Source organism: Numida meleagris, chromosome 4 (genome assembly GCF_002078875.1).
Source record: "Numida meleagris isolate 19003 breed g44 Domestic line chromosome 4, NumMel1.0, whole genome shotgun sequence".
NCBI classification, from domain to species: domain Eukaryota; kingdom Metazoa; phylum Chordata; class Aves; order Galliformes; family Numididae; genus Numida; species Numida meleagris.
This window is the reverse complement of record NC_034412.1, coordinates 61,809,845-61,881,933: the sequence shown is the minus strand read 5'-3', so window position 1 is coordinate 61,881,933 and position 72,089 is coordinate 61,809,845. Positions and strand designations below refer to the sequence as shown.

Below are 72,089 nucleotides of genomic sequence, written 5' to 3'. Positions count from 1 at the left end.
CCATATTTAAGCCACACTGAAGCCCTCTTGGTATCTCACAAAGAGTAAGTCATTATCAGTTTCACTTTTCCATGGTTAAAATCTCAAGAGACTGAAAGAAAAAAAAAAAGAAAGCAAGCATCTTTACAACTATGACGGGGAAATTAGGTAACTCATCAGCAACCACACTGTGGCACAAGCAGCAGGCAATTATTGCAAACTCTACCGCAGTAAGAGACGAAAATCAACAAAATAAGTTGCACAAAATGAATTGACTGACTTAGCAAACACTCAGAACTGAAGATATTAACAGTTATTACTCCACCCTTGCCTTCTTGGCACAGAAGAAGTAATTAACTTATTAAAGCAGTGCCCTATTAGATGATGATAAATCACAAATCTCTTAAACTTTAAATGAATGATTTGCTTTTTATTTGGTCTTTAACCTTAAAAACATCTGCAACTGTATGAAATGCTAGCTAATACAAAGAATTCTACAGTGCAAAGCTAGGCTTTAAAAATATATTTTTAGATTTTTACATGGCTTCTGTGCTGCATGAGGAGGAGAATACTAGTACAGCTTCTTGATTTTCAATGCTAGCCTGCACTGCTGCAAGCCTAGAATTAGCCAAAATTTGACCAGGTAAACATAACTGCTAAAATCTGTGGGGAGGGGGAAGGAGGGGAAGTCAGAGTCTTAACCGTAGCTTCCTGTTCCATGTAGCTGGCATATAAATTACTTATTTCTAACACATTATTTGAAATTACAGCATGACATAAATTTGGCTTTTGAATGCAACAGTTAAAAATTGTACCCCAACTTCAATCTTAAGCAGTCATTTTTCTAACAGTTTAACTAAATGCCTCATCTACTAGGTGTTGCAATTATGGAATAGAGTATAATATTATTTTTTTGCAAGTTTCATATACGTTATATCTAGAACATTACTTGCACTGTTACTGTTTCAGTGATGTTCTAGGTATAGCACCTTTCCACAATGGGCTTTTGTTTACTGCGTGCCTTCCCTATTTCCTTAGTTTCATTCTGTTTCCTTTCATGACATAGACCGTCATGGTATCAGTCAGGGGGATGTAATTTATGTTGCTACTTCCATCAGTCAAATGGTGGTGGTGCTACGCACCGCATATACAAAATAGATAAAGACAGGCTGTTTCATCCTTATTGTCAACCCTACTCTCCCCCTCCGCAGTCCTGCTTCTTTAAGTACACCTTTGAAAATAAGTTGCCTGTTTAAAATCATCTTGGCTTTGTTGAGCAGAATATTTTTCTGATTAGTAAATCACATCACCTACAGCACCATGAAACAGAATCCGTTGTTCTCTGACGCAAACAAAATTTCCAGGATAGCTATTTTTCCAGTTAAAGTACATGGATGATCAAGAACGATACTCTGAAGGTTCTCCAAGGACACGTGCTTGGCCAATCACTACTGAAAAGACATGAGAACTAACATAAATGTAGTTTGGCAGAATTTTGTTGCCTAAGTCTGGACGGAGAAAAAATATACCATATTGTACAGTTCCTCTCTACAATCAGCACAATAAATATATCACATAAACTCACCCCTACATCAGCAGACCTTCATGATCACTTTTTACATCAGAGTCAAAACAGAATTGAAAAGCTTTAATGCCCTCCTTGGGAAACAATTGCAAAGCTACTGTCAGCCCGTAGCTGGAAGGGATAAATCTTCTGTACTGGACAAAGCTCACATGACCAGTTAACTGGCTGGATTAGATAGATCCCATACTGCAGCATCTCTCTTTGTATCTGCTTGTCTGTTAATGTAGTTGTAAAATTTGCTCAGAACTATAGCAAAACTACATGGTTTCTGTTCACTTCAAGACTGCCAACAGCAGAATGTAACATTAAGGCCCATATAAGAGAAGCATTTCTGGGGATGTTCAGAGGTGTTCAGAAGTTCTAGCTTTAGAAAAAAATTAATTCACTTTAAGCAAATCAAAGTACTTTGTGACAGCATATTAATTTTTTTCTTTAAATTTAGAATGAATGATCATACCTACTTGCACTAGGCACCATACCCACTCACTCAGCATATAAGATACAGGGTACTAGTATCCGTAAATGTTTCCAGCTAAGTAGACGTGGGATACTCACTTTGTGAGAGCTCATCAATAACACAAACAGATGACAGTGCTTCCTTACTACTTGCTTAACTCCTCATAAGTACAGTTTGACCCACATAAGCTATAACCACGCACTGTGCATCAGAAGTCACTGGTAGGATATGCTTAATTTCATGTGTTTATTATGCACAACTCTCAATTCCAATTCACTACACAATCACCACATTAACACCACTTACACACCATTTCATAGATGTCTGAAGGTTTGTATGATTATTTCACATCTAATTACAGTTTGGAGAAAAGTTATTTCTAATCAACATTTGCAATACAGCATGGGTTGCAAAATAATTTCTTAGTCACTATCAGTACCATGTCCTTACTTGTCACATAACGAAACCACATCTTTACAATTATCTGACTGCTCTGCTGACTTGACCTGGCTTATTCCAGCACCTTTTGCCTCTGTGCCATCTGTTCTAGTAGAAAAGAAGTGAATGAACATCATCAGATCCTTTCTGGTGGGTAAGGCAAGAATCAAGATCTTGTGATAGCTCAGTTTCATTCAGTGAGAATACAATGTCTTTTATTACTTACAAAAACATTTACAAGATTTTTATCACACAGTAAATAGATACTGGCCTCATAGTAATGTTTCCCTTTCTCTGTACTTTGAAAACAACAAACTGTGCTGCACCTTACTCAAACAGAAGGAGATACCTACAGCTGTCTTAAACCCTTTTTTCACATCTGTGCCTGGAAGCTCATATAGCAATATAATTATACAGTATTATTGCAGAACTTGGTGAATTCTTCACGCTACTTTATGCTACTAAGTCCTATGTTTAAATTAACACAGGATGACACCAAGCTGAATGGTGCAGCTGACACACTAGAGTGAAGGCATGCTATCCAGAGGGACCTGGACAGACTTCAGAGGTGGGCCATTGCCAACTCATGAAGTTCAGCAAGGCCAAGTGCAAGGTCCTGCACCTGGGTTGGGGCAATCTCAAGCACAGATACAGGTTGGGTGGAGAATGGCTTGAGAGCAGCCCTGAGGAGAAGGATTTGGGGGTGCTGATTGATGAGCGATTCAACATGAGCCGGCAATGTGTGCTTGCAGCCCAGAACACCAACTATATCCTGGGTTGCATCAAAAGAAGTGTGACCAGCAGGACGTGGGGGGTGATTCTGTCCCTCTCCTCTGCTCTTGTGAGACCCCACCTGAAGTACTGCGTCCAGTTCTGGAGCCCCCAACACAAGAAGGACATGGAGCTGTTGGAGCAGGTCCAGAGGAGGCCACGAAGATGATCAGAGGGCTGAAGCATCTCCCCTATGAGGACAGGCTGAGAGCTGGAGCTATTCAGCTTGGAGAAGAGAAGGCTCCAAGGAGACCTTATAGCAGCCTTTCAGTACCTGAAGGGGGCCTACAGGAAAGCTGGGGAGGGACCTTTTATAAGGGCATGTAGTGACAGGACAAGGGGAAATGGCTTTAAACTGGAAGAGAGTAGATTTAGACTAGATATCAGGAAGAAATTCTTTACTGTGAGGGTGGTGAGACACTGGAACAGGTTGCCCAGAGAGGTTGTGGATGCCCCCTCCCTGGAAGTATTCAAGGCCAGGCTGGATGGGGCTATGAGCAACCTGGTCTAGAGGGAAGTGTCCTTGCCTGTAGCAGGGGGTTGGAACTAGGTGATCTTAAAGGCCCCTTCCAACCCAAACCATTCTACAATTCTATGAACATCTTAACATTGTACTTCGTTGCAATAAATAGCTGGGATATGTAAGCATAAGACTGAGGAACACTTTGGCTTCCTGCATTCTAGATATATTCCAGATACAGCACAATAATTGAAACACTATTTTTAATTGCGGATTTATTCACCCAGAAATAAGGCATCATTTGGTCCAAAACTGAACTCAAGTTAGGCTGAAAACATTTCTAGCATCAACAACTTTAAACGTATCTTATTCATCATCTTCATAATTATATGCCATTTGCCCTGTCCCTGGAGAATCTCAAGGCAAGGATAGATCAGGCTCTGGACAACCTTATCTAGCTATGGATGTCCCTGCTATTGTAGGGGAGTTGGACTAGATGTCCTTTACAGGTCCCTTCTAACTCTAAGGATTCTATGATTACATGACTTCAAACTCCTCTCTATTTAAAGACGCTTAAGGTTATATTTTCTTCTCTAAATATTGCAATAAGCAGGTGATACCACACTGTAGCACAAGTCTTTAATGCTTTGTCTGCTAAGATGTGGCAGTTGTATACGTTCATTCTCAGTGATCATCAGAAAACAGTTTTTCCTCAATAGTTTTTGAATGAAACTGACAGACAACACTAGTGTTCTAAAACATGGTAATGACAAGAAGGGAAGATAGAAGTAACCTGGGAGGAAGAGAGAGATTTTCAAGGACCCATTAGTGAGAGACAGGGTTTGATCCAAGCCAGAGCACAAGGTGAGACACCGTCTGATCACCCCTATGATTGCCAATGGTTATGAAATTTAGCTGTTTTATATGCTTTTTTTTTTCCATTTTGCTGAAAATAACTTTTTTTTTTTTAATTTCAATAGCCAAAATACTGTTTGTTTCATTGGGCTGAAATTTATCTGTTTTGGTCTGTGGCCAGAAAATGTCAATTATTTGTGCAGATTTAATGATGCTCGTGCTACTGAGCCCTAGCTGTCATATGAATACAACTACTGCCAGTCTTGTCATGATCAAGCACAATTCACCTCACAGATTCTTTGATGACTTGTCCTGACTTCTGTCACGGAGATGCCTAAGTGCTGTAGTATTCAGCTTCTCCTAATTCTTTGCCTTCACATTTATATTCTCCATGATTTATTATTCATATTGCTCATTACTTCCCGGTTGTGGGTCATATCCAGCTCTTGATCCTATGGCAATTATTGCTTTTACAACAGGTGGCATAAAAGCTTTCTCTCTCCCACTCACCATCCTTGTTTCTCAATAGCACACACATTGTCCCATGAAAGCCAGCCTTCTGATATGCACCTTTTTGCTGTGGAGATCACAATACTCTTGCACTCAGTTACTACTTTGTTAGAACTCTGTTGTATCAAAACCATATGCAAATCACTTTACTGGAGAGAAAAAAAAATATAAATTTATATATATATATAAACACACAATCAAGTAGCTGACAGAACAAAAGCTCTGCCCCATGTTGCCTTGCTGAAGACTAATCTGCCCCTAGAACAGCAATGCATGGTTCCACAGGTAGAGGTGATATTCTACCAATCTAAAATAGAGCAGTCTTTTTTTTTTTTTTAATATATTTCTTGGTAATCATTCATTTCAATTTAAGCATTTAGCAAAAATAAGCAACACAGAGGTGGAATACAGCCAGCTAGTTTCCAAATGTGAACTAGGCTGGAAAGGAATCTGGGGAAATGTTCCTGAGCTTTATAGTTAGGTTAGCAAAGAGAAAATTAAAGAATAATTTCGAGCAGAAAGGAAGTGCCAAAGCAGAAACAGAACCCCACTTTCAAATCTCCACTCCCTCCCCCCCCTTTTTTTATTCCAACCACTAGGTGGTGCTTTCAAAAAGAATCCAACAACTGAAGTTAAAATACCAGTCAAAGTCAACACACCAGTACAGAAAGTGCAGCAAATAAACCTAGAAGCATATCCCGTATGCCTTAGACTACCAATCACTATTTTCTGCTTTGACTAGGTCACACTGTGTTTCTGTGACAGAGAGAGGAAGGCTTAACACTCACTGATATAAAAACACTCATTGATATCAAAAGAGACTTGATGAACAAAAATGCATTAATATAGATTTCTAGTTCTTATTTGCTCCCAATAAACAATACCAGGGCACGGAGAGAAGAAAATAAACTATTGCAGCCTCTGGGTAAGCAGATGTCCTCCTGAGAACACAGATGTATTACACTGAAAGTGACCTAAAGCTATCTCAGTTACCACCTGTCATATTCCCTCCAAGCATAACAGTGGATAACTGGGCTCAGTGGTCTGGGAAAAGACAAAAAGCTGGTGTTTGTCCTTGTGAATTTATAAAAATAAAAAGAGCTTTGCAGTTCATTTCCATCATTTAGAACCTAATCAAACAAAAGTGGCCTTTTGAAAAATGTTGCATTTTGCTTAAAATAACTACAAAAAAAACCCCAAAACCCAAACAACCTTTAAAATTGTGGTATAGAACTCATCTGGTTGGAAGATTCAAGCCATATTGCTTTGGCTCATGCTTTAATCGGGTAATGAATAGAGCATAGCACAGAAAAATAATAATAATAATTTCAGTCTTTGCACTGTCTTATTGTTTGTTTAAGCCTGTCCAACTGAGACTCCTTGCACTATACGCCTCTGGTTGCATTCCATTTGAAACAAAGGCATATTTCAGGGAAGTACCTCTCACAAAGACGTACTGATGAACCAGAAATCAGAGTCCAGACAAATGACCATTTTACTTTAAACACAGCTCTATTGTTTCACTTTTTCTTCTCCTTGGGAATAAATGTTTCATTATTCAAAACAGGGCTGAAAAGCAAATGGACTCCTCCCCTTTCTAGAAGTAATCTCCCCCTGTTGCACTATAGAAATGCAATGGTTTCCATGACTCCTCTCTTGCAATATTTTTTTTTTTTACTCATCCTGAAATAAATTACTGTAGAACTAAAAGAATAAGAAGCAACTTCATACACCTGAATGAATTAGATCCACAAAACCCTTTGTCTCTTGATACGTATACAGTGATTTCTGTGACCATTTGCCCATCACACAATAGTGTCAGTTTGACTTTTAGATCACTTATACTTAACTCTTGGTCACGTTTGATGTTACCAATGCCTTCGTTTCCACCAACCTCATCTTTGATTTTTTGTTTTGTTTTTATTCCACCTCTGAAATTGCCTCTATTAGAATGAGTTTCTTCAAAAGCACTTTCTCAGCTCCTTCACAGACATGAAACAAATCAAAGGGAGGAACCACTACTGTCTTCTCTCCAGCCTTTGCAGATTTCAAGATCTGATCTGAGTCACGAACGTATTAATTAAATTTAGTCTTAAGCACTGTCTTTCTGGGAACCAATCTGTTTCTGTTCAATGTAAAACCCTCTGCATCCAAATTTACAGAATAGGCCCAAGACTTGGGTAGATGTGGAGGAATGTTTGTGTTCTATAGCCCAAAATGCACACTCAAACAAACAAGGAAAGTATACAGATTAATAGCTACTCTAATGTTCTGTATTTTGAACCTACGAATGAAAATATACATCCAAAAAGATTTCTTCTATGGGTACAAGCAGCAAGGAACATCATAGATAGATCATTATATCATTATAAATAATTGACTTTTTGGTTCATCCCCCCAGAGGCAGAGTCCAGTTTACAGGTCTCTGTTCACATGACACATGAGAACTGAGCTTGTTCCGCTTTGAAGAGAGAAAGCTGGGGAAAATCTTAAGCTATATAATGGAATGCCTTAAAGAGGATTCTTTTTGGAGGTCCACACTGACAGCATGAGAGGCAATGGAGACAAAGATCACCACAGCAAAAACTGATTTGATATCTGGGGAAAATAAAAATAAAGTTGTTGTCATTAAACTAGTCTAACACTAGAAAAAGTTTTCCAGACAGGCTGTGGAATCACCGTCCTCAGAAACGTACAAAATTCAAGTGGACAGGCTCTGAGCATCCAATACTAGTATGATCCGCTTGAGCTGGACTAGACCAACTCCCGACATTTCTTCTAACCTAAATTATTTTTATTCTTGTGATCAAGGATCATTCTGTTACTGGTCATAGCTACTCTAGATAAGACAATCTCTAGAACTTCATTCTAAAACTTCTGCGGCAACATTAAGCAGCAGACCTCTCTTCTGCAGGAGGAAGATTCATTAGGGTTTCTGAATATTCAGACCTAGATGTAAAATATTTCTGTAATTGATTACAGTACACTTCTCCATTCATATAAATATAAAGCACACAAAGCAAAAAAAAAATCTCAGAAGAGAATCACACAAGTTTCTCTCTTTCCTAATACATTAATGGGATAACAGGATAAACTAAAGTGGAACAAGCCACTGTTCCAAATATCATGATCTACTTGCACACGCTTTACACAGCCTTGGAATGAAACTAAGAATCAATTTCCCTAAGCAAAATATTCAATATATAATTCAAAGTTCCCAAGAGGTCTTTAATATAAATGTGCATAGTCAGAGACAATAGCTTCAATTAAATCACTAAAGTTTCAGTGAAAGCCAGCGTCATGCAGAAAAGCATTCACATGAGTAGGGCAACACATGGAATGCACGATTATAAGACACCATCAACACATGACTGCAAAGGAGTTAGAGGATTCCTGCTGAGAAATGCTTGAACTGCTCTCCCTCCATCACAAGTTAGGGCCAGCATCACCCTGTCAGGAGTCATCTACCCATTTTACTGTTCCTGCCCAATTTTAGTTTTCTTGGTAGTTCATAAACAAAGGTTACATAATAATTGACTATTTCTAAGCAGAGATAACAGTGATGGGTAGAAAATAATAAATTACCTTGTTTTGCTTGAAATGAAATGAGGAACAAAATAGAGGTCAGATTTCCAGATTCTAGATCTTGAATACTTCAGATAAATAAGCTAAGCTTTCACTGCATTCAAATCAATGAGTACAGTTCATCTTTTCCATAAGTAAGGAACAGAAAATGTATGCTTATGACTTTAGAGAAGAGGGGGGAAAAAAAAAAAATACGAACCATTGATCTAGTAGGTTTATCAAAAAGAAAATTGAGGTAACACAGCCATTGTTTAAGATTGTTGATAATGCAATTGCAGCAATGCACAACTATGAAGATACAGGAAAGCAACTGTAGTTTCACAAAAATCTTAAGTAATAATCAGTATAGAAAATATAGAGTCATGCTTGTTAGAAGTGATTAATGAGTATCTCCGTAGGTCATAGATGCAAAGAAGATATATAAGCTAAGTAGTTTCATACACCAACAACTATGTTTGACAATTTATTTGTGGAAGACAAGGAAGAAAAAAAAAAGCTGCAAGGTCTAATACAAGACAAACTTTCCCCTCCAGGAGGAGCAGAAAGGGAAGAAATATCCAGAAAACAAAAGCACACAAAATGCTTATTCAAAAAGGAGTAATAATACATACTTCAATAAAGTAAAATATTAGTTAACTCTTGAAGTTGTTTACAGCAGTTTCTAGAGTTAGTTTCAATAGAATTCCAGAATTTGTGGTACATAAACTCTATTTAAAAATAATTTCTTATTCTGTTTATCTATGTTTTGTGTGGTGTTTTTTTTTATTAGTCTTTTGTCAATACACTGTTGATAATTTCATCTAAGCTATAAATACATGAAATAATTTCAAAGGTTAATGAATGTGTTCTTAATCCAAAAATATGGACAAATATGCATATAAATGATTACTCATGTGAGATTTGGGGTCTGAAAGAAAAATAGTAAGTACACTATCAGTGGAAACAGATTTCCATTTTCTATAGATATGTTGGGTATATAATTAAAAATTTCTATTTTATTCATATATTGTTGGAATTCTTTGTTAAGATTACTCTTTTGCCCAATTTGGGGAGAAAGAAAAATCGTTTCTCGATCTTCCTAGACTTCTCTCTCCCATCCTGTTCCAGGTATTGAGCTCTCTTCTAAATGTGAGGGAAGAAGGCCACACAAAACCTAAATTAATGAGAGCAGTCAGGGGAGAAAAGAAGTCTATTTGTTCTAAAGCACATCCATGACCTAAGGGAATTATTCCATAAGTTCAGGCCTACAAACTTTCTGGTTGCTTTCAGCCCCATGATAGCATAAAGTAGGTAGAAGAAAAATAGGGAAAAACCTAACATTTTAGGAAGTGTCAGCAGTAACGCACTTAAAACCCAATAAAACAGTACCGAATTAACTTTTGAATAATTACATATTTTTGTAAGAAATTGAAGAATTGTAAAACTGCCCTTAACAGAAGAATCTCAGAATCACAGAAAGTCAGGAATTGGAAAGGGCCTCGAAAGACATCTAGTCCAATCCCCCTGCCGGAGTAGGAACACCCAGGTTAGATCACACAGGAACGTGCCCAGGCAGGTTTTGAATGACCACAGAGAAGGAGACCCCACAGCCTCTCTGGGCAGCCTGTTCCAGTGTTCTGTTATCCTTACTGTGAAGAAGTGTTTTCCCATATTTATGTGGAATCTGCTATGTTCCTGCTTGCACCCATTGCCCCTTGTCCTATCATTGGATATCACTGAGAAGAGGTAATTTGAATTGCTTAGCTTGTATTCCAAAATAGCTAGTTATAAAAACAAGATACAATCTTACTTGCACATAGCTGGCACTTCTAAAACAGATTTTGATTGTGGAATTTTGGAGTACAGTTGCATTTCTTAGATAAAAACAGAAGAAAACATACTACAATGCTTGGAGCAGGTAGATGTGCTGAAGGAAGGGAGACTGATTATTGGTGTAAGATGAAAAAAGCTTCCACAGCATGTAGAAGAGAGTTTGACAGAATGATTTTGTTATCAGGGCTGCTTAAAGTTAAGGAAGATGGAAAGTAGCTCATAGCAAGTACTACAACATGCAAAGATGAAATAGTGACAAGGAAATTCTCAGAAGATACATATTACTTGAGAAACTGAAGAACAAAAAGGAATGACTTCCTGGGAAGTCTGCTTTTCTAGATGTAGTACAAAACTGACTTCTACAGAGCTTAAAATGGTGGACAGTGGCGATGTATAGCGTTCACAGGATGAAGCAAGTACACTAGTCAAGTATTTGTTTGGAATACGTGGCATGAGGATATGGCAGCGGCTACTCAAACACTGGGAAATTTCTTTTTGGTTTGTCACTGGTACAGAGTGATTTTCGGCATGTCTCCCACTAGACTCAGTGAAGGAGTTATAACAAGATTAACAGGCATTGCTAGTGAAGGCACACAGCTGTCGCAAGGAATTTAATACTAGCAGTTACTGACTTAACAAAGCACTGCAGAGCCGCTAAGATATACTTATGGCACTTGAAACACCATATATATTCTTCATGCTTTGTGGACTTGCATCAGTGACTATGTTTTATTACCTTAGTAGTTTTGATTCATCATATTGATGAACTGTTTTATTTTGTATCTCAGTTGCTGGAAATCACTGCCTTCTACCTCTCCTGGCTTCAGGTGCCAACAACGCACTGTATTTATATTAAACATTCAGCTAGTGCTGGAGCTTGAACTCAGGATCTTTGTCCTGTACCCCCTACAAATGTCCTGACAAGAAGGCTAAAGAGCTCTATCCTGTTTATTTTATTTTCTCTCTCAAGTTCAGTAAGTCTCTAGTCAACAATCCAGGATCAAAATGGACCTCCTGTGTTAAGACTATTATCCCACTATTGCAGGAACTCAGTACTACAAATTATTCCAGAGACTTATGACATTCATTTTAAAAAGCAGTATTTTTATGACAAATGGAGAGGTTAAAAAAAAAAAAAAGGTCATTACTAGTTTACCTAGTAAAGTCTAAAAGCATGCAGCTAGAGCACTGTCCTAGGAGATGGAAGTTGTGTTCAGCCATTCACAGAAGTAGGACCTAAATCTTCTCTAGAGGCTGTAATACTGTTTAGCAAATTTTTCAGACTACAGCCAAGTGTCAGCTTTGAAGACAAAGATGTAAGATCACAGAGCCCAATGCGGATTTATTCATCTTATTACTCAAAACTGAACAACAAAAAGGAAACTACTCACCTTCATGACACAAAGAGGAAATATGGAACCCCATTTGAAGGAGATGAATAAGTATTTGTTTTGTCAGGCTTTTGCCACTCTACAATTAAGGCTATGAACATCCATTTATAAAACAAAACTGAACACGTACATAAACACAGTGTATCACACACCCCTGTCAATTATCCCCATATCAAACGACCAACTATACCCCAATTCAATTTACTACTTCACTGAGTCCTTACTGAGAGACATGTTAGCTCTATTTGTTACTCTTGTCTTTCAGGTGAGGTAAAGAGACCAACCAAGATGCAAACAAGTTTTTGGGACTAGTGTTTTCTTTAGAAGGTGTGGTAAGACAATGCTCTTATTAGTGAGAAATGTTGCAAGAACCAAATAAAACACTGCTGGAGTAATACACTGGTTTGCTTTGTTGCCCTTATAATTTTCCCTCTCTCAAACAGAGAGACATTTCAGTAGAGCATATGAGTACTATTAGTTATTTTATTTATGGTCATAAGCTACTAGTCTTTTCTGTTTATAAAAGAAAATGACAGAAGCCACAGCTTATCATCATGAAAGTTTAAGTTATAACTCTATCGGCAAGCTTAATTGGTACTAAAGTCACATATCAAGGAAGTATAAACATAAAGCATATTCAGGCATCTTGTTGCGTTGATTTACTCTGTTGGCATTCTGATTTTGAACTCAGTATTTACTACAATACGCAGCTAGCGTTAACCAAATGAATCTCAGGTGGTTCTGGGCTAATCAGATTAAGCAAGTCTCATCACATAATAACACTTTGAATGCAGGATTTTGCAATATCTTTTGATACTTCAAAATGGCAAAAGGCTATACCACCAGTATTTGTTATTAGTTCTCCTGCTAAAGCTTAAATAAATAAAAATATAGCTCTTACCTTCTTTTCAGGAGGGTAAGAATGGCTCTAGATGCTATTACTCGCGCACGCAGTTTGGAAATCTGAAAAATAACAAGTTACATTTGTAAATAATAACATATTTTAACAGCAACTAAAAACACACAATTTTAATCCATACAGATTGTTTGTGAGTTTACATGAATTAGCTTAGTAAGTAATACAATACTTGGCATTTCAAACTTCATCTGAATGATACTGATAGCTTTTTAGTTTTTAGCTCTAATTTGAATTCCCAAAGAATTAAAGAATCACAGCTTGACATAAAATCTTACAGAAAGAAACAACAAAACTGTGTATGATTTTTGATGTGAAGATTTTTTAATACATACTTAATTTCAATTTTAAAATTCAGTAGAGCAAAAAAAAAAAAACTGAGACAAGATTTGAACACCAATCTTGCTGTTCTCTATTTTTTAAAGCACAATGAGCTGTTATTATGCTATTCAAGAGGGACCTAAGTAAAATGACCGAGAAATAGTATTAAAACACAAGAACGATATATAGAATTACACACGTTTTGAACTGACTTCAGTAAGTGATGGCTAAATGTAAAACAAACAAATGAACAAAAATCTACTCACAATCAACAAATATCTGCACCACACACAGCCTCCCTACCTGCAATTACATTTCAGTGTAAAATCTACACTAATTTAATACATCAAAGTGCTCAGAGATAAGCATACAGCTTAATTTTCTAGAGCTTGAATTTTGTAAAAACACGCTTATCTCCATTTACCAGTACTAAGAAAAAAAAAAAGTTGTTAGATTTTTGCAAGTACAATCTCATACACAGAACTTTATTGATACAAACAGAACTTCATTGATACAAAGCTAACACAATAGAATTTGACTCATGAACGCATATACTTTTAAGCTAAGAGTTCTCAGTAGAAGAAATACACTATGAGTGAGCCAAGCCCCTCCGGGTCACTGCTCAGTTTCTGACAGAAAGAAGAGAGAAACCATTTCCTATAATCAATTTCCTCATCTCATCCCTAGAATAAACGCTTACTGTACCTCAGCAGTTACAGTACAACCTGTGATGGTTGTTGATAGACATATGACCATGAATATCCTTATCCCTCCCTTCTAAACCATATTGAAACCGCCTACTTCTACAATTTCCTTCGTTAACAAGTTAGCTCAGCTGCTTGTTCTGAAGAACCTCCTTTCCTACCTTTAATCTCTTTTGATACTTGTTACAGGGAGCATCACCTGGTTTTTGGATTATAGGAGCTAATGAATAACAGCTGTGTATCTACTTCTTTCACAGTTTCATCAATCTTGACCATATCGTACTCAGCTTCTTCCTTTCTACAAAGAAGAGTTTCAGCTTCTTTAGTCTCTACTCATGAGGGAGCTGCTCCACCTCCTTAACCAATAAAAGCACTCTTCCCTGTAACTTCTCTAGCCACATTATGTCTTTTGTAACAAAGAACACTGAAGTGGTATTAACAGTTTTAAAAGAATTTTCCATGAAATTATTCTGACCTTATTGTCAAAAAATAAATACTCAGAACAAAATTGCCTCAGAAATTTACAGTACTGTCAGACAACAAATAGCCAAAGCTGACAGCTTACTTAACTTTGTTTACTAATGATTCTTCTTTCCTTTAGTAAAGTTACTGTTTAAGGAATGAAAACTTATGTTTTGTAAACATACAGGCTGTACAGAGAGAAACTGCAGCTCCACCACAGGTTTCTCTTCCAACTGAAAAAATGCTGGATTTATAGCAGTTAACTAGAAATTATTATTTCAATCACTATTCAGAAATATATACAATTGCAGTAGTCACCTATAGCAGTAGAATAAACATCACTTTTGTGATAGAGTCAATTATTTAGGATAGTAAGGTCAAGTGGTGCCTACAGTAAAGGCCATCTTCTGTACACCTTTATTGTATTTATGTGCATCTCTGAAGAATGTCACAAGATGTGGCAAGTACATGTGGAAGAGATGGTTGTCTGGCAACACTGCAATTAAATTAGATAACATGCATTTAAGATAATTAGATCCATCTGGCAAACTAGTAAAGCAATAAAACTAAAAACCTTATTTAAATATATTGGTTGTTTATGATCTCATACCAATTAACAAGCAAAATTAGCTAAAGCTATCTTAAATGAGTTACATGGAAGGTAACGCTTCTATTTTGCATGCAGAAATCCTTAAAATATGCGCATATATAAGCAAAACAATCAAGGTACTAGGAAAAAACACCTAAAGAATTGTTTGGGAATCATTGCAGTCCAGGAATCTAGGAAATTACTATTACCAACAGGCCTGTGCAAATCAGGATAAAAGCAACACGGACATAACCCTTGATTTAATGTATATATATCATCCAGTCTAATCAACTAGATTTGAAGATAAACAAATCTGGAATTAACAATTTTTATATTCTTATGAGAAAAATTTTAGTAGAAAGGAAACAGTCCTGCAAACAGAAAACAGCATTCTCCAGTTGCTGCACTCTTACTTTCCTCCAAGAGAACCAAGTTCTACACCCTTCAGAGAAACACTTCATGTCAAGATTCGTTCCTTGCTCCTCATCTAGTAAAAACAACTTGAATTATGTAAATGTCCAACTTGTAAGCACATTAAATAAATTCCTTTCTTGAAAAGAGAATAAATGTGTCCCTTTGGGTAACAATGGAAGGTTATTCAAAAACATGAAGTGTTTATTACCCATGTAAAACTTAATGAAAATTAAAAGAACTCGATATTTATAGCTTTTTGTTAATTTTTGTTGTTTTATTTTATTTTTATTTAATTTTCCTAGTTAGGAATTCCAAGATTCCAAAACGTTTCCAATAGAATTTCTACGTTATGTTGTAAAATTTACTAAACAACCAAAATTTCAGATTTCAATATTGGGCTGTACCTTATATTTATTGTTTCCACAGCTAGGTTGCTATAAATATGCAGTACATAACAAATACAAGAAAGTGAAACACACACACAGAACTGCATTAGACACTCTTTTTATTCCCAAAGCAATCTGAAACTCACATCTCTTTAATGATAAAACAAGTAAACGGACATCACTGAAATGTTCATCTCCAAAATGGTCAGGGAATAAGACTGGAGCTGTCACGTACAAGACATCAATATTCCAGAGTGAAATACTACTTCATCTGCTAAGATCCCATAATTTGAGTTTCCAGGAGTGCCCAATATTTCTATAAGGTATTAAACTGTGACAGATGAAACTTGTTATTACATATTAATAATTATATCACAACATTAATTCTGGATTCAATTACTTTGTAAAATCATTGTGATGTGGAAATGTAGAAGGTTTCATCTCAAACTGAACTGTACTTCTGTACTTAAAACGTAAAGGCAAGAGAATCTATGTTTAGTACTTCTGCAGTCTCCTATACCAGAAAAACCAATTAGTCATTATTTGAGGTTGCTTTCCTTGGACAAGTCAAAGAAAAAATTCCGTAATAGGATTAACTGCTTGTAAAACATAGTGAAATGAAGATTCTGCTAACAGAATGTTCAGGCTTGAAGACAGTCTTCCAAACCAAAAGTCAATTGCACTGAGAGTAGGTACTACTGTAGCATTACGTACCGAGTATTTCAGTACTTCCCTTAAACTAAAAAGATTCACTTTGAAGTACAAATCTATTAAATGCAAACTTATGCACATATCTGGAGACTAAGCAAAAGCAAATTTGCAGTAGTATGTAACTATAACAGGTGAAGACCAAACAATGTCATGTACTGTGATTTGAAATACTTCCTAATGAGAGCTGGAATTCATGGGACACTGTGGAACTTATAAAAACAGTTCCACAAAAAAAACATCACTACATAATAAAAAATAAATAAATTTGCAATGCTATGAAGAAACCATTAACAGTGAATGCTTTAATTTTCAACAAAATGTTTTAACTGCCCTATGCTGGTGTCTGGTCTGCTGAAGAAGGGGAACTGGGATGTCAGTAAATGATAAAATTAAGGAACTCTGCTCTGCTGTAACAAAAACTTTCAACACAATAGTAGTTATGTATGCTTGATTAAGGGATCTTTAATTTCAGATTCTGATTTGTAGAAGCTTCCCCATACTTAACCTGAAAGCCATTATTCGCTTATAGCTAACATCCACTGAAACTTAATACCCCATTTAATCTTAATTAGATATCATACTGGACATGAGATTTGAGAAAATTTGATTATTTGTTTTATACTTGGAAACTGCAGGAGGTCTTAAAAGACTCTGTGATGAACATCATAACAAGGTGTATGTCCCAAATAGACTGGACTAATAAACCTTTTGCAAGCCATCTTAACTAGGATGGAGACAAATTTAAAGCTTATGTTTTCTTACCATGGCATTCCTTTACCTCACCTACAAAAGGATTATAAATTTAATTAACTTTCTTGCTTTGACTGATGAGACTTAAAACTTCACTTTTATCAAAGGAGTAACTTGATCTCCTGTCAAACAGGAAAGAGTATCTGAACCACCTTTTCATTATGAAGTTCATTATGAGAACTTCAATGAGAAGAAAGTGTTTACCTTGGTGGGTCTAAAAACACTTTTGGAGTTACAACTCGATCAGGACACAAGTTTCGGCGTTGAAAGGTACGTGGCAGATAGGAGACTGAGTCCTGTTCTCTTAAGTAATACTGTTCTTCCTTTCAGCTGCGAAACTACCCTTTTGTTACATGAATTAAAAAACAAACACACACACACAAACACAGCAATAGTCACTGGAGAATTACCATTAGTAATTCGGCTCCGGGCTCACCTCGCACGGCCGCGGCCTCCCCGCCAGATTGACGGACTGATTGGCGGAGCGCGGCCGGGTCCCACCCGCGAGAGGCGGGCACAGGGCACCTGCCCCGCCGGCAGCTCGCCGCCGTCCTGGGAGCCGGGCAGTGCATGGGGCGGGAGGGCGCCCGGAGAGCGGGACAGCAGCTCTCTGTGCCGGCGAGGTGCAGGGCCGAGGGGCGACCGCTCCCTGTGTGCCCGAGGGCATCTCCGGAGGGTCGACGGCGGCGCCGGTGCATGCGTCCGGCGGGCGGGCGGGCGCCGGGTCGGCAGCGCGGTGGGGCCGAGCGGGGGCGGAGGAAAGTGATGAGAAGTTGAGGGAGGACGGAGAGAGAGTGCCTTCTCCTCTCCTCGGCACGCGCCGCAGGGACAGCCCGGCAGCGCGGCAGGTGCAGCAGAGCCGGGGCGGAGGGGACAGGCGGGCCCGGCGCTCCCCGCGCCGCAGCGGAGGGGCTCCGGCGGGAGCAGGGCCTCACCTCAGGCCGGGCCGGACGGAGCCGCGCACCCCGCTCGGCTGAAGGGGAAGAGCGGCAGCGGAGCCTCGAGCGGCGGCTCGCCCCTGTCCTCGGCTTATTACCAGAGGCAGCGACGCGGAGAAACGGCCCCGAGGAGAGAGCGGTGAGGGAGCTCGGGAGCTGCCCGCGGGCAGCGGGAGGGGCTCGGCTCCGGCGGCCCCGAGGCGGAGGGCTCGCTGCCTGGGCGGGAGGGAGGAGGGCGGCTCTCGTGTCACCTTGCCGCTCGCTCCGTTCTCTCATCTCTCCGTCTTCCCCTAGCGCCTCGCGCCGCCGCGGGGTCTGAGGGCGGCGGGAGTGCCGCGAGCTGAGGAGAGCGGAGCCGCAGGGGACGGGGCCGTGGGACGCGGTGTCCCGCAGCAGCGAGAGCGGCGCGGAGGGGACGCCGCGCCCTTGCGGAGTGCCGAGAGGGTTTGAGGGCGAAAGGAACTTCTCGTTCCCCTCCACCTCTAGGCGCTGCCCTGAGCAGGCCTTTGAGCGGCGAGGACCGAACGCGGGCACCACACCTGCGAGGCACGGCCGCGTGACGCACGGCCGCCAGGCGGGAGCGGCCCCTGGCCACAGCGGGCAGCGCGGGCCGAGGCCAACCGACGGGCGCCCCGCCCGGCAGGTGCCCGCCCCGCCCGGAGCTGATTGCGCGCGGGAACGGGTCGCTAACGCCTGCTGTCGTCCGCGCCGCTCCGCAGCCGAGGGGACGCGCTGGGAAAAAGTTTGGAGAGCGCGGTAAGCGGCGGCGGGGCGGGCTGGGAGGGAAACGCCGCGGCTCGGCGTTACCTGGGAGCGGGACGAGGTGTGGGGCTGCAGCCTTCGGGGCGTTGCTGCCGCTTACACGTTAACTAGGTGGCGTGGTTTCCCGGACCCTGGTATTGTAATGAGGGACTGTCAGCGACAGACGCCCTGAAGTTGTGTGTTACGTAAGCCTGGGGACGCCCAGCGTTTCCTTCCCTTCGCGTTACGGACCTGTGCGCGGCCCTGGGCCTGGGATCTGCGCCGAGTTGGCGGTGAATGCGCTCCGTGTCGGTCCGAGCTGCCCGGCCTGGGAGGAGCAGCGCTGCGTGAGTGCTGCGGAGCCTCCCCGCTGCCTTTGGAAAGGAGGACGAGAGTTGAGCCCGAACTGTGCGCCGAACGTGTCAGCGAAGTCACGGTATTTAGGCAGACGCTGAATGGTATCTTGCCTTTATGATTTCTTTACGTTCTCATTTTAGTATGACTGCGGAACAATAGGAAATGGTGAAAAAAATAATATGCAGGCTATTTTGTGTGTGCGTTGGAGTTGCCTCAGGGAGATGAGCACTGGATGAGTTGAGTAGAAGAGGTTCTTAAAGGGTTTTCCTCCACAGCAAACACGTTAAGAGATGTATCTTTGTTTTTCGTACTTAGATTGGGAGACTTGATCTGGGAAATAATTCGTGTAACATCAGTTGTTTCTATATTTTTACATATGGTCAGGGTTACGCTTCCTATCTGGAATGGCCTGCCTGCTTTTCCAAGCAATTATCACGCAAGGTCACTTACGTATTTTAGCTGAGCTAGTTTTATAGCACTGACACAACGTTGCCTGCTGTTAACCTTTACTTCACATTTCCCTGTTTTTGTTCTTCTGTTTCAGCCATTGATCCAGACTGGATACTGCAGTGACTTTTTTTTTGTAAGCTACTAACCAACTCATGGTAGAGTTCTCAGTTCTTTCAGATGGCTTTCACGCAGTTCTGAACTACTCTTGTTGGAAGAGTTACCTTTGAAATGCTAGGCAGTGAGTACTTGGCCTGTAGCACTTGCTTTTTGTTTGTGAGCTTTGTGTAATGTTTTGCCACTAACAGAAGCTATTTGCATGAAACAAGAAAATGATATCACATTGTGTCCGTTAAGCTTGCGGACTCTAAGGTGGGACTTTATAAATACTCCTTACCTTTCATGTTCTTAAAGCACTGAGCAGTTGCGTTGTTTTGAAATAGGGTTTGAATGGAGCGTCGTCTCCTGATTCTGCTTGGGGCTGAGCTCTGCAGGAGTCTCGTCCCCGTCTGTGCAAGCAGGGTGGAGGGCAGCTGCTGCACGAGGGCACTAGTGACTTAGCAGTGGATTAGGTCTGTGCGCTGGTGGCACCTCCGGTCTGGTGACAGCTGCTGGCTCTTGTAGTTCACCGGGTTTAGGATTAAGGCAGGGCTCAATTTGGGGTTGGTGCCCTATAATAGACGGATGATTTAGTTACTGCTTAGAGAAACTGGAGGGAGTAGCAACTACCATGTCAATGAGATGCCATATTTAGTGCTGCATTTACCACATCTAGAACACTTGAGAGGTTATGCTGTAAGTCTCGTCAACTCTTTGGAATGGTAATAGTCATAATGGATTTACTTAGAGGAGTTGTATTGACATAGTAAATGAATGACAGAGAGTGCTGTCAATCGTGACAACATAGTCAAAGGAGTTTGTAGTGAACTTTCGCATAATTTTCTGCCATATATAATTTGCTACAGATGGATTTGATTGATTTCTAGCAATTTATTTCATTTCCAGGAGTAGGAAAAAAGAATTAAGTCTTCATCCTGTGGTGGGTGTGTTACTACGTATGCAGACATTGGGTAAGAGAGTACTGTGGTAAGCCTCATCATCTGCAAAATGATGCCACTGAGCGTGGTTCAGTGTGTGGCCTTTTTTGTATTTGTTGGGCATCACATAGAAGATGCGTTTAAGGTAACACTGCTAGCAATTCAAATGTGTTTGACAATTATACTAATAAGTGTAATAAAAATCATATTCTAACTACATTATTTTCTAATTGACCTTCCTGAACACGAAGTACATCGTTTCTGGCTTCATCAGCTGAACATTTTATTGCCCTACCTTTCTTCATGTTTTCCTCTTTGGGCTCATTAAGGCTCTTCTTTTCGTGTTAATGTGTTAGCTTCCTTTCTTTAGGGTAGCACCAAGGACTTGCATCAGCTTACTTCATCTTGAATGAGCTCCTATCAGTTATTTACTAGAAAAATCCAGCTACGGTTTTAAAAGCTATTGAGATGTTGTAAGATCATATTGAAGAAGTGCTTAATAAATTAAATGTCTTTTCTCTGCACATCTTAACAGAAGTGCTTTTATTGCTGTTTCAGTATTATAGAGCTGTATTTAAGAAGGGAATTGTTTTAGGAATGCTGATACATTAGAGGCATTTGAAATCATTTGTTCTCTCTTACTTGGAGTTTTATTCTTTTAAGAGCTTTTAGCATGGATTTATTTCATTTTTTCTTAAACTTACACATCAAGTGTTGTTTATGAATAGGTGTTACAGAGGTCTGGGTTTTTCCCCAAGGTTGGCAGTATTTGCATTGAATTTTCAAGCCTTGTGGCATGTAAGGGTTCATGAACCCTTTGACAAAATATTTCTAGTCTTTCATGGTTTGTAACACATAAAATGTATGCATCTTAAAAGCTCCGCATGTGAGATAACGTGGTTGCTACTTATCGGGAAAAAGACTAGAATGTGTTGTAACTTTCTAAATAAAATATCTCGTGAATTGATTGCTGTTTTTTTTGTACCAGTTCATTAAAATTTTTTGTAGTTTTTTTCTGTATAATGTTTTGTCATCTAATAGAAAAAGGATTTTTAGTTACTAAAAGTCCCAGTCAGCTTTTGTTTTTGCTCCTTACATCCTAACACCGTGATATTTCTTATTTTTATTGTGCTAGTTACATGACAGGTTTTTGCAGCAGCTCTCTATTTGGAACCAGTGTATTGGAGAAGTAGTGAGTCCTCTTGGAAGCTTCTAATAATCTTATGTGTTCTTAATCCCTAAATGTGGGAAGAGGTGATGTAAAACCTATGGTTTTATGAAATGATTTACTCTTATACCTGGGACTAAGGGACACATCCCTATTGCTTTTTGAAATATTGGAAACAGTATATACTAGATCAGTTAAATACCCTCAAACTTAAAAAAAAAAATTTTAAAAAAAAATACCCTGTAAATCTAACAATTGCAATTTAGGGAACTAAAGAGGAGTTGAAAGACAATGTAGGTACTTGTTTTCTAAATAGAGTTGTAGCAAGTCAGGTTATCGCTAATTATTGCAATTTCTCTTAAGTAGCACAGTTGTCATGCACATAATTTTGTGTAATGGAACAAGTGCAGCTTTCTTCTTTGCTCTATGCTGTTCTTTCCTTCTGTGAATGGATAGCTCAGCTTTATGAGAAGTGTCTTAAAATTGTTTTTCCTTAATGAGAAGTGCTGGGCCATCTTCAGGTTCTGAACTGAGTTGGAAATGAGCCCTGATGCCCTGGGGAAACAACATGCTTTTTAGAAGAAGAAAACAATTTCACAGAGATTCTTTCAGTGTATTTAAGGGGAGGCAGTGATGTGAATGTAGAAGGTGGAGTTCCTTAATTTAAGACACTGTATTCCATTAAGGAAATTGTTTTCAACCATAAGTCAACAACAATCTTTAGCAAGTTGGTATTTCATACATTTGTTACACACAAGAATTGAGTGTATTGTTCTAACAGCCTTCAAATATTAAATCTGTAAATCGAGGACTGGGAGATTAGGGCATTTTAATCAGTCCTAACATCCAAATTTGGTGTGTGTTTTTTTTTTTTAATTTCCCAACTTGGAAGTCATTTGACTTTTATATAAGTCAAATGAATAAGGCTTTGTAATTTAATGCCAATAACATCAATTCATAAAATGCAGGTTATTAAAAAAGGGGCTGTAACAATTTTCAATGAAAGCATGGCTAGTGCTTGTTGTTGCTTTTTATTTCCTTAACTTCCTTCTCAGGACATCTATGTTATCCCCCTGATTTAATGTTTAAAAGTGAGAGATTTTTAAATTCAGAGGAAAATCAGGTATTTCCTAGTTCACACTATGAGATGCGTCAGAGAAGTATATCTGTCTGAATTATGTCTGAAATGTGGGTTAAAACCAGAAATTTTGGGCAGAACAGTGCTGTGGATAATTGTAAAATTTACACAGCATGTAGATGCACAGCTTGCTTAAGGTTGAAATTGGAAATACAGCTGAGAAGTCTGTATACAACACCTGACAAACTCAGCATAGCTAGATGTGTTTTCTGGAGCTTGTAGCACCTGGGATCTACTCTTTTATATGCAGTTGTGCATTTTGCCTGTTGGCAGCACTGTTCTGGACTCATTGAGATTGTAGATAGTAATTTGTTTGAATCTCATTTGTTTCATGGAAAGAAATGTTCCTTCTTCCCCCCACCGCAGTTTGATTAAAATATTATTGTCTAAGATGAAACATGGTAAAGAGATGCAAGGAATAACAGTGCAAAAGTAGTAGATGTGCCAAGTACGTTGATGTTTCATATTCTTGGAAACTATATAATGAAATACTCTTTCAAAAGAGTACTTAGTTCTGTGGTTTCTCCCTTCCTACTCTTACTAGCCATTACTGAGCTGCAGTAATAGTTTGTTGTGTTTTCAGATTGGTAAGAATCACAACTTTTTTATGGGATAGCTGTTAGAGGATATAGGTGCTGTGTGCAGGTGGCTGAATGTTTATTTTGTATATGTGCTTGCAAAGTCATCAGTTTTGCTTTAGCTCTTAAGTACTGAAAACATTTTTTTTAACTTGCTTGAGTGCTGAGACATTGAACTTGGACTTTAATAGTGGTGTCTTTTAAGTGCACTCTTTACTAGAGGGTTGCTGCCATTGAAGATCTCGTAAGGGACAGTACTCAGGGTAGAGCGTGCACTGCAGATAGCAACACCTCTGCAGCAATTTCACTGGGGAGAATCAAGGACTCAACCAATCGTGGCGCCTACAGAGTCAGCAGGTGTGCAGAATTACAGAACTGTTGGCTAGAAGGGTCACTGGATGTTCTTACACCAATTTCCACTCAATGTAGGATTATTGACTACATATGAGGGGGTCAGCTGTGGCTTTCTCAACCAAGTTCTGACTACATCTGAGGATGGAAATTCCGCAACCTCTCTCATAACCTTTTATAGTGTCATACTACTTTTCTAACGGGAAAAATAGTGCCTGTCTCAGCTTATTAAGCTGCAGTTTGTGTCCACTGTTCCCTCCAGTAATGGCTCCAGTAATTGCACCCCTCCATAACAGAGGGGTTTGACTGTGAAGCTCAGTGGGAGGATCTGACAAGGTGGATTTAATAAGCTAGAAAAAGTGTGTATTCTGATCACAGCTTTTTTTTTTTTTAAACCATTGTACCTATCAGTTTGCCACCTGATTGTGAAGTGGCATTCGCATCTGCTCCTGATGGTCCCGAGGGCATCCACTGAAACTGCATTTTTTGGCTGTGGGCTATAAGTGGCCCCGGGTGCAAAAGCTCTTGTGGTGTAAGAGGTGATTCTGATTCTTCGTGCAAGAAGTGTGCTGCAGCGATACTCTGTGAAGTGAGCTACAGGCCACGTAAATCTTGCTGCTACTCTATACCTTGCTGTAAAATGAGATCTGAATCTCTTCAGTTTTCTTCTAGGGTTCTCTTCTGCTGAGCTTGTTATGCCTGAGGGACATCGGAGAACTTGTTATTTAGACCACTGTCTAAATAGAAGGTGTATCCTAATGTGCTGTAAATACAGATAAAGATTTATTGTAGAAATAGATCCTTGATTAAGCCTTGCTGGTCACTGGAAGAATGTTTTTTCTTGTCCTGGGATATTTCAGTGAGGTCAAAGAAACTGAATCTTCAGAAGTGTGTTTGTATGTATGGTGTTTGGTACTTGGGCAAATAAATATCTCAAAAAAAATTGAGCAAAGTGCTTGTGGGAAGTTCTGTTTGTAGAAGTTGTTAGTTCCAGTAATCAGTGATGGGAAAGTTTAGATCATTTTTGTTTCTTGACTGGGTAGGCCAGCATGGTGTTGGGGGAAGCTATTGCTTGTGGAGTCTAAAAGTTTGTAAGCGAGCTAGGTGGTAGCATAAACATTGTGAAAGCTTGCATGGAAACTCACTCAAGCACGTTTGTATGGCAGCTTTACGTTACGCTCTTTAGCCATTCATAGTGGTGTATCTTTAATTACCTTTAGCAAGCATGTAATTTATTTGTCAGTTAGCTTTATTTTCATGAAAGCACACTCAGGATGGGGAGACTCCGAATAAATTATTGTAATCTCACTTATTTAACAGCTATTGCATTTTTACCTTAACTTTTAACCTATTTACTATTGAAATAACTTGATAGTATGCAGTAGGGCTGTAGTTAAGAGAACATAGTTGATGTAAACCACTATCAGTGTTTGTTTTTACACGGTAATAGTATTCAAAAAGTGGATGTTGCTTTCTAGAAGTGGTGGAAGATAATCCTGTCTTCGAAGCCCAGTGGCAGTGGGCAAGGATTGGTGCACCTCTGCCCATCTGGATGGTTTGTTGTTTATTTGTTTTGCACCTACGCTGACCTCTGTGAATCTTGGTCTTTGAAACTGCAAGTCATCTCTATCTAAACTCTCTGCAGCTGTTAGTTTTAAGTCTCATTTTTTTCCTTAATGTTTGTAAATTAACCAATTGTACTTAATTCTTAGATTATCGCTCAGGATCTTATCACTTTTATTAAACAAAACAGAAACAAGAAAAACCCCAAACCTTATCTTTAGATGTTTTCCTTTCTGAAGGTATAATACAGTTTTAGTCCACTACTGATATTAGAAATTTGTGGGAAGTCTTTGTGTATTTAAAAATTTCTATACGGCTACTGCAAAAAAAAATCTTGAGTCTTGTTTTTTAACTCTTGTGGGAGTGCAGTCTGCGCAACTTCAGAAGGTTCCTGAGTTTTTTGTCTTCTCTCATTCCAATAGAATTTTAGGATTAGAGGCTATCAGCATTAAATTAGAGAGAAAAGCAGTTAGTTATAGTACTTCCATCTTTATTCTTACTATTGAACAATACTAGGAGGTAGTTTGGAGCAGGCTCCATAAAACACACACGTATCTGAAAGCTAAAAAGCAGTTAAAAAAAAAAAACAAAACCCCACCTGCCTGTAAATACACACAGTTCCAAAACAACCTAATAACGTCCACTCTGGATGTTGTTGGAATACAAGTTGTTGCTGCATGTGATCTTAAGCAGTTCAATTAATTGAGCTGAATAAGAGGAAAACGTTTTTCATAAAGTATTTTAACTTCTAATGTTTCCCACTGCAGTAACAACTGTTCTGTAGTTTCCCTTGTGATTTTGTTTGTGTGGCTTATTAAAATGTAATTATTTGCTATAGGATGAAGTCACAAACAGAACAAAGAAATTATTCAGTTCTCCTAGATGTCATGTGATGGCGTGACCAGGGAGAGCTTGTACCAAGCTGAAGCTAGCTGTAGTGAAAGATGAAGCGTCCACCCAAAGGATTATCAAAGTTGGAACAAATTCCCAATAAAACGCTTGTTTCCAAGGGTTATGTTGTTTCATACCCTGACTCTTGTTTGAGGCAAACTTCACGCTTGCATGATCGTAGCCTATAGGTATAGGCTTTGCTGCATCAGGTTTGCTACAGAGTTCTGCGCTGCAATGTCTGTCTCCACCAGCTGGTGTGACACGTCCCTCTTCTTTTTTACTCTGCACAAAGAGGATTTCTTCATTTTTCTCAACTTAATATCTATACTTCTTGATCGTGCAGCATGAAGCATGTTGTGATAAGTTGTGCTATTACCAGGGCTGTTCTTGGAACACAGTGTCATAGCAGGAGCTGGGCCTTTGTTTTCGAGCCAGTGAACAGCATCTTAACCAGCACTGAGTCCCTAGGAAATGCGGCGTGACCTGCTGGGTTCTGTGTTAATATCCTTCCCCTGATGTCCCAACATCGTTTCTGCTTGTGGTCTTTCTTGCACAAAACAGCTGAAATAGGTTGAGAAACACTGCTTTTAGATTTCAGTACTTTAGAAGAAAGGTCTTAAGAACTTGAGGTGGATCTGCCGAGGGACTCATCTTTTGGTACCAAAATACTGCATCTTCTGGGAGTTCTAACTACCTGTGCGGAGGACAGGTAGTTTGGCAGAAAACAAGATAACTTTTCTCTCTGTCAGATGTATCCAGAAGGAATATTTGTGTTGTACTTCAAAAGAGGTGACTTTGTTTTGCTGAATGTAGTCAGCAGGTAATTTTCCTGGGTGTTGGAGGTGAAGTAACGATAGCAAGGAAAAGACTGTATAATATGGAGAGCAGATGCGGACGAAATTGAGCCATCTGCACACTGGTACAATTTGCATTCGTTTGGAGGTACGTGAGATTTGGAACCTGCTTTTTGTTTCTCACGTTTCTGCTCTCTGCTTCCTTTTTGTCCTGAGGATTCTGGAGGACGCAGTGGTCTAAATAAAATGTGTATACGAAAGTGCCGTACTAATGGCGCATCAGTTCCACTGCCACACATCTGTACATGCTCAGTTTTACTCTGAAATGAGGTCCACACTGATGCACCCAACCTGACATAAGCTGGTCTATTGCTGTCTCTGCTGTTTCCAGTTCTGGGGATATACTGCAGCTGCTGGCAGCCATGAGGCAAGGGGCCTGCTCTGCTCTGGGCCGGTCCTGGTGTGGGGCATTTGGTACAGGTTTGGGCCTAGGCCACCGCAAGACAGGGTGGGGTTCTTGTACTTGCACCCCATCTAGGCATGACCAAGCCTTACAGAAGAATTTGAAGTCACGCTAAATTTTAGCAAAGAAGTTTATATCCAAACTAGTATTTGCAAATACTTCAGTTGCTCTGACAGTACTGCCTCCTGTTTATTTCTGTGGAAACTACAACATTTACAAAGAGCACAGAGCCACTATTGGATAGAGCAAATTCTCAGCTACAAAACACTGTTTTTCAGCATAGTCACCACCATTAGCTGTGCATTTTTGCAAGCGATGAACAGGAGCCTGTGTGCCCTGCTTGTAAAAATGTGCGTGGCCATCTGGAGCATCCTGTCTTTCACGTCACTGTCACCACTGCTGAAAAGCACCACCCACTGCCTCGCTGTGCTAACAGCCACTGGTTGGGCTCCATAATGTTCAGTAAGCATCAATGAATGTCAGTGGGTGTCGTTTTTTCCCCATGAAGAAATTCAGTGCCACACCTTTGCTTCATACACACTTCCATGTCAGGCACCATTCTGTCAGACTGCCCCTCTGCCACAGTGCTTTTTTTCCCAGCTCTCTCAGGTAAAATCCTGTATTTGATTAAAAACCTAATATACAAATAAAAAGTCATTACTGAAAAAGGCTTCATAAATTGCAGAGTCTGTGAAATCCCTTCTCGTAACTGCTTTGCTGCCCTCATAACTGACACAGTAAGTCTGTGATGGATGCTTACAACAGAATGTCTGTAAATCTTCCTCTCATCTGTAGATGTGACATTCTGGTAGTCATTGAAATGCTTGAGTCATTGGGTAAGAATGTAGTAGTTCAAGAAACGGCTCAAAGCAAATGCAAAAGCCCCGTCCCCATTTATGTGCACACAATTTCTTTCTAATCATTTCCACTAATTTCTTAATTTATTCAATTGGTTGAAATAGACACTTGTAGTTACAAGCCAAATCTTAGTACTTATCTAAAACATTGCAACACGAAGTAAGTCATAGTATGCACTTACCTCGGTAATTTGTTACAAGATCTTTGATATGAAAAACTTAAGAATACAAATGCAGAGGTTCTGCAATACCTCTTATCAGAATCTCTTTCCAGACAATGTAGTTTGCTGTTTCAAGGCTCTGTGCATCCACAGATTTCTGACGCTTTCATCTCTTAGTTCAAGTGGGTTGTTGATCAGCAGTTACTTTCTAATCTTAATCTGCAATTTGCTGCCTGAAGTCAGTGTATGGGCCTGCTTTTCTTTAGCTCTTCAAGGTTTATGGCATAATATTACCTACAGGAAAGGTGCTATATAGCAAGCTGAATTATAGGCAGAGAACGTAATTACAGTTGCCAGCTTTAGACGTTTAATTCTGATTTGCACTGGTTTTAAATCTTGAAGAAAACTGAGAGGGTCTGGAATTTATTTTTCTTCAAAAGAGGTCTTGGGGGAAATCACAAACAGGAAGTAAGAGTTATTCTTTTATTCATTCACTCTCTTCCCTCATTTAAGGAACTCACTGCAATTGTGGTTGTGTGTATATTTTTGTATTTTTGTCTTTAATATCAACTGGCTGCTTGTGGCTCATAGAGCTAACATTTGATTTGGCTGCATGTATTTTATTGCTGAATCATCCTGTAAGCAGCACTAGAGAACCTTTTATTTGTTTTGGAATATTTTCTTCCTCTTTCAGCTTTACACTTAAGTGTAAGTGCTTTTTCTAAGCCGTTCCTTGTTATCTTGGGCATGATAAAATGCTTTGCTTACAGGGCCTTTGGTCATGCAACCAGCTATGTAGGGCTTGGTTCAGTATTTGTCTAAGTGAAATGTTTACAAGCCTGCGATGGTTGGATACCATATTTTATCTGTAAAACTGTATTTAATAACAGCTAAGGCAAACAGATTTGCACATGAAATAAGTAAACGTCAATAGGGTTTTGAATAGGCAGTACTGAACTAGGACTTCAAAAATCAGGTAACATAACTCATGTGTCAGGTAACAGCAGCCTGCTTTTTGAACTCGCGTGCCACTATGTGAAGTACATCTGTGGTTTTTTTTTCTCCTGGTTTCTGAGGATGTCCAGGAGGAGACTCCACAGCCTTTGGGCAGCCTGTGCCAGTGCTCAGTGCCCGCACAGCACAGAAGTCTCTCTTGTGAGATGGTCAGAGAGAAGCTCCTGTGTTCTAGTTTGTGTCTCTTGCTTCTTGTCCTGGCACTGGACACCACTTGGAAGATCCTGGCTTTGTCCTCTTTACGCTCTCCCTTTAGATATTTGTTCACATGGGTGAAATCCACCCCTAGGCTTTCTCCAGGCTGAAGAGCGTGAGCTCTCCCAGACTCTCCTCCTAAGAGAGGTGCTCCAGTTCCTGGATTGTCTTGGTGGTCCTTCACCAGACACTCTCAGTATGCCTGGGTCTCTCATACAGGGGAACCTGGAGCTGGCCCCAGAAGTCCAGGTGTGACTTCGCTGGTGCTGAGCAGAGGGGAAAGATCGTCTCCTGGCAACATTGTGCCCGGTGTAGCCCAGGGGAGCAGTAGCCGTCTCTGTGGCAAGGGCGCTTTGCTGGCTCATTTAAGGTTCTTACGATCGCTGTGAATTCCATTTTACATAGTGGAGGTTAGTATGAGGGCTGCTCCGAAAGTAATGCCTCCTGTTTTATGATATTGGCCCACAATGTCAGTGGTGGATATTGCTGGTATAGCAGTAGAGGTTAAACTTTCCCACCAATATTCTGTCATTGAATTCTTCCATGTGGGGAAAAAAATGACATCCATTCACGTTCATCAGTGCTTGCTGAACACTTATGGAGACCAAACTCTGGATGTGAGCACAGTGAGGCAGTGGGTGGTACGTTTCAGCAGTGGTAGAAAGCAACCTCCCCTGCTCTGCATCTCCCAATATGGAAATTCCGTCAGATTTGCAACTTAAATGTTTTTATTCAGTGATAAAATATACCTCATTTCTTTGTCCAGAAAAGCTTCCTGTTTTTTCTGCCTTTTGTTCTAATTGGGTCTGATCATTAATATGTTATTTTGAAGAGTTAATGACACTAAAAGTAGGGCTCTTATTCTTTCTAAAATACTGAATTTTGTATAGCAAACTGATAGTGAAGAGAAAGGCTCAAGTAATAATCTGTGTGTTACCTGAACTCTGGTAACAGTTTGCAGTAAGCAAAGCGCGTGTAAATCACAAATTTCCCCTTTTTTGGTAATTACACTTATGTGCTGCACCTCATTGGCTTACCACTCACACATGCGTTTCAGTGCTAATCAGCATTTGCTCTTGGGTTTGCGGAGGCAAAAATCTAGTTGGTAAGCTTGCTTTTTTAGTGTGTAGTCGTATCTGTTAAATTGTAATGAGTAATTGGAAACCTTCGGGTAAGATGAGAGCGAGCGGTGGCTGGGAAGATTGTTCCTTTGCTGTCAGTGCAGTGCTGGTGCTTGGTATGAAGGGCACCTTGCTAGGCACAGGTCCTAGGCTTCTGACCAAACTGCCCAGGTAAACCTTAGCAAATCTAAAGAAGGGCCGAAAAAGGGCAAGGGTCTTGAAGAAGTTACTGCCATCACTGTACTCCATCTCTGTAAACTTCATCTGCTTCTTTGGAAGTGAGGAGCGTTGTGTGGTATCAGTGAATAAGAACTATTACTTTTATACAGTGTGTAGTTTTCTATGGTACTTGTAAAAGTAAACGGCTCTTATGCACTTTTAAGAGTATTTACCACTACTTCTTAGTTTGAATTGAAGTTGTGCTACTTGCTAAGGTGCTTGAGAGCCTCTTTGGCTTCTAGAACTGATGGTGCTAGTAAAGAACCCACTGTAAACTGTATTGCTGCCTTGAAAGGGGGTGTTTCTGTGAGATTTGGAAATAGTACGTATGTAGGCAGACGGTGGAAGGAACCAGAGGAAAAAAGTCTAAATTTTAGTTAAAGGATGGTTGGCGTATTAAGGATTGGCAGAAAATCTTACCTTCAGTGTGTTTTTCAGTGCTGCAACTGATTACTGCATACATTATTAATTTACGTGATTTTAGAATTGTTTTTAGAATTGAAATACAGGCATAGTGTTCATTCAGTTTTATAGTATGCACTTAATCTTGAAGACTTTTCTCACATAATTCGTATAAACTTAAATGTTCCTTGATTTCTTTGTTTCCAAGTCTTCCTGTATCAAGTCTTGAGTAAAACGCTGACTTCTTATCTGCTTAGTCACACTTCCTGTTCTCAGTCCTGCTTTGTCCTTCTGCATGAATAGGAGAATGTGCCTTCTAAAAAACTAAGTCAGGATTTAGACCTCCTGGTCAGCTGAAAGCATCCTTGCAGCAGTCCTTTGAGTAGGAGCTTGGTTTTCTGGTGCGGCCATTAAAACTTGTGCTTTCTCTTTCATTTAAAAAACCGCATGTAGGCCATTAACTTTGTGAGAAGCCATTGGAATGGGTTTAATGTTTAACTTCTTGGTATTTCTTTAACTTCTTCCAATAGCCAAACCCTTTACAGACAGCAGTTGTTTTTACTCACATAAAGCTGCTCCATAAATATCCTTTTTCTCCATAACTGTACTTGTTTTGGGGGCTTTTTGGCTTAAGAGTAGTAATGGTTTCAATTCAACGGCAATTGTCTCAGTAATTTTTTAAATTAAAAAGATATTTTTCTTCCTCATTCTCATACTTAACCTATATCCTTATCCTATAAAAGCATACTGTATGCCAGCTTAGACACCAAAAGATCTTCTTTAATGAAGGCAAATCCTAGGCAGGAGGTGGAAAATGTTTTTGTTTTTTTAAGTATTATTAACTGTCTTGGAGAAATGTGTCATCCTTTGGCTTCAGCTTTTTTTCTCCTTTCTGTAAGGACACCTGATGATTCCTTTTAATATAGGATCCAGTAGCAGAAGGCAGTTGCATCAGACGTTGATCCTTTTTGATTATTTTGGTAAGTGGTTTATTCTGGTCAAGTGCAGTATAAGATCGATACCATTGTTCCCAATGTAAAAATGACTCTTAATGGGCATTTCTCTAATACTGTCACATGTTTAGTATCTCTGTGGTTTGGCAGTTCCTGTACGTATATTTTTTTCTCTCTGTGAAGATACTGCATGTCGCTGGCATCTAGGGAATTGTGTCGTCTACAGTCCTTGGTACCACAGCGTGAGGAAAACTCATCTTCCATACTGTCAGTAATTGTACTGACAAATTTTCATGTTAGCTAGCATAGAGCTGTATAGGAGCTTCATGCAGATTAAACCATTCCATGTGTTTTCACTTAAAGCAGAGCTGTTGACTGAGGGCGGGGATGGGAAGAGATGGTGTGATATTCTAATCATCCCAAGGAAGTGCAGCTGTGATGCTGCATGGCTTTGGGTTGCATGCACGTGACGTAAGCTGTGGAGAACAGGCCTTGGAGCTAAGAATTGTATCTTGATGTTTGTTAGGACATGCTGTGCTCCAGCCTGTACCAGGTCAGGAGATCAAAGTACACCGCAGGGTGCTTGCATCTGGCAGCCTGTTGGATCATGGCTCACGCTTAGGCTGCTGCTACTGTTGATTTGTAGTAATCTCAGAAACATAAACTCTTTCTACATTTCCCAGTGGATTTACGGTTTTGTAATGTCCCTACCATTGGCAGAAGCAGTACCTTAATATTCCATGAGAACGCTTCTAGCATGAGGAGTGTAGTCAATAATGTTTTTTTCTGAGTTTGACTGATCACTTTTCTTGAGTGTTTCATTGATAAAGCATTTGTATTTAGAAGAGAACTTACCCAATGGGCGTTATCCTCCACTGCTGCTGATCAGCAGAGTGCTGCTGATGATAGTTGAGCATGGCTTGTTTGTGCGAACTGTGGATGCTGTGCCAGGCCTGTGTTCTTCACTGGTACAGCCCCCTGCAGCCTGAAGTCTGTGAGCATGTGGGTGGGAGTGCAGTGGTGAGTGGAGTGATCAACAGCGCCCGCTCTGGGCACATCCTTCCCGTGAGAGCTCCTGGAAGCCAGCGGAGCTCTGCGGAGTGCTGTGGTTTTATAGAGAGCCTCCAATGAAAGCAAAGGCCTGAACTGAAAAGTCAATTTAATGCTTTAAACGCACCTTGGTAAGTCAGGAGTTTTTGCTGCAGATGTAACAAAGGAAAAAATTAAGTATTGCAATACTGGACTCTTGTTTTTCTTGACGTTATTGTCATCATTCACTTTTTGTCAAAGCTTTAACAGTTTTTAAGAAAAAAATTAAGAGGCAAGCTGTTTCTCATATAGAAAGTATATTTTTTTGAAGTTGATAGGAGAAAAAAATAGAATTGCTAAAATATTTTTGATTACTGCTGCTTGCAGGGGAAAAGGTGTTTTAGGATAACTCCTGACACTCTAATTGAGGCAGCTTAGCAAACAACTCAATCTCATCTGATGTCAGATTAGTGCTGCTGGTAATATTTGCAGCAAGTAATTTTCTTCCTCTTCCGCTGAAGTGTTATCTTGGTAAAATTGAGGTTTGTGCCTCAAAACATTGAAGCTTTTTTGAGCACCTCCCAGAACACTACTTCAGCCCATGGGTGTGTTGGTGTTCTGGAGATCTCAATGTGTTTTCAGTGCTTCTATTCTTTACTGCCTGCTCATGGGCACCATAAGATTTTGTGTTGCCTTGTCACGCAGTGAGCTTTTTCACGGGAAGACAAAACAAAACCAAAATAAGCCAGCTCTCTTTGCCTTCATGAACTTTTTTTGAATTTCCATGCATGCATGTGAAGACAGACAGCTACTGGTAATAATTATTTCAAATTGGTAGTATTCTTGTGATGGTCAGTTATGTCCTAGGTAGTGGCTAACGCTTTCTGAAGATGAGTATGGAACAGACTTCAAGTGCAGTAAGAGTTTTGCATGAGAAAGATAATGTAAATAATCTCTGTACCTTGTTGTAGTTTTGCAGCTTTACTTGAACTCTCTGCATGCTTATAAATGCCAGGGGGGATTCAGGCTGGACGTTAGGAAATTCTACTTTTCCAAAAGAATGGTCAGATGCTGCAATGGGCTGCCCAGGGAGATGGTGGAGTCACCGACCCTGGAGGTGTTCAAGGAACATTTAGATGTTGTGTTGAGGGACATGGCTAAGTGAGAACTATTCGTGATAGGTGGGTGGTTTGACTGGATGATCATGGAGGTCTTTTCCAACCTTGGTGATTCTATGATTTTGTGCTTCAAAATCAAGACAGTTGCAGAAGCTAGAGTAGGAAAAAACTGTGACATTTATCAGAAAGTCCAAGATAAGATTGTAGTGATACATTTAAGATGCTCTTTTGATGAGCTGGTAACCCACATAGCATTTAAAATAAATAAATAAAATCCTAAGCAATCTGTTGAACGAGAGTTACAGGAATAGAATCATAGAAGCCCAGAATTGTTTGAATTGGAAGGGACCCCTAAAGGTCATCTAGTCCAACACCCCTGCAATGAACGGGGACCCCTACAGCTAGAGCAGGTTGCTCAGAGCCTGGTCAAGCCTGACCTTGTAAGGATCTGAGTTAGTAGAGTTACTAGTTCTTGTGCTGCTTATTTATAAAGGACGCTGTGACAGGCCCTCATTTCCACATGGATTAGATTTGGCACGAGAAAAGAGCAGATTGTTTGGTTTGGCTTGTACTCATTTCCCTATCCTAAGAGGGTTAATGTGACTGAGGAGCATCCTGACATTCGCTCTCCATGCTTCTGATAGGCTTTGCTTTCATCTGATGTACAGTATTTTATAGGCTTTATTCACAACAAAAATTATTTTCTTGTCCCTCAGAAGCCTGCTGCTGTCAAGAACTGCCTTTGTTTAGAACAATATTGTTATCGGTATAGACTAGAGTTCATGTTTGAGTGTCTATGTTAGTGCGAATTTAAATAGGTTTAGAATCCAGCACCTGTAAACCTGCTTCACTGGAATCTGATGTGAATATTCATGTATGTGGTTCTAACTCCCTTTTATTTCACTTGTTCTCAAATGCAAAGTGTAATTTGTGGAAGATTAAAGTTGTCACATTGGTTCTTGGTAGCATCTCCCTGGTAGGTTTCAACTTTTGACCTCAGTGTTGATCAGTTTTGATACTAAACAAGAAAAACAATGTCCTTGTAGAGGAAAAAAAAATTATATGCTCAATTCTCATTGGTTTATGTGAAAATGAAACAGCAGAAAGCATCAAGGAAGTCAGAATTTGGAGTTTGAATGAGGACAGCCTGAAAGCTGTGGTTGGCAGAAGCACTTACAGTAGAAGTACTCATGTTAACAGTAGGAGGGTGGGGGTTTCAGAGCAGTGAACACAAAGTGAACAATAAGAATTGTTGTAGAAGTTCTAGTTAGGGATGAAAGACTGAAATGTATCTATGAAATAGTCATGTTCTGTGCTGAGAGGAAGTCACCTGTGCATCCTTCAGTGGCGAACAAATACAGCTTTTTAGCCTTTGGGTCTTTCAGTGTGGTGTCCTTACAGAATGTTCAATTCACTCAGTATGTTACGATGATTATAATGCAACTGTGCTTCTGAGTACAATCCCAGATCTTACAGGGTCTAGCTTTCTGAGCTGACTTCAAGATTCTGTGGCTGTTAGATTGCATGTATAATGCAGAAGCAATGCATGCGGTATCTTTGTGGAGGGCACTAACCTCATTCTCTCTGTCAGTTTTCCTGCCATGTAGTGCAGGCGCTGTATTGTTATCCATGCTGGAAGAGGTCTCATCTATTCTCTGTGCCAGAATGAAACAGAGAGGAGGGGAAGAAGGCAGACCTTTTTGGAAAATGAATGCTACCAAATGTATTCTAAAGCCTTGTGGTACTGTTCTTCCGCATTAGTATTGCAAAGACATCTGTGAGAAAGGGGATAGCTACTGAGTTAAAACACAACTCTTTTTTTTCTTTTTTTCTTTTTTTTTCTTTTTTTTTCTTTTTTTAAATTTCCAGGTAAAATACCGACCTGTCTGCTGTTGACGTAATGCTGTTGTTTCTTATTTCAGCTATGAAGCCGTACACTCCAGTTTTCATCCTCCTGTGGAGCGCTGTTGGGATAGCAAGGGCTGCCAAAATTGTTGTTGTGCCGCCAATTATGTTTGAAAGCCATCTTTACATTTTCAAGACTCTGGCCTCAGCCTTGCATGACCAAGGTCACCAGACAGTGTTTCTCCTCTCTGAGGGCAGAGAGATTCCTCCATCTAATCATTATAGACTTCAGCGCTACCCAGGGATCTTTAACAGCAGCACATCGGATGACTTTCTCCAGTCCAAGATGAGGAGTATCTTCTCTGGGAGACTGACAGCCCTGGAGCTGTTTGACATCCTGGACCACTATTCAAAGAACTGTGACATGATTGTTGGCAACCAAAACCTCATGCGTGCCCTGAGACAGGAAAAATTTGACCTGCTCCTGGTAGATCCCAATGAGATGTGTGGATTTGTTATAGCTCACCTTTTAGGGGTTAAGTATGCCGTCTTTTCCACTGGCCTCTGGTATCCAGCAGAAGTGGGTGCTCCAGCTCCCCTCTCTTACGTTCCAGAATTTAACTCGCTACTTACAGATCACATGAACCTATTTGAGAGGATGAAAAATACTTTTGTTTATCTTATTTCAAGATTTGGAGTCAGCTTTTTGGTTCTGCCAAAATATGAACGAATAATGCAGAAACACAAGGTTCTGCCAGAACGATCTATGTATGACTTGGTTCACGGATCCAGCCTGTGGATGCTTTGTACAGATATAGCACTGGAGTTTCCAAGACCAACACTACCGAATGTTGTTTATGTGGGAGGAATCCTAACCAAACCGGCCAGCCCTCTGCCAGAAGTAAGGTTTGCTGAGCTTAAAGTAATTTCTGCGGTACCTGTTTGACTTCATATGATGAGTGACGGTTTTTAAGCAGTGAATTTCAAATGGGATCTAGTATCTTGAAATTTTAAAACTTGATTTGTGGCTGCTCAGTGGAATATACCCTTGAAGTAACTGGAGTTGGCTTGAGGCAGGGAGAGAAACTGAGATGCAAATTCAGAATGAGACTTTTGAGGTTGCAGGAAGTATTCTTTGGAGTTAAGTACTTGATTGTATGGTAGAGGAAAAAAAGCAGCACACACTACTTTGAAAATTACATCTGTGACTTTTAACCAAATGTGGATTAAAACAGGAATGAACAGGTGAATAAGCTTGTACTTAACTAAGCCCATTAATAGGTTGTGCCATCTCTAATTTCATAGTATTAATGTTTTTGTGGAGTTTGCTTCCTTTGGTTTGATAGGTAAAAATGGCTTTAAAACTAGGTGTACATGAATAAACTGTGTAAAGGTGATCAAATAGAGATTTTCTGAGTTGCCATAATAAACACCAGGGCTGTATTCAGACACAAATTTTTGCAGTGTACTCATTTACCATCAGGTACAGAGTTTCAGACTGATGTAGTAATAGTGTGGATGGATTGACTCCGGAAATCCTGACTGCACAGATTAATAATTAAGCTTGATTAATTCAGTGTACGATGTGGTCTTGATACCTGATAGCCAAGAATGCCTTTGTTCAGCAACATAATAGTGAGTATCACAGGCAGAACAAAATTTCATAGAAAATCATGTCATTTGCACTTCTGTTTTTGTACATAAACAAATGGATCTTGAATTGGAGATGACTAATAATAGACACTTATCACTTGGTGATAAATCAGTAGATCTGCAGCACTCAACAAAACTTTGCTTCTTCTAAAAATGTCTCATTCAGCCTTCATTTCTTGTGCTTTTTGCATGAAATCTGCCAGGCCTACTTTTCTTTTTTTGTTTTTCCTTGAAAATTAGTCTTGGAAGGTTGTTTTTTTCCTTCTTTACACCATCAGTGTTCTAGAGCTAACAATATATTTTTTCATCAACTTGGGAAATCATCAGACAATATTCTGCTTTATGCTGCAGGATTTGGGATGCTGTACCAATTCTCTTATTCCCCCTGCCCAGCTCAACTTTAAATGTATTTGAGCTGAATGAGAGCAGATACTTGTCTGGGCTTTCTGAACATGCTGGAGCTTGTCTGATGGTATACTACTGTCCGATGTGTCCTCGCAAAAATTTTGCAAGTGGCCTTTGTGTAATCTCAGCACAGTTTAGGATGTTTCTGTAGGTAGCCTAACTTGCACAGGAAAGATGAACTCTCTAATGAGAATTCAGGAGTGAGGTGGCACGGTCCAGCCTGCTCCTCCTGGGGCCCAGTGTCCCCTGCAGAGCTCCAGGATCTGCTACTTCTAGTTGGGAAAATGAAAGAAAATATTGTTTCTCTCCTTAGCAACTATCACAATTCCTAAATGAAACTGAAAAGCTCTAGTTTTCAGGTAGTAAGTAAGGCCTTAAAGAGGTAAGGTGCAGAATAGCAATGGAGCAGTCCATGAGGAGAACAAAGGTCAGGGCCTTTGAACAGCCACAGTAACGCTGCTGTTTGGTTCTGGTGGGCGTAGCTCTGTTGTACAGTTGCTCAGACCTTGCACCTGGGCTTTCCCTACAATGTCTTTGAAGGAAAGCTGTAAAGCTTTTGAAGTAGTACATAGCAGAAAGTACTGAATATCCATGCTATAGAAGAGGAGGGGACCTAACTCTCTCTTTGCTGTGTTTAATCTGTGTTAGTATTTTTATTCAGGTTTGTGGAGTGGTTGTGTAAATCCAACAATTGCCCCCGCAAAATTTGTGTTGGCTTGGTTTTGAAATGCTTTTGGTACACGTAAACCAGATATATTTTGGAGGGTGCTAAACCGGCAGCATTATTTTACCTGAATACTTGAAGTCTAACAGGGAACATAAGGGTCCTTTTGGACAGCTTTACTTTACATGTTTCATAGGGACACTCTGGTGAATGTCCAGAGTAAACGTAGCCAAGCTTCTGGACCACTCACAGGGTAGGTACAGAGCCAAACATGTTCCCGCCGTGCTGGTACGGTGCTTGGGTACAGGCAGCCTGGAGTCCCTGTGGGAGCAATCTGTTAACTGCGCACATCACACGTCACGTGGAGGAAACTGGACTTACAGGGCATGTCTTTGTTGCAGTTCAGAGATCAGAAAACAGCATCGTGCAGTTACCTCATGTAGTGGGCATGAGTTTTAGTTAATGCTGAGCTCTGTAGTAATTGGAGCTTCAGTCAACCACACCTAGCTGTTGTGTGCAGCCTGCAAACTTTGGGTTGATTGCAGTGTGTGTACTAGCACCTCAAAACGTTAGCCTCTGATCCACCTTTTGCTTTCCCCCAAGGAAGTGCCAAAAAAAAAAAAGGTAATGTGACTTTACTGTTATGCATAAATGAATAAAAACTTGCCCATGCGTAGCAAAGAGTCTGGGGTTTCTATAGATAACTGTAAAAAGAGTGTATTTTGAATTGGTCAGAGGTATCCGTAGCTGTAAAGGGTCAGAAGTTGGAGACAGAACAAGTATCAGTCTCAGAGGGTCATCGCTGACTTAAACTTGTAAGTTCCTGGTGTCACCTGAGAGTATTTTCTAGTTAGCTGACAGTGGCAATTAAAAAGTAAAAGGCTCCTTTGCCTCCTTTGTATCACACTTTTTCAGGGGGATCCTGCTAAGCTGGATGAAACTGGCATTTACTGTAACACATTTTAAGAAACAGTGGGGAGACTTCTACTGTGGCATTTGTATCTTGTGAGTAGGTTGATACATAGTTAGGCATTAATCAGCCTGATAAGATACGTCCTTGAATAAGGCTAGAAAGGAGGTGGCTGTTGGAAGCGGCAGCATTGGGAAAAGCCAGCTCTGTTGTGAGGGAGGGGCAAAGGGCACTGAAAACAAGCAGGAGCTTGGCTGCAAGAAAAGAAGGTAAACATTGTTTTAGAAGACTTGCTTAAATCAATTAGTTATATAGGCACACTTGAACACTGAATCTCACAGTTTGGATACAGTTGTACCTGAAGTCATCTGTATTAGCATTTATGGAAAAAATCACAAACTAAAATCAGGCATGCCCTCTGAAATGCGAGTTGAGCTTTTCTTCATATCTGCACAGCTTTTAAAGTTCGTAACTTCCTCTCTGTAATATCCTGCTTTTCTTCAGTGCTGATCTTGAGGCACTTCTTTTGGACTGAATGCTGTTTACTGTTGCTATGAAAAGAGAAACAAAGGTCAGTTCGTTTTTCTTTTCTACCTGAGTAGACTAAATTTACGCTGCAAATGAGAATGCTCACATTTCAGAAGTAAAAGCTAACCTTTCAGCCATAGTTGTCATCAGGCGGTAATTACAGTAACTTATTTGCTCTTCTCTGTAGATCTCTTATCTAATCTTGCTATTGAATAGATCTAGATCTATGTAACAAATTGGTGCCTTTGACTTGTCTTTGCTAAAAAGTTCCATTTTTTTTCAAGTATTGCAGACGGTTGCTTATTTAGACTAGCATTATCTGACACTAGTATTTACTTACCTTTAAAATTTAGTGGGAGACTAGGAAGGCATTCCTTAGATCAGATTTTTATTTCATAAGGACAGTTTCTGTAAGCTCTTGCAAACTGTAGCAGTAGATTGTCGCATGTTACATAGCACCATCTCTTTTTATGTTCTGAGAGAAAAGTTCTTAGCTACTTTTGATGATCAATTTCTGATGATGTGAAGCAATTCTAGAGCTCTTTTAAAATGTTTATTATTATTAAGCTATGGAGACCAAAAGCCTTTTAAGGATGTTAGAGATTATGGGTCACTACATAAACGCTGTACTGTATCATATAATTATATATTTTGGCCTTGAAATACATTTCCAAATACAGCTTTCTTGCCATGGACTACTGAACTTCTGCTGCACAAGGATGTGTAGTCTGAGGTCCTCAGATACATTCACTTAAAAAAAAAAAAAAAAAGTGCCTTTTTCCTGTCATGATCTCCAGTCTCAGATGCTCTAGTGTTGCTAGGTTGATGAATGTCTGTTCCAGCTATACTGATGCATTTCAAATTTGGAACAAAATGTGACTCAGCATGTACCTATATAGGAAGAGAAAGGGAAGAGGATGCCATGGTGATTTTTGGATATCAGTTAAGTATCTCCAGTAAACTTAGGAAGAAGGTGCTCTGAATATGTAAGCTGGCATCCAGCGCTCTGATGAGCAAACACTGAGCCTTTTGAGGAGGTTAGGAACAGAAGTCCACGTTCCTGGCTTTCAGCAATCCTGTGCTGTCCATCAAAAGTCAAGTTCACTTGGTTCATAGATAGTCATATTGTGTGGTTATTTCTTTAGCTTAAGTGATTGAACAGGCTGAAAGTGGAGAATGCAAGACTCAGAACTTGGGTGTTGCATAAGTTGAATTCTGAGAGTTAAAAGCAGCAGAAGGTGTTTGACTATATCCTTTGTTTAAAGAAAAGGTTAGTATAAGCTATTACTATAAAAAGATTTTCTGATTTAAAATGTTCTAATTCTCTTTTATATTGAAGTGTACAAATTTACAAAATTAATTTACTCTGGTAATGTGCACGAATGTCAGGTGCAAGTTTTTAAGATTAAGCTGTATGTAGGGCAAATAACGAGGTAGTTGCATTTCTCTGATTGTTTTCGCCAGCTTGTTACAATTCCTAACATCACGTAGAGAAATGAAAGGTAAGATCTTGTTTCAAATGTGTATCTTTTCTTTAGTATTTGGAACATGCATCAGTTCGAACAGCGTGCCTGAATAGTTAGGGGTGTTCAGGGCTGACATTGAAGAGCAGCAAGACTAATTATTAATGTTATTGATTTAAAAAAAAAAAATAAACCTTTGTAATTATGCCACATTTTTTTGTCAGATGTCTAAGTTGCTTGAAAGTTATTTAGGTAAAACGGGTACGTTGTGTTCAGCTAATAACCTGCTTGGGCACTTACTTACCCTGTTGCTGGTTAGGTTTAGGTAACAGCCATCCTTTATGACAGTGAAATATCTGAGTCTGCGGCAGGGTCACTTGTAGGGATCACTGACATCTTAGGAGGAGAAGGGGCACTGTCACCCATGGTTTCATCGCCCCCAGTGTTTTTTAGCAGCTTGGAGTAGGTGACACACAACCTCTTCAGCAGTGTGGCTTCAGACATTTTTATCTGATCTTTTGAAGAGCGCTAAGAAAATTATTAATACGTCTTCAGCTTGCCATTGGCATCCATCTGCCAAATAATGCTGTTCTCTTTAAAAACTTATCTTCAGGTGATCAATTCACGTGTGACCGAGACTTGGTGTACAGTAAGTTTTCCAGTGTCCAAGTTCAGCATATTTATGACTGAAATTTACGAGCATGTTTTACATCCTGAAATAATTAAGTCTTTCATAGTCTGGCTCAGTAAACCTGACAGTGCACTCTTTTCCTCCTTTTTCCAGGGAGATGAACAGAGCTGTGAATATTTCTTCTTATTAAAGGATAGGAGATCTTACCACTTAAACACAGACTTGGAAGCCAGCTGATGTTATGCCTGTTAAAGAGGGGCCAATGGCGGACTGCCTATATGTACAGCGCATATATGCGCACGTATATTTTTAAAAAGAGAGAAGGGAGGACAGAGGGAAAAGCTATTCAACCTGAATAAGAAGTGAGTAACTACTTGTTATTATCAAATCAAAGCTGCGGGTTAGAATTAGCTCTCTTGCCATGCACGGAGTACAGGTGTTGTACTGGAGCAATGGAGAACAAAATGGCTTGCCTAAATTACTTTATAATGTGGATTTATGGAAGGGTTTATAGGACAGTAGCTGTAATGTAAAGGCCTAGATTTAAAATTCAGCTCCTCTTCTATTTTCTTGTCACTGTAGTTGTGGAAATCTAATCTGACGTAATGTCCTATAGGTGGAGTAAGTAAAAACAGTTCTCCATATTAAAACAAAAAAACAAAGCCCTCCTACTTAAACAGTTTTCCCACTACATAGGCAACTACTGAAATTACAGGGGACTTGCCATAACCTTGGTTTGCATATAATAATTCTTTCTGTGCATGCTTACGTATTCTGGAGGATGTTGTGCTTAGGAATGTGAGGAGTTGGTGGTGGTTGTTTTTTTTTTAAAGAGAAAAAAATAGTGCCTCTGTGTTAATGCCGACAATATTTTTAATTGGAACCCCGGATTTGAGGATACCATTATTGCACCTATTGCTCTGTCAGTATGCAGTTGTTTTGATAACCTCTCTTGAAGGGCAAGCTTCTTGTTTTCAGCTGCCTTTCTTTCATTCATTTGTAAAGCAAGGTTGCTTTCCCAGGGTGTTTGCCAAAGGCCTGGTGAGTAATGGATTTTTGACGAAGAGTGTTGCATCAGGGAAGTACTTGCACAGCAGTTTCTGGTTGACCTCTAGTTTTAGGTAGACTGTGTTCTCAGAGGCTTCATTGGATATGCTGTAACTCTAGAGCGGGCAGACAAAAGACAAAGGCTTGCAGTGCTGTGTTTCTTAACGGTGTTTTGAGTCTGAAATTCATTCCTCTTCAAAGTTAAATGTGCTTAAACATTCTTTTGGTCCTGGTCATCAAATGAGAAAAGGCAGTAGAGGTCAAGGATGATAAAATGCAGCATTCTAGACATTGAAAAGTTCCGTGAGGTGTTTTAGAACATATTCTTGATATGAGGCAAACAGACAGTGTGTATGTACCAAATTAGTGAGAAACAGTAGGAAGACACTGAATGTGTTTCCCAGCAGGGCTGAATGTGTGCCGAATGTTATTAAAGAAGCACTTTGTTATCAGCAGAGTTGTTAGATAATATGTGCCAGTGGAGCACTTACCACTGCTCGGAGACCTTGCAGGAAAACAGTTCAGAGGTTATGTTCTATTTTGTGACTGGGAGTGTTAGAGTAGCTTAAAGATAGCTCTAGACAGCAAGAAATAGAGGAATTTAGTCTGATGCTATAACCTGAATACTCTTTCTCTTATAATTCAAGTATTTTTTATGGAATTGTCTTACTCATTCTGAGATGTATCAGCTTCTTAACCGCTTGGTACATGGTGCAGGTCAGCCAACATCAGTGCATCTAGGGAAGACAAATACAAAGCTCACTGAGAATTTGCCAAAGAAATGATCTTTTCCGTTTCATTTTTCAAAGTTTCAGTTTGAATTCAGACAGAAAGAATGAAGGGAGAGGAGGGAGGGACAGAACTGGAAAATGAAACTCAGTTACAAGTTCCCAGTAGAGAAGTGGGTGATGGACAGCAACTTGTATCTGAGGAAAGAATCTGCAATTAATCAAGAAGCGCAGGAAGGATCTTGTTCTGGCTGGAAGAATGTGACTGATGTTAGTTGAACTGAGCCTGGTGTTACAAAACGGAGCAGAACCTGATACAGTGGAACCAGCACGCTTTTAAAAAGCAGGAATTTTGCTAGCTGAAAAATAACCTTCAGCATGTTGTGGAGATGAGCCAAGGGCTGTGGCTGAGCCAGCTGGCAGCTGGATGTGTGGAGTCAGGGCACCGTGAGCTGCCCCACTCACTGCAGTCTGGTGCTCGCGGCAGCGCCTCATGTCCTCTGCTCGGCACGGGAGATACTGCAGTGGGTTGTTAAGTGACAAGTGAACTAATGGCAAGTCAAGCCAAACATCAAGCTTTGCCTAAAGTCATGATGCTTCTCTGGCTTTACCAGACAGGCACATTATTTTGTAGCCTTCAGGTGATGTGATAGGGCTCTGTTTGCTGAGTGACAGTTAAGGTCATATAATCTGCACATAAGAGGGCTGCTCTGAAAGCAGTGTCTCCTATTTTGTGATGTTGGCTCACAATATCAGAAGCGGATGTTGGTGGTATGGCAGTCGAAGTTGAACCTTCCCACCAGTATTCCATCCCATGTTGTTGCCGTGTGACAGATTGGCAGCACAGGGGCAGGCTGACAGAATGGTGTCTGACACGGAAGTGTGTGTGAAGCAAAGAGGTGTTGAATTCCTCCATGCAGAAAAAGTGTTACCCACTGACGTTCATCAATGGCTGCTGAAGGTTTCTAGAGACCAGACTGTGGATGTGAGAATGAGGCAGTGGGTGGTGTGTTTCAGCAGCGGCAGTAGAGACAGTGGGGTCACCTCCACTGGTGCAGATTTTTTCCAAGTGCAGCACACAGGCTCTTGTTCATCATTGGTGAAAGTGCATAGCTAATAGTGGTGACGATTTTGAAAAATAGTGTTTTGTAGCTGAGAATTTGCTCTATTAAATAGCGGTGTTATGCTTTTTATATGTATTGCAGTTTCCATGGAAGCAAATAGGAGGCATTACTTTTGGTGTGACCTTCATATATGGCCTTTAACTGCCTCTGCTGATACAATGTTTTTTTTAACAAAATTTGAAATGAAGTTAAAATGTACTAGTACAGTATTTAAATACCACACATGAGAAAAGTACTATTTAGAAGATGTCAGAAAAGTTAAGTCACTAAAAAAACTGTGTACCTTTCTGTTCGTTTATCATTATCTCGTTTCTAAAGACCGTTTCATAGAGCTATTTTATTTATTTATTTTGAAATAGATCTGGTTTTGTCTGCCCTAAGCAGCGCTCTGCAGCAGAAGTTGCATGGCGCGCCTGTACTCCCCATTGGAGGGTGGTGGTTTGCAACCATCTTCAAAGAACAGACATTTGTGCTATTGCGCATTTGAATCGAGCAGCTGAACAGGGAAAGCTTCGATTATTAAACCCAGTTATGTTTGTACTTGTGTACTTTGTTTATCTGAAGCAAAGCTCAGTATTAGGCACCACTGGTTACTGCCAGCTGGGTCCTCACTCTATAGTCACAGCTGTGCATTTAGCATCCAAGCCTGCTAAGAATAGCTAATTAGCAAACCAAACAGAACAAAGCTCACATAGTGGGGTCGGCACAATGGCATTCCTGTCTGAGAATGGTAAAAAGATTATTTTATTTGATTTATTTATTCCCCCATCCCCCATCCTGCCTATAGAAGAGCATAGATCAATAAGTGCTTATATTCTCCCTATGCAGGCACAGGGAGAACTTAAATAAAAGACCAATCTATATGCAAAATCCCTCACCCTTCGTAATGTAGTGTCTTAGAGAAATGATTGTGCACAGCCAGCTGAACTCAGAGAGGAGAACAAGGCAAGGTCGTAATAGCTACTCCTGTGCTAAGCTCTGACTGCAATAAATACTGCTAGCACTGAAAAAGCAGCAGCTTGATCAGGTAGGCTGTGTGTGGCGTACGCGAGTTACATGAGGGAGTGCTGTAAAAGCAAATGTGTAATGCCTGAAAGGGGCGAATTGGGCACAAGGCCAGTTGGTTACTGCATGAAAGCCTCCTACCTGCAGAAGGAGGGGAACAGGAAGGGAATGTTGACCAGCTGCCTTTGTTTGGTCTGTGTCAGTGCTGTGCCTTCTTGGGAGACCCATAAGAGTTTAACTACCATCTTAGAAGAGTTGAGAATTCACATCTGATGTAGGATATAGCTGAAGGTGAGTTGGTACCTCCTTGAACTTCTGATAGCAGGATTGGGCAGTCATCATAAGGAAAACCAGAGATCGGACTCAACTGGTAGGAATCTTCAAAAGAAGGTTCACAGTCACTTGCTTTTCTGTTTTGCCCAAACTGTTATAGTGCCTGACTTTCCTGATGAGCCAAAACAGTACAAGTTTTCATGAATGTTAACATGAGGACAGACAGACCTGACAGGGTTTGGCACAATGTTGCAGCTGAGACACACTTGAGTGTTTTTGTACCACAGCATGTGTTGAATTTAATCACTTAAGTAAAGATGGTAGTCAACAAATGTATTTATTAGATGATGATCTTTTGTTGAGTATATAATGGATAAAGCTGTAGTTGGATTAAAACCAAAATTCTGTTGGAAAACAACATTCAAAATTCAGTTCCAGAACCGAAGACTTGCTAGAGCAGCTGACCTACAGGCTTCAGGTATTTCTCATGGGCTGAGCTCCCCCTAGCTCATGCTGTGCCAGCCAGAAGCACCAGTGGCCCAAGAGGAGAGGTGTCCAGTGAGGCATCCCAGCTTGTCCTGGGTGCGAGCCTCTCTGCTACCTACTGAGAAAGCCTGGAGAGAGTGGCCTGCCTCACGGAAGTGCTTTCTGTGGATCTTTCTCCAGTCCTGGATTTTTCAGCTGTTTGTATATTCTGGAAGTCCCAGTATGCATCTGTGTGTCTAACTTAATTATTGACATCAGCTTCTCTTTTAGTGATCTTACCCTAAAAACCCCCAACATTTATCTTCAGCTGGAAATTGCATGAGTTCCTGATGGAAGTTTTTTGAAGTTCCATTCAGAACTCACTACCTTATTTTGAGAATTGTGCTCTCAAGTTCTTCACAGTTTTGGGGTTATAACTATTCGGGGTTTGATTCCTAGTACAGAATGGGGAAAACAAGGTTTATATCTCGAAGCTTCTGGTCAGTTTTTCAAGTTGCCTTAGTGAAGGAAATGTCTGCAATTGTTGACTGGGCTAGGACTGAACAATTTCTTGTGCCTGATTGAGTCTCAAACTGAATTTACAGCAAATCTGAACATTACTTAAACTGGGCAAAATGAAGTAGCTTTCATGCTGTAAGTGAGGAGCTGTAAAATGCTGCCCAAATAAAGAACATGGTTTTTAACAAAGGCAGGTCTAGTGACTCATTCTGGCTCAGTTTTCGTATGGTGCATAATTAAATTAGGAAGACGGAATGTGCTGGAAGACAAGAGTGTAAGTGGATTTAGAAGAAAAAATAACTAAGTTCACACTGGGTAAGCCTAGGTATCTGTGAAGCTATCTAGTGTACAGAGTGGTGATTTCACTTGATTCTAATATAGGTCAGTGTTTTTTTATGGGATTGCCAGTCTTCAGAGCTCAGTAACTGGTGGCTAAGTTGATATGTGTGTTCCTTCTCTTCAGATGAAGGCAAAGCTGGTTTCTCTGGTTTCTGTTCTTGATTTCTTGACACTGATTATTGGAGTGTTAGGGCTCGTGTGGTCTAAGTCAATAAAAAGGCAGAAAGGTGACTCAAGAATAGAGTGGCAAGATACGCTGAAAAAAAGAGTTCTATTGCATCGGCATAGTCTCTTCTGTGATTCAGGTTTTGCAAGATTAGAGCAAAACAAAAGTTTTGAGCTACTAATTCTGCATTGCTTATTGCTGTGTGCTTTGCAAATTAAATGTTAGGAATGTATATGCACAAATTTAGTGTATAGCTGTAGTAATGAAGGTGGTAAAGTATTCAATCTCTTTCATGTGCCAAGATCATACTCTGCTTTTTTTTTTTTTAAACTCTATTACCTCTATATTTTATAGGCTACACAAAGAATGGGGAAAGGACAAAATATAAGGAGCCTTTGTACCATGGCGCAGCTAACTTTAGCAGGACATTCAAATGATTCTGCAACCAAAGGTTTATAAACACCACTCGCTTGGGTTCAACTCTGCTAGATCTTTACCTTAGGAAATCTGTACTTTAAAAAAAAACAAAAACAAAAAAACTTCAGAAATAGTGAAGGGAACCGGAGAGTTTGTGGACTCCTCCAGATCACTAGCTTGTGTGGCTTTGCAAAGAGGGAATATTGGTTCCCCTGTTCTCCTTTTCCTCGACTCTTGCATTTTTAGTAATGTTTAGTGATCCTATTTAATTATTGCTATGTAATGCCAGAATATATACAAATACATGCAAGGAGATCCTTTGTTCTGACAAGTCTGCAGTTCCTTTTCTGCAGCTCCTGCTCAGCAGTGATTTCAGCTCCCCTCTGGGGAAGCAGATTGGAAAGGGCCTGCAGATCAAGAGGCAAGCAAGCAATTCCTCTTAATACCAGCATGAAGTGAGCCTTAAGTAAAATCCAGGCATATTTGAATGGAGGAAGAACTTCGAGGTGGTGTCAAAATATGATAAACTGAGTTGAAAATCATCTGGATGTTTTCTAGGTTGACTCAACGGTTTTGCCTCTGTCAAATTTTGTATTTTAAAATATAACCTAAGGACAAATTCCAAGTTCTTAAGTTTCAGATTCGAGTTGGGCAGACATCATCCACCTCCGGTCTTGTAGCCCCCAGTAGCCATGTAGATGGTTTCTCTCGGAGACTGGTCCTCACCTGCTTCGCTTGCCTTTATCCAGTTAAACACCTGTAAGATCGGAGCTGGTTTGCACCTCTGCAGCTCAGAGCATGGCAAACCCCACATCGTATCCTTCCATAGACCTGACTGTTGAAGTCAGATGTGCTTCCTCTGAAGTTAATGGAAACTTGAATTGCTTGGGTCCTGCTGGGAGAGCTTACAGATGTGCACGTTTTCCCACTTAAGTGCGTCAAGAGAAGAAACACTCAAAAAGCTTCTATTTACACAAAATGGAGGTATTCACATTCTGTTAAGTTTTATAATCTCACGTAAGATGGCAAACAAGTTCATTCTGTTTGAGTTTGATGGCAGGATCTTGTCTTGCCTGTCAAAATGTTAAGTTCCCTCTTCATAATGTTTGTGCATCTATTACATGTTATGTTCTGTTGAACCATGGACACGTTTCACAGGGAAGGATTACAAAGGTTTGGCTGTGAAATAGCCATAATAACATAAAACAGGTTGCCTTGCTATTGCACAATAATAAAACTCAAAAGCCTGCTTGTGGAATGATTCTATTGCCATGGTACAGAGTAAAGTTCGTTTCTTGTTTCCCTCCTGCATAAAATTCTCCATGCTTAATAGCTATTTGTTACACATGGAGATTGTTGAATACTGCTTTGGAAATGTCATTGCAAGGAAATATTTTATACCTTCTCCATGTGTACATTATGATGTATAGTTTCAATTATGTGAATACATCACAGAGTTGTGAAGTATCACAGAATTTCTAACTGAGCACGAAGGAGAGAAGTAGCAGTAGTCTTGGGAGCCATATCTGAGTTACAGTAGGCTAATTTCTAGTAGAAACCACGTCTGACCATGCCTAAGTAGTGGTAGATAGAACTTCGATACTGAGTGAGAAGTGTTTTAGCAGTAGGGCCAGCAGTGGTGTTTTTTTTGTTTTTTTTTTTTTAAAGCAAGCATGTTCCCAGCTGGACTTGAGCTTGGAGGAGATGATGCTTTTGAGTATCAACCAGTGCTCTTGAGCCCCTCTTTTCTCTCTAGGACTGTATCCCACCTATTTTCCAAGCAGTTCCTTGAAAAGGCCAAAGTCAGCTCAGCTGAAGTTCAGGAGACGTGTTAATTCTGTCCTCGTCCTCTCAGTACCCTGAACAACTGCCTGTAATAACTGCAGCTAGGTCTGCCCGTGACCTTCACATTTGTGGCCAGTTCTTCCTTGTTTTAAGTATGAGGTGCAGCGGACTGTTTCCCCCCACTGGCTTCTTGAGCCTTACATTTGTTATGCCATGGGATACTTCAGCTCAAATGATTAGTTGTATGGAAAGTACATACTAAGAAATAAACTGCATCCTGCTCATGAAGGGGAACACAAGACACATGGGGTTTTATAACAAGTGACTTTAGTTATTGGAGCATAGCATGGTCAAATATTGCAAATGGGCACAGATATGTCATTTAGAGCATGGTATGTAATTGATTTTTAGAAAGACTTGTCATTGAGCCCACTTTTTTTTTTTTCTATTTAACTTTAAAGAACAGATAGGAAGATGTAAGTAGTTGAACCACTAAGCGACTACAATATAACTAGATTTGGAGCATGCCTTAGGTCTTTAAGAAAAATTCAAGGACAAACTTGAAATAAATCACAAAACCAGCTGGAAACTTCTCTGCCAAAAGTTTAGGCAATAATAAATGATTCAGTTTCAAGGCAGGTTGCAGATACTTCCCCCTTCTTTCCCCTTATTCCCCTTCCCTCTGCAGACTTAAGAAAAAATGGAGAAGAAAGGGCACTAGAAAAAGATGAAGAAAAATGAAGCATGGATTCTAGAGAAAATGGAAATCCCTTTTTCCAGTGCACAGTGGGCACTAGTGTCTAATGTACGGTTCTTTGTTATGCCTGCTGGTTTTTGTGGTAGCTTTTGTGGTTTTGTGCCCAGATACGATAGCGCAGCGTTACCCCATTGCTGTCTAGCCTGCTATTTATTGCCAGGACAAGAGGCACATTGTGAACAGGGTACTTAAATTTCCTTTTACTCATTTCCTATTGCTGAGCAGCCTTACATTTCGATTGGATGATAATAGAGTTAAACCAATCCTGGGAAAAATAAGGTATTGGCACACCGACATCTGTAAGTCAGTGAGATAACTGTCTAGTTTCCCCTGTAAACAGTTGTATTGGAAATTAGAAATTGAATGTGTTTCTGCAAGCAATGGTACACTAGACCTTTTACATCTTTCTGTGTTTTTTTCTTGAAGCCTGATGACATTGCTCTTGTGTTTGCGACTTGTTTAGCTTGCAGCTCTGCTCCATCTAATGCTCTCAGATGTTTTTTCTTCTGACGCTGCAGAGAGCTGCTGGAGTTAGGTAGGCGCATCTGCTGGCTTGCGTTTTTACCAGTTACATAAACCCCACTGCCACAAAGTCAGCCCTGAGGCTCAGGTTTTGCTGTCTCCTTTGTAACTTAACTGTTACCTGCCTGCCACACGAGCTGGGAATGTGGCTGGACCCAGTGCAGGGAGGTTTTTAGTACAGTGACACTTTGAAGGTGCCCAGCAGCGCTTGGTGTGGGGTTTGCTTGGAAGCTGGTACCACTGGTGCAGGCCTTGCTTTGCTCTCCTCACAGGCACAGCTGTTTCCAGATGCGTCCTGCAACAGTGTCTGGCTGCCGCTCAGAGATCTGCCTCAGGGCCTGTGCGGCCAACAGCGGCTGGATGGCCGGTGTTTTGGATGCTGGGGCCTGAGGTACAGAGTTGAAGCTGAGTTCAGTGCACCAGACAGTGCTAGCAGACCTTTGTGGCCTTTGGGAGATGTGTGTGGAATTCCTCAGGGCGTGCCACAGAGCAGTTGCGTTGCTGCCACCTTCCTCTCCCTCACATCTGGGAGATGGCGATGACATTGGCACAGCTAAGTGCATCTTCAGGTACACGTGTATTAGGAGTGGGCCTTCAGCAATACACATGTGGATCTGGATAGTAGAACTGTGTGGATATCGTTGTGTTTCTTTCCTCTTTTCTTTGTAAGTTACAGCTAGCAGAGCTCAGGCTGTGGGTAGATGCACCAGCTCTGAAGCCCTCTGTGCCAGCTGGGCTCAAGCCACCTCTCTGGCTTGCTGATTTCTTCAGTCCCAATGAAAATGTCACCCGATGGATACGATTTCATCAGTAACCACAGTCACTTGGAGGTGCTAGGCTGTGCCTGCTCTTTGATACATGAAGCCTCTGTCATTGTACGGGACAGCCATTTTAGCTTCTGACTGATAGGAGTGGAGGCCACAGCACACTCTGGCATGTCATCTCGACACCTGGGAGAGCTGCTTCAAGACTGCTGCAGACCTCCTCCTCCAGACCGAGGGCTGCAGCACCCTGGCACTGGGAGGTGTTTTTTGAAGGCTCTAGCTTCTTTTCAAGTTGTTTTATTATTTTTATGTAAATTAAATAAAAATAACCATTATTGTGTGCTGACATTTTCTTCAATGCTGGAGATGGCATAATTGAGTCCCCGACTTTGTTCATTTATTTTTTTTCTTGTATTTTACTTTGGGGCTGATACTTCAAGACAGTCCTACTTATATTTTGCTGCATGAAAATGCAGGATTTTTTTGTTGTTTTTTCTTGTTTGTTTTTTGACATGTGAATGTGCCAACTAGTAGGTTAAATAATTGCCTCAGGAAGTTAGTTGTTAATACAGAAGCTAGAACAAACCTGGAAGAATTTTGATGCTCATAGTCTATACCATGCATTCTCAAACATTGCTCTCAGTAATTTCCAAAATGTCTATGACTGTTGAAACTTGGCCTGTGAAATAACGAGGGACCAGAAAATGCTTGTGCTAAGCAATGCTTATTTAATGTGTCTGTTGATTACCTTTGCTTCTAAGTGTTTGGCATAAACTTTACTTTAACAGGATCTCCAAACATGGGTGAACGGTGCTAATGAAAATGGCTTTGTCCTCGTGTCATTTGGAGCTGGAGTGAAATATCTGTCAGAAGATGTAGCAAACAAGTTAGCACATGCTCTGGCAAGACTGCCTCAGAGAGTTATTTGGAGGTAAGTGCAATGACACGTACTGGGGGTAATTGAAAGCACAGTCATTTCCTATTGTGCCGTCTTTAGTGTTGCATGTAACACAGAATCTGAAATTCAGCCTGAGTAGTGCGGAGAACCTGACTCTTGAAAGATGCTCTTTGTAGAAACATTACAGTCCCCTGGCAATAAGGAGGAGCAATGATTTTGTGGCAGGATAAAGCATAGGTTATATACTTCTCTACTGAATTTATATCCTAGGATTGAGGACAGTGAAAAGAGTGAAAAAGGTTGTAACATTTGTGACATAGTCTCATCACTTCTGATCAAGGAGCCACTGTAGGAAGTGAGAGCACCATTCTCCTTATCTAATCTCATGAAGGATTCAAGGCTTGCTTTCCCCTCACCCACCAGCTTTCCTCTTACATCCTGCTTCCTTCCCTCCTATCTTACGGAAACATGGACTCTGATAATTGTTCCTCTTAATTGTCTTTCTCTGTGAGGAATCAGAGGAATAAAAATATGCAGAAGAAGGAATAAGTGATAAGATTTGTTGCTGTTGTAAAAACATTGCAAGCGGCTCTCTAAAAATTGTGTAAAAATTGAGGAACAGCTGTTCTTAGTCTGCTCTGCTTTACATGCTTCATCATGCTGGAGTAAAATTCAGAGGAACTAATGTGAACTACTGCTCTATGTTTGTTCCTTATGAAGACTGCAGTGATGCTTGGCTTGTAATTAGTCTTTAGTCTCAATTGATCTTACTGCTTTTTGTATTGTTCTATACTTTTTCATGTTTTTGCTGGATTTCTCACTGTAGGAAGTATCCACTTTCTCTAGTAAATAAGGAATTTTAATAGATATTCTTGGGGATATTTTTTAGTGCAGAAGTAACAATTTCAGTTGAAGCTTTCTGTTACTTATTTTTTATTTCACTAGTGTCTTTCTTACCAGTGCTGTTTTTGTTGTTTTTTCTTGTGTTGTTCTATTTTCAGTCCTTTATCCAAAATGTCCCCCAGCAGGGACCTAACTACTGTTTCTTTCCTTCAAAATGATGAAGGAATGATGATCCTTGAGGTCCTTTTCAACCCCAGCCATAATTTCTGGGACGGGAAGATGTTTAGGTGTGAGACAGGGCCTTTGGGAGAGCTGAGTGGCTTTCAGTCACATCAGTGTGAATTTGAGTTCTGTAACAAGACACCTAAACATGAAATTGAGTCCAGTTTTGCTTTGTGATTTTCTGCTTTTCAGATTATTGACTTCTGATCTATGTTGGAAGCAGGTAGTTTTTCTACTAGACATTTCTGAGAATGGGAAAGATGGTACTCCTTGACAGTCTTATGTCAGGATGCCAAATCAAAGAATCCCTATACTTCTTAATTATCTTCAGGTTATGTGGTACTATTTAGCACCAAAACCAGTGTGAGATTTATGGTTTATTTGCTTTTATTTAAGGTCAGGAAATTTGTTTAGTTTAATTTTCAACATCATGGAATATGCAAGCTTCTTGGTTTACTTAATTGAGAATACCTAGGTGGTTTGTTATGTAGTTATAATTCTAATGTTCTCTAACAACCAGAATACTTCTAAATATTCTAAGCTCTCTTCTGGAGTGGTCAGGGGGAAAAAAAAAAAAGAAATTCTCTAGTCACTGTTACTTTTTTCCCTCTTCTTTTTCAGTTTAGAATATATTTAATTTGCATATAAGCAGTATGTAACACACGAATCAGTTTGTATTTAAAGGTTGTATTCTGTTAATTAACCTTCCCAACTAACTCAGGTGAGCAAGACATTGCCACTAGATTTCGGGCAGTTGATGAAGTAACAAAAATGTAGCTGTTCTGCAGTCTGATCCCAGCCTTTCCATCAATAGCTTCTTGCCTCATAATCTGGACTGTCACCCTTTCCTTTCCTTGTACTATTAATTCCTTTTAAAATGAGATGCTGTCAATTCTTAAGAGCTGTAGGAAACTGGCCAACTGAAAGGGAATGCCTTAGGGCTTACTATTTATGTGCTGATTGAGTGTTCTCAGTGGAGTTACTTATGTAGTATTAATCAGAGTTTTCAGTAAAGTAACAAACTCAGAGCCACAGAAAGATTATAACACTTTCTTCCAGTAACAGCGGTAGGACTTATAATATGCTTTTTAAAGTAACTGTATTGACGTTATTTAAATAGAAAACATTGCATTTTGAGCCAGATTATAAGGAAATGAATGAAAATGGAAATTATTTCTAATTACTTTTATAGCATTTGTTTTCTTGTAATGGTAAGTAAACAGTATCCCAATGTAATTAGAAATCTGGATCATTTGGTTTGATTCTCTGTTTAGAATTTATCAATTTCGGAGGTTTTGATAACTTAGCTTCAATTTGATTTTATCGCTTCAGGTTTTCAGGTAACAAACCTAGGAATCTAGGCAACAATACAAAGCTTATAGAATGGTTACCACAAAACGACCTTCTTGGTGAGTATCTATAGTTAAGATATATTGTTTATTCTCACTCAAATTCAGTTTGCTCTTCCAACAGTATTTTATTCAAATAGCAGTCATAGTAATAGAAGTCATAGAGCAAGAACGTATCATTCTTGATGATGAAATGAAACGTTCTTTCTGATGTTAATTCTCTTTATCTGGTGTCGACTCCCTATCTTTTCTTCAGTCAGTTGAGTGGAAGGTCATAGTCATTCCCAAGCCTATTTGACTTAATGAATGGGAACATTTGTTGTGAAAAGTCTCGTATGCTATGCAATCTACACAGTTAAAAAAAAAAAAAGAATTATAAAAGATGAATGGGAATTTTCTAGAATCTGCTGTTTTAGGGAATTGGTGACCATTAACTGTTAACTTCTCAGTAATGAAGAATCTGTGGTGTGGACTTAAGTAGACTATTCATGGAAGAATCTCCAAACCAAACATATAAAATTTGTTCATATTACACCAAGTCTTCAGGCACTGAACATACTGATTACGTATTTATTATTAATATTACCAGTATATGTGTTTTTCAAATTTTCCAGTGAAATCTTTAACAGAAATTGGGGATGTGTTGCAAGTTGATAATAATCTTTCTGTTTAACTGTCCTGAGATTCTCTGAGTTCTTGAATGGAGCGATAAAGCTTGGTCTTACTTCATCTGTTGGTAAAGTTTATATATTAGAGTATATGTATTCGCTTTTTCTTTCCCTTCCTTCTGTGTTGTTGTGCAGCTGAATTTATTGGATCCCAAGTTCTGCAGAATGCTTATGACTATCTCTGGGACACCTAGACATTTGTGCATTTGCACAGTCACTGGTACTATAATGAGCACTGATGAATACATTAAGAATGTATGTGCGTCAATGTACATTCACGTCAACCAGAGTAGTTATCATAATGTAGTTATTAGGCGAATGACTTCTGAACCAGGTAGATCTTTTTGATTACTAAACTGTGCTGAGGTGCTCTCATTTCTCCATTGCGTAGCAGTAGGGGAGTATATTGCTGTCATTATTGTCATATCTTGCTAGCCTGAGGTAAGGCATGTAAAGCTTCAGAGAATACAACATCAGTTGTCCTGTCATTAAATAGCTTGTCGTTCATATGAATAATAAGGAAAAGTGTTCTTTCTCTCATTCATTTGTAATACTAAACAGGTAAATACTAGTTCTAGTCACCAACTGCAGTTACTCAGAAGTATAGTGTATTAATTACTCCATTAATAAGAGGACTGTTCTGAAAGTAATGCCCCCTGTTCTGTTACGTTGGCCCACAATGTCAGAGGCAGATTTTGTGGTGTGGCAGTAAAGGTTGAAACTTCCTACCGATACTCTGCTATGTTTTGATGCCATGCAACTCATGGCAACAGAGGGGCAGTCTGGCAGAATGACATCTGACATGGAATTGTATATGAAGCAGAGATGTGGAATTTAATTCCTCCCTGCAGACAAAATGGCACCCATTTTCATTCATTGACACTTGCTGAACGTTTATGGAGACCAAACAGTGGCTGTTAGCACAGTGAGGCTGTGGGAGACGCGTTTAGGCAGTGAGGAGCAGTGATGTGAAAGACAAGCCACATTCTGGACAGCCATACACAGCTGTCACATCATGAAATGAAGAGCATCTTGATCAGCTCACCCTCACAAATCAGCTAATGGTGGTGACAATATTGAAAAGTAGTGTTTTGTAGCTGAGAACTTGCTGTATCAAGTGTTACTTTGCTCTTTGCATCTGTTGTAGTTTTCATGGGAATAAGGAAGCATTACTTTTGGAGTGACCTATGTAATTTTAGACAACTCATACATGATAATTTTAATTCATATCAGCTATTTCATCTCTATTCATATATAATGGAATAATCTAATGCATGCAAAATTTCTGCAGAGTGGGTTTAAGTAGGCGGGAACTTCAGAAAAAAATTGCATTCATTCTACCTTTCCAGACTGGAGCCATAGGAATCCAGTGATAAATGTATTGTAACCAGTTGCTTCAATAATGCTACATTAAGGAGATGTAGAAGTTTATTTTTGTGTTCGTACCTCTTCTATTTCCAGGTCACCCTAACATTAAAGCTTTTCTTAGTCATGGCGGTTTGAACAGCATTTTTGAAACCATGTACCATGGGGTTCCAGTGGTGGGAATTCCCCTTTTCGGAGACCATTATGATACTATGACCCGAGTGCAGGCGAAAGGCATGGGAATACTGTTGAACTGGAAGACTGTCACTGAGAGTGAATTGCATGAAGCACTAGAAAAAGTTATTAATGATCCCAGGTATGGAATGAGCGATTGTTTCTTGCTTTTATTTTAATTTATTGTTTTGGGTTAGATACAGAGCCTTCATGCAAGGGAAAAAAAATGTGTTGGTGTTTATTTGTGTGCCTGGCAGTGGCAGGTCTTTGGATAGTTGTTCCCATTTCACAGGATTACTCAACTGACCATATTTCTGTGTAGATGCCAAGCTTGTTGATCAGCATACCAAAACTCACGTCTCATTTGCTTTTCTGTCGCTGTGACTTTTGCCATGGGAAGGACAAGATTACGGAAACAAACCTAGCCTAATTGACTTTTTGTTGCAGGCCAGCATCTCCTTTCATGTGTCTTGATTACACTACAGTAAAATATGTAGCAATCTGTCTGTTACGCTCCCTTGGGAGGCTTGAGGAAAGTATATCTATACTGTTGTAGGGTGCTGCATTTGGCTTGTAGTTGAAAATATGGCAGTACTCGAAAAGTGACTATTCTAAAGACCCATGATTTGATTAAAAAAAAAAAAGACAAAATTATTATCTGGACAGAAAGAAGATATCTCTAACATAGATCTTTTAGAGTTGGGAGGGTCATTCACATTGATTAGAACATTGTCATTGCAACAAACAATATTATATGAGGGCTCTGGCCTCTTCCTGTAATTTTTTTGTCATTCAGATGCAGTGCAGTACAAGTTCATGATCTAGGTTTCATACCTTTTTTTGGTTTCATCAAATGAATTTACTCAGAAATACCGAAGTCTGAGGAGAGTCAGTTTAAACGCTTGGGATGTGCTGACTATCTCTGGATTAAAAAGAATGACTCAGCTCAGTTCTTGTATGAAGTTAATAGATATTTTGGAGTACAATGATGACAATGTTTCTTGCTTTCATGGGAACAAAGTCTTGAAGCAGCACTTGCCTTGGAAAAGGAGAAATCTATAAGAAATGAGCTCGTTAGCAGCAGAAGCTTGGTGAAAAGGAGTGTTGCTAATGAAATCTCAGTAGCATCGGTTGCCCCAGCTTTCTCTTGTATAATTATTCCTAGTATAAAGGCAAGTTCTGCTCAAATAACCTGCTGACCCTGCAGCTGTGGGATGAGAAGGAATTCATGTGATCCTTTGCTAGGGGCAGCCCATTATGAAAAATCAGTTTTAAGCTGAACTCTGGACTGAAGAGGAAGTACACAGCTAAAACTGAGTTTCTCAGTTTGTTCTCTAATTTCTATTTCTCTAATAACTCCGTTGCACAATAGCAGGAGCGGTGTGTTGGAGTATGTTGCCATAGGATAGGATTCCTGCCTGAGTGCAGATTGGATTGACATTTCATCCCTTCTACACACCTGCTGCTGAAGGGTGGATTTCAGCCTTCAGTCACCCATGGTTCTGTATTTTTGGTAATTCTTTGTCAATTAGCTGTAATGACCAATGTCAAGAGATTATGCCTTGTGTACATTCCTCTGTATGTGGTTTACTGGGAGAGTCCTGCAGTAGAAGGACACCTTTTGATCTCTTGTGTGTATTTACGTGTTTACAAAGACTTGCATTGCTCAGCACTGGCTATGCTTTTTACCTTATTCCGTTTTCTTCGTCTCTTTCATACAGCTACAGGCAACGGGCTCAGAGGCTGTCTGAAATTCACAAAGACCAACCTGGTCATCCTGTTAACCGGACTGTGTACTGGATTAACTACATCCTCCGTCACAACGGAGCACAACATCTACGTGCCGCTGTTTACAGCATCTCTTTATATCAGTATTTCTTACTGGATATTGCCTTTGTTGTACTAGTGGGTGCTGCCTTATTTTATTATATTTTGGCCAAGCTAACAAAATTTATCCGCAAACAAAGCAAACATATTTGGTCAAATGATGAACATAGCACTGTTAATGGACATTGCCAGAACGGGATACCAAATGGCAAGCATAGAAGAAATGGCCACATTAAGCATGAGTAAAAAGTGAAATGAGCCAACCCCTCATGTAAAGTAATTGAGTTTTATCGCTGTAACTTAGTCTAACAACTACTTAAAACATCAGTAAGCAGTTCTAACACTCCCCTTCAGTATGTAATAATATGTGACAAAATTCTGTGGAAACTAAGGAACGTATTTAAAAAAAAAAAAAAAGAAAGAAAAAAACCAAGCACAACCTAAAATGGAAATATTTTATTCTTAATACTGATGCAGAAAGGTTATTTTGGCACTGAAATTTTTAGAAGCCTTAATTCTCTAAAGTTATATGATGATCATATTTATGAATTTTCAGTTTTTTAAAAGCTAAATGTGTGTGTCCCAAGTGAGGAAAGGTCTCTTTTTATTTGCAGAGTTTTTTTCCTTTTATTTTTTTATTATTATATCCATCTTTAGCTGGGAGAACTTAGTGCTAGCTCTGTGTTTCATATGTTGAAGGCTCAATATGTATAAGAATGCTGTTTTAAAAAAAAAAAAAATCCCGATGCTTGTGCAAGAAATAGGAAGTTGCAAACTGAGAACACAGACATTTAAAAAAAAAAATTCTTAAAATGAGCACTGAAGAAAAATGGCAAAAAATGTATACTATGTTTTCTGGTAAGCTGCATGACTCTTCTGCTCACTACCAGTGCTTTAGAGAAAAGAGTGCTGAGCAAGTCTTCAATAAGTCTTAATTTTTAATTTATACAAAATTGTATTTGTTGCCTTTCTCTACATATGTAATTTATGCCATGAAAATATTAGGAAATTCTATTTCAGTTTAAATATGGCTGTGTGGGAAGTAGATTTGCATAATTAAAATAAATGAAACAAAACAAAATCCACCCCTGTGCTTAATGCAGAAGGTTTTGTAATGGCCTAAAGCAGTGCAGAATCGAACTGCTATTTGGGATTTAAGAAGCAACCAAGAAAATGCTAAAAGTTGAATGTCTTTCCTATTAATTCTCATTATTTTTCTGTTTTTTTTCTAATTCACAATGTTGTAGATGTTCTCTTTCAATGGTTGTATCTGAGAAACTATTACCTTCTCTTAGTCTGGGCCGCGCAATCCATATTTCCTATAGTTGCCAATGTCCCTTCTGAGACCATGGGGCAGGAGGCTGCCCACTGGGAGGCACCATCCTCCAGCTTCAGGCTCAGTGGGAGGCACAACACAGAGCCCAGCCAGGCTGATGCAGAGTGTGGGGCAGCTGTGCCTCCTGTCCCCAGCTCCAGACCCTCCCTGCAACAATCTCTTTCAATCACTGCAGCTGACATGGGAACCCTGTGATGGTTCAGTACAAACCCAGGGCAGGGAGGCAGGGTGCCGAGTGGCAAAATCAGTGTGGCCCTGCCAAACCGGAGTTGGCAACTATGCATTTATTTCCGTGTCATTCTGTTTACTTGGAATTTGCACTACACACGTTGTGAGTGTATGCTTTATTTATTTGTAGTTTGAAATCCCATGCCTGGAAGAGGAAGGAAGGAAACCCATTTTACCTAGTGTTGTTCACTAACATGGGAAGAGTTGTGACGATAACAGAGAGCTGAGATCATCCTCATACACAGTGATGCAATATTTCATTGCCATTCCATCAGGAGCCTCTATCCTATAGCAATAAATAACAGTACAGATATCTTTCTAATATGCAGTACGGGTACTTGTACTGCTTTCTGAATACTTGAAGAAAATGGTGTTATAAATAAGCCTATTATCTATACCTTTTTACAATCTTACAGTTTGTGTCAACTAAAGGAACATAAGGAGGCGATGAATGGTGGGATGGTAGTAAGACTTCGAGTGTATGAATGACTTGGTTTAAATGTTTTTTTTGCATTGAAGAAGGTACAAAAGCACTGACCGGATGATTAAGCATAATTTAATCTCCACTGTGATAAAACTTAAGCAATAAACATGAATTTAATAGAGAAAATCTGTTGTTGGAAGTATATTTTTATTCATATGAATGCTATTTTGAAGTACCCAGTCCATGTGCGTGCATATATGTGAATGGCGAAGATACACAGATTTCTTGTTTTCAGTATATGCAATGATGCATGACATGTATTTGAAGTCAAACATTATTATCTATAGAACATAGACGTATTTCCTCTGGGACTGTTGAAACAATTGGAAGAGTGAGTGCTTAACCAGAGTTCTTCAGGTCAGTTTGTGTGTGAATTTTTCTCGTGTTGTACATGTCTTATTTGTTTCTTAGAAAGCAAAACCAAAAAGCAGTGTTACAAGAGATATGATTGTTTCTGAAATACCAAGTTCCTGCGCTCTCGGTTTTAATACCAAACTTCTAGAAGGGTCTGATCCACCAAACTACAGAAATACCTGTTCTGTTCAAATTTACGTTCTTGTAAGCTGCAATACGATCTAGTGCTGTGGTTACTTTTTGTAATACTGGAAGCTGCATTAGAAGAAGTAGATGGTTAATGGCAATTATTTGGGAGGAACACTGCCACAAATGTGTCTGAGAGAAGAGCAGAACTGGCGCCAAAGCAGTTGCTTCTGAGCGTTTCCTAGGGTTAGGTGTGTTGAAGTCCCTCTGTGGAATGGCATAGACCCTGCACCGCTTTCTGCACGGGTTTTATGCTTTCCCAAATAGGCGCTTCATAGCTGTGCATTAAGGTAATTGGGAAAAGCAAAATAAAATATTCTGTGGGCAAAACAAGCAGCCAAGAAATAGCCACAATAAGCAGTGTAGCAGACATAGGTCACTTCCATAAAGGTTTTCAGAAGTGTTTGAGACTTGGGCACTCACCATAGGCTTTGATATTCTGCTTTCGTACTTCCTCTGAATAACTCAACTATTAAAGAATAAAGCAGCCATAAAAAACAAGACAGTTTATTTACTGCCTGCAGAAACAGGTTCTGGAGATGGTTATCATATATAGTTTAAGGAAATTAATAAATGTGCCACCATTTTTTTTCTTACTCTCCAGTTCACTTGAAGGATCAAGTTTATAATAATATTTTGTAGATCTTTTTGATATTCTTGAAAGGTACCACTTACTTTTCATGCAACCAATTCCTTACCCATTCTATGGCAAGGTAAGTGCTTAGCATTTGCCTGATCTGTTACACTTACAACAGAGACAGAGTTAAAATACTATTATGTACCTACACGTAAGCAAAATTATAATGCTGTTATTGCTAGGCTGCTATTTTTTTCCCTTTAATTTGCATGGGTTTACAATTGAGTTTATTTGTATATTAAGTTTATTGCACATGCACATCTCTGTATTAGTAAGAAACAGAAGAAGGGCATTTCATTCTATTCTGAAAATGAGCTGCACTTCTTTTGTTTCTGGTGGTTTTTGGAGGACTTGAAAACCTTCTATAAATTGTGGGTGTCTTTAGCGTCTTGACAAGTGGCTCCCACCTTCCTTGTTGTACGTTTGAGACAGCTAGTGGCCAGCAAATTTGAGAGATATGATTCTTCTTTCACATTACAATGTTCAACATGCTGTAATTTTTTCCTGCAATGAGGTCACTTATTTTTCTTTGAAATATGTTTCTGTTGAGGAGAGGGGAGCTCAAAGACAAAGCTGATGTATGCACTAAATCCAGTTCTGTTTAAGAAATAGTGCATTGGGATACACAGAGTGCATGTGTGCACACTTGCATAAAAAAAGTGGGCTGTAGTTCTTTCAAATACTTCTGGGATTCCCTGGAGTAGTAAAATTCTCTTATTTCCAAGAAAGAAGGCAGCAGCTTTTATGAGAAGATTCTGCTATGAAAATATGGGGGAGAAGTCTTTGAAATCACATCCCTACTCTTTTTTTTTTTTTTTTTTTTTTTTATAGTTTGTAAATAGGATGGAAGGATTGGGATGAAGATCATCTGAGGGGAAGAAAGGGTGAAAAGAATGAATTTTCCTTAGAAGTGTCATGTTGGTTTTCTGTCAGTTGTTCCATTACAGAGCTGTAAAGAAACTCAAGTAATATGTTTTGATTTTCCCCAGCAGCAGTGGTAGGAGAGATTTAGCTATATCCAAGAAGACCGTCACTTCTTCCTTTCATTTGGATAATTATTTTACTCAGGAAATACAAAAATTGCATTCCAGCACATTCCTGAGTGAGGGCGAGCTTAATATTGTCAATGACGGCACAAGGTCATCCAAAGGAAGCTGTATGTGCTCCATGGACCGGCTCAGACTGAACAACAAAAAACTTTACCCTGTATTTTTTGATGTGTTCCAAATCTGCATTGTAGACAAATGGGGGGAAGAAAGCCCACTTTGCCATAGGAAGCAAACATTTCCTTTTGAGGCAGAAGAAATCCATGAGTGATTGATGTCAGCTTTCAGCCAGAATTTCAATCAGTGTTTAAGGAATGCTAAAAAGGCTTATTAAAAATAGATATGCAACTCTGGACTGCACACCAAGTGATGTTACTAAATCTGAGATTTTAGAAGTCTATTTGATCAGCGTTGCTGGTTGGCATTAAAACAGAGAAGATAGGAGGGAAAACCCAACAGCCAACAACAATCTTCTGAGATAGACTTTTGTCAGTGATCAGTATGGCAAATACCAGAGGTGAGTGGAGGGTTATTTTATTCTAGTGAAAATTACCCATTAGTTGTATAAAACTGCTACCTCTAGTTCTTTTCCTATTTTAAACAAAACTCCTGTACTTGGTTTACATCACTTTAAAGTAACAGGAATAAGATTGTGTCATGCATCTATGTCTTGGTCTTTTCTGTTACTCTGTAATGAAACAAATTGGTTGCTAAAGCAAAAAACGAGGAGTTGTTAACTTCTTGCAAACAAGCATGCAGGTTTCCGGTAGTCAAATTATCCAGTGCTCTCTCATTACTGTCTTTAAACCGGATGTTTGCATCCTTCTGTTCAACTGCAGGATGGTTTAGTAATGGTAATTTCAGCACTAACAGAACTGACTTGTGGGCAAGTCTCAGTAGAGAGCCCAAATGGCACAACTGTTCCTCCAGGGCTGTGTCTGATACAGTGCTCCTAGGCCTGATCTTGCATCCCCTTGCATCCCCCCTCCAAGATCATCAACTTTCCTCACAAAAGGAATCTCACTGTGGCCCCTGGAGAACACAGCGGTGCTGGAGCTCGGCAGCTCAGTACTTGTTCCTGAGCTGTGTGGCATTCTACTCCTTCCTGGTCACTGTCAGTCGGCTGCGCTCAGTATCCTCAGGTGAGATCACCTCACCGTGGTGACGCAGGAGGTGGAGGAAGAGCCTACCCTATTGTGCTTCTACTTGTGGAGGCAAGGAAAATAGAGTTACCTCATTTTGCTTGTAACAGGTAATTGATTACTGCATGACAAAGCCAAACATTATTAGAAGTTTATATAATGTATTCTGAATTCCATGGAAGTACACATTTTACTACATTCCTGCATATTTAAGAATCATCTTGGACAAGCTAAGTGTCAAAATCTTATGTTCCCATACAGCTACAAAAAAAAAAAATAAAAAAAATTGTACCAGCTCTCATAAAATGGAAATTACTCGGGTGGGCTGTGAGATAGAGTAGCTGAATATGTAGGAATAGTCAGATTCTTTCTGTTAGAGAAATATTTCATGTGGAAAGCAGATGGTTGAAGCAGAGATTAGCAAAGCAGGTATGTGGGTATGAACTGTTGGCTGGAAATCAGGGAGGATTCCTTATCTCAACTTTACCTTACAGTGTTGCACGGATTGGGCTGTGCAGTGTAATAATTAGCCTGTGAGACAGATAAGCAGCGTTTTATGTCTTTATCTGTTCTGATGGTACAAGAAAATGCACAATTACAATAATTGTTCAAAACTGGGAATGGTAAAGGTCGTGTAGGAACTGCTGATCCAGCTTAGTAATTTGGGCACAAAGGTGAAGTATGAGAAAGGAAACTGTGAAGCAGTGGTTGGTTCAAAATTAGCCGCAAGTAGTGAATAAACAAGCTTTCGCATTCACACATCTTTATGTATGTATCAGCCTGGTGACCAAGGATAAACAAATACCAGTAAAGAGATGAGTTTTTCTGATCCCTTGATTTTTCTCTGATCCCTTGGTTTTGGGCTACTTTCATCAGGTAGAATGGGCAAAAGACAGTTTGCGGAATGATCAAAGAGTAGAGTGGAAGTCACTCAGCCTGAGGAAGAATAAGAGGATGAAAGAAGATCAGTACTTGATTTGTACTATACCAGCATGAAGCTGGTGTAACCACTGCCACAACAGAACTGTAACATTATAAATGCAATGTATTAAAAGGATCTAAAACAATGATACAGGGAAGCAAAACTGAACTGAGTTACGTGCCTTTTCCAATGACAACTCCAGAAAATTAAAGAGCATTTAAAAATGATTCAAGAAAATAAAATGCTATATTGCATAATATGTAATTAATCTAAGCTATTGCCATGTTGCTTGTTAATACAAGGCTGTGGCAAGAGCCATGAATGTTGCAGATAATGTGGTCAGTAACAACACTGAGATTCTTGCTGAGGTTAGAAGGTGGCAGATTTCCCTATCTACTCAAGACATAAGAAAAGCAATAGTGAGGCAGAACTGGGAGATAAGTTCCCTCTTTGTTCCTGCAAAGCTTTGTCCCATTCCCCAGTGTCTCAGTTATCTCTTACTTGGAAGACAAATCATTAGCTTTGATCTATGAACTTTCAGTTATGGGCTGAAACTGGAGTGGTGGTGTACCAGAATTTAAAGACCATTAGTTGGACTTGGTTTGGCATGTTTGGCCTAAATACTAAACTCACATAGAGTGAGGGAAGAAGTGACAGATCTCTGCTTTAGATGCACGAGTTCTTTTATAGTGTGGGTTTTCTTTTTCTGTTATCTGTACTTCTGATAGGACTGCTAAAACTTAATGGTCATTCCCAAAATTCATTGTGCAAATATTCAGTGAATTCCTCTCACAACTTCGTAGGAAGAAAACGTTACTGTCTTTCAAAACATGAACAACTTGTTTACTTCTGGAAACTAAATTTCAGATACGTAATAATCTCAGATACAGGCTTTGAATAAATTCCTTTCTTTGACTCATGAGATTTAGAGCAAGAAAATGATTTTGAACTCTAGGAGATGCCCACTGAGAAAACCCTTTATAAATATAACAAATACAAAGAAAACATGGAGCTCTACAAGGAATTAAAGCATTTGCCCTATATTTGTGTTGTTCTTCTCTGCCATGTCCTGCTTTTCTAGTCTCAACCTTGCCTTCATGCCTCTTTTTTTACGTGTTTCTTTATATTCTTTTTAGTGCAACAACTTTTCGTGTTGTTTCACTCAAACAAGGGTGTTTGTGTATATAATTTTTTGTATATTCAGCATTGTTTTATCACTTTTCTAAGGCTCCTTGGCATTCAGCAGTCCACTTGACACTATTCTCTTGGTAGTAATGTAACTGCCAGAAGCAGTCCCAGCAGTCCCATCCTAATTATGCACATACGGGAAGCTTATGTACATCTTACCTACTGCTTGTGTCCAGTCTGGACTGCTGGTTTCCCGGTCGAGCGGAGCTCTTGCTCTGGGAAATATTTTCAAGCTCAGACCTAAGTAAGTTTGGTTTCATTACAGATGATGCCTTTCAACATCATGAGACTCACCTATAAGCATGCTGATGAAATAAAAATTTATTTTGCCTTTCTTTTCTGCTGATATTGGATCTGTAGCTTCTGTCTGATGTTACAGAAGAATGTATGATGTTGAGTTTTTCGGTGACACCGAAGATAACATGATAATAAATCTGTCAATTATGGAAGATGTTAAAGTTCTGCATTACTGTGCTAAAAATATATTGCCAACCGATTTATTTATTTATTTAAGACAAAATCCTGTTGAATTTGTAGTGTGAGTGATCACAGGGAACAGAAAGGTACCAGCTTTTTGTTTCCTGGATCACAGCAAGATGCAAGAGCTTTCTACGTTCTTTCTTTCCTAAGAAATCCTGGCCATGAACAACAGCATGCTCTCTTATTTGTGCAGATGCATTGTTTTTTTTTGTTTGTTTTTTTTTGTTTTTTGGGGGGGGGACGAGGGACGACAAGAGGGGGGAAGGGGAGCTGCACCATAACTTTAACCAGTAAAAAGATTAAGGTGAAAAACAACAGAAATAAAACCTAGGTTGTTTCCCTTTTTGTTTCTTTTTCAGAGCAGTCTTACAAAATTTCTATTAGAGTAACAGATGGAGCAGTGAAGAATGCAATGCGTAAGACATGGCATGTAATGAAGGGCAAGGACCATATGATGATGCTTTTGCCAAAAATGCAAATGAATCCACACCTGTGATTGGCACTTCAATTCTAGAAAGACTCATCAGCTTCCTTTTCTATAATAAAAATACATAGTTAGTGGATAAGCGAAGAGCATCTCAAGCCAACAACGGGAAATATTCTAGCTTGTCCGTGATCACTCATGGGATTGCTGTAAGATGTTTTTAAGTGCGTGAAGAAAAAAAAAATTAGTTAAGAAGGCTAAAGTAATGTTTTATCAAAGCATCCCCTTAAATCATAAACAAATTGTCATCACTGATCTGTGATGATCTTATAAAGAGCTGAGGTTTACCATTATCTGAAGAAGTTCTAGGAAGAATTCAGGGGAAAGAATTGAAGAGTTTCAGGAATCACAAACTTTGCCCCTCCTGCACCGTATCTGGCTTCCCTACACTTATGGATTAGTTGCTCCCCATACTTCTGTAGCTTCCTTTAGGTTAGGATATTCACAGACCTGTGACTGACTTCTTTGCTACTAGCTTCCTTCATAAATAGCCAGCCTTCAGGGAACATCCCATTCTTGGTTTTCTCATTCTTGGGTTTTTCTTAAGAAAATTTGAAGAATCTCAGTGGATATGTTTTTATACCTGGAGACATAGAGACAGGCCAGGCACGAGTTTCAGTGGCCACTGTGTTTTGACAGCCAGGCCACTGGTGACCTCTAGGCAGTTTCAGGGCAAAGAGCAGCTATTTAGCTGTGACTAGTGCTGCTTTTATGTTTGACTTTCATCACAGTGCCCAGACAGGCCAGGGTGGCCAGATGTTAATGTCTTCTGAGTGAGTAGGTCAAGTGAGCACTTGTTTTTCTCAAAATGTTGGTCAACCTTCTCCATGGCTTCTTCCATCTGTTGTTTTATGGGTGAAAGGGAAAAGATACGACCCAGGACTGCTCATGTGCTGATAACATCAGCCACGGCTGATAGAAATCAGCTCCCCTCCACAGAAATACTGCTCCTTCATCAGCCTGGAAACCAATGTGAGAAATGGACTCAAGGGTTTTAATCCAGAGCATGATCCACCTGGATAATGATTATAGTTCACCTTCTTCACCTTTGCCCCATTGGGAAGCTTATTTGGGTGAGTGCGGCCTGTATAACTTGCTGTCCTGGAAGGTATTTTGAGGAGCTTCAGAGCTGGGACAGAGGAGTGGTGGTGGCGGGAGGCAGCTGAGGCTCCCTCTCAGGCATGTCCTTTCAGGTCTAAGAGGAGAGAAGCCCTTTCCTTCTGGATATAAGCCCAAGTAACTTCACTAGAACATTTCTCAAGGACAGTTTCTGGGCAGTCCTGCTCTCCTGGGTGTGGGAGGAAAAGGCTAAGCTGGTGGGAAAGTTTGGTGCTTCTAGTTTGTAATATAAGCCAATTCCAATGCAGCTGCATGGTTTCTCATGTTGAAGACACACCTTGGTGTAAGAGCAATGCTGCTGTTAAGAGAAGAACAGAGCTAATTCTCAGGAGAGGTATGAGCCTGTGGCCTTTTCCTCCTCTGCTTTTCCATCTTACAGCATGAGAAGCATGTATGGGTAGGCTTACAGGACTATAGGCCTTTGGCTATCCCATTTTTTCCCATTCTGGTACTGAAAGAAGGGGCTATTTCCAACAACAGTTGATCGTGGGCATTTTTATGTTCTGTGTACAACATCCTCACAAATTCCACCTGTGTCCTCTTTTCTCTTACCCACATCACTCCCTTTTGCTGCTGACTGAGATCTAAATATTGATAAAGAGGATCCCAACTGCCATTCTTGAGCTATTTACTGAGTTTTAGACCTGCACTCTTCTGTGCAACATCTTTGTTTTGGTGTATGTACCTGCAACATAACAGCTTGCTGTCCCACCCTTACTAAAACATGATCTTTCTGTGCAATCCCTTGCAGGATGCACAATTTCTGGGAATTAGTGACTTACTCATTTTGTTATGCTATCATGAAATGTGCTAAGACCCCCACCACACTGCTCAGTTTCTCTGTCAAAGGTGAGGACTGAGGAGGCAAATGCCCTGTGCCATGCAAGAGTTCCTGAGCACTGGATGCATGATGAGGATGACCTGAGAGTTGAGGCAGCAGTGCTGCAGTTCCCTGCAGAACCCACTCTCATGGAGAACTGTTGGAGGGGAGGGTTTTGGACAGCACTGCCAAAAACCCACCATTGCTAGGAGGAGACAGCCCTTTACTTCTGATATTTGGGAGCATTGGTGAAATTGCAGAATGGGTGTGAGCATGACCAGAGGTTGCCCTGCTGGTCAGGTCGTGTTAAAAGGAAAATATCATTATTCAGGCTGAAGTACTTCAGTAGTATACTTTTACATTTAAGCAACAAATCATTTCTGGCACTCTCTTTTAGATTCATTTCCCAAGCTTTTAACCCTTTGACTGTACACTATCGGTTTAAAAGATATACTAGACTGATATACCCGAATCGCCGTGATTTTCATGAAAGGAAGGCAAAGCTTTAGGTCCTTCTGCAGTTTCTATTGAAGATATGCATGTGCAGATACAGGTCTTTTAAGCCGCCCATTTCTATGTGGTTTAAAAATTGCTCAACACAGTACTTGCAGATCTCCCAGCTTGAGAATCAAGAACATTGTGTGCAGTCCCTGCGCAATACAGGGCCACAAACAGATATATCATGTGCTGTGGGAGAGAAACCATTATCAATTTAAAGATAGCAGTCATGCAAAGTGAACTGGTGTAGTGCTTATTTAGTTTGTGTGTGTATCCTGCTAAAAGGAAAAATCCCACAAAGCCAAACAGAAGTATTTTTCTTCTCCTGAGTACACTGCAGACATCTGAAATGCTCCAGTGCATGTGGAATTCGTGTGTAATTCAGCCCTGTTCAGTTCAGCTGAGCCAAATGCCAATATTCCTACAAACGCTGAAGCACTGCTGCCCTCTCCCTCTGTTTGTTGCCTTTATGTGTGTTTTCTTCCTCATACTTGGCCTCACCATGGCCTCCATAAGAAATCTGGATAAATAATGGCCTCCCAGAAAAGTTCCTGCTAACTGGAAGTTCACCTCTACCTCTCCAGTACCTACGATGTGAAATATGGAAATTAACCACACAGAGAGGTTATACGGGTGGGAAGAAGGAGAAAGGGCGCTGCCTATATGTTAGATTGTGCAATGAGGTATCGAATAATGAGTATGTCTTTTGTGCTGCTTGGGTTTTGTGATTAGCTTGCTACAGCTTGTGCTCACTCTCTGCTTAACAAGCTTCAGAGAAGATCAGTAGCTGAGCAATTACTTGGCAAATATCCAGCCCTGCAAGAGAAGTGGCTAGTAGTGTGAGGTAAAATCCTCAGCTCTGCTGGACTTCATGAGGAAGAAGCCATCAGGAAGTGAATCCTGAAATCCCCAGCGACCAGAGGTGGAATGGGCCACACGATCCAGGGACAATCACTGGTGACTTAGTTATCTGAGGTATTTATGGCAGGTGAGGTTGCTTGAACTCTCAATAAAGCTTTTCTATAAAGATGAGCTGGTCAGCAGCATAGCCGTTATTAAAGTAGAAGAAGTTGTGTCTGACTTCCATTTGGGTCAGGGTGGCATTGCTTCACACAGCTGTGCAGGTCACCTGGGTGGCCTTTGCTTTTTGCTCTGGGTACTGACAAAACCCTCAATCC

The 72,089-nt window shown here is 39.9% G+C and overlaps 1 protein-coding gene and 1 long non-coding RNA gene across 2 annotated transcripts; one reads left to right on the top strand and one right to left on the bottom strand.

Annotated features, from left to right (window-relative positions):
- On the top strand, window positions 32,445–62,161 carry UGT8 (UDP glycosyltransferase 8). The gene is made up of 6 exons (XM_021397393.1): window positions 32,445–32,511; window positions 36,554–37,377; window positions 53,430–53,572; window positions 55,937–56,013; window positions 58,083–58,302; window positions 59,882–62,161. The coding sequence occupies exons 2-6, from the start codon at window positions 36,556–36,558 to the stop codon at window positions 60,231–60,233; spliced, it is 1,614 nt and encodes a 537-aa protein (XP_021253068.1). The 5' UTR covers window positions 32,445–32,511; window positions 36,554–36,555; the 3' UTR covers window positions 60,234–62,161.
- LOC110399159 lies at window positions 39,828–45,291 on the bottom strand. Its single transcript, XR_002438938.1, has 3 exons — window positions 45,254–45,291; window positions 44,448–44,514; window positions 39,828–40,659 (listed from the first exon to the last, which is right to left on the bottom strand). It is a non-coding gene; the product is annotated as an uncharacterized LOC110399159 (long non-coding RNA).

Bases quoted from the DNA above. Each gene is read 5' to 3' on its own strand.
- UGT8 (XM_021397393.1), top strand. From the start codon at position 36,556: ATGAAGCCGTACACTCCAGTTTTCATCCTCCTGTGGAGCGCTGTTGGG. The intron at 37,378-53,429 runs GTAAGGTTTGCT...TTACTTTAACAG, and splicing joins CGGCCAGCCCTCTGCCAGAA to GATCTCCAAACATGGGTGAA. The intron at 58,303-59,881 runs GTATGGAATGAG...TCTTTCATACAG, and splicing joins AAAGTTATTAATGATCCCAG to CTACAGGCAACGGGCTCAGA.